The sequence below is a fragment of the Arvicanthis niloticus genome, chromosome 30 (genome assembly GCF_011762505.2).
Source record: "Arvicanthis niloticus isolate mArvNil1 chromosome 30, mArvNil1.pat.X, whole genome shotgun sequence".
NCBI classification, from domain to species: Eukaryota; Metazoa; Chordata; class Mammalia; order Rodentia; family Muridae; genus Arvicanthis; species Arvicanthis niloticus.
This window is the reverse complement of record NC_133438.1, coordinates 9,918,125-9,984,764: the sequence shown is the minus strand read 5'-3', so window position 1 is coordinate 9,984,764 and position 66,640 is coordinate 9,918,125. Positions and strand designations below refer to the sequence as shown.

At 40.1% G+C, this 66,640-nt stretch overlaps 2 protein-coding genes across 2 annotated transcripts in view; one reads left to right on the top strand and one right to left on the bottom strand.

Annotated features, from left to right (window-relative positions):
• Positions 1–12,325: 12,325 nt before the first annotated feature.
• Ppp2r1a (protein phosphatase 2 scaffold subunit Aalpha) lies at positions 12,326–31,785 on the top strand. The gene is made up of 15 exons (XM_076927898.1): positions 12,326–12,616; positions 18,198–18,288; positions 20,338–20,438; positions 21,240–21,472; positions 22,100–22,247; positions 22,353–22,508; positions 24,140–24,254; positions 24,360–24,430; positions 24,864–24,998; positions 26,413–26,586; positions 26,888–26,948; positions 27,540–27,694; positions 28,310–28,452; positions 31,102–31,193; positions 31,330–31,785. Exons 1-15 carry the CDS (start codon positions 12,539–12,541, stop codon positions 31,344–31,346), a joined length of 1,770 nt encoding a protein of 589 aa, XP_076784013.1. The 5' UTR covers positions 12,326–12,538; the 3' UTR covers positions 31,347–31,785.
• Positions 31,786–66,583: 34,798 nt separating this feature from the next.
• LOC143440606 (vomeronasal type-1 receptor 4-like) overlaps positions 66,584–66,640 on the bottom strand; it is a 5,111-nt gene continuing 5,054 nt past the window's right edge. The window contains exon 2 of the mRNA XM_076927408.1: positions 66,584–66,640. This exon is cut by the window's right edge and continues 915 nt beyond it. Coding sequence (XP_076783523.1) covers positions 66,584–66,640 — 57 coding nt within the window.

Sequence of the window (66,640 nt, the reverse complement as noted above, 5' to 3'; positions counted from 1 at the left end):
TAGCCCAAAAGCTCAGAATACCCACAATACAACTCACAAACCATATGGAGCTTAAGAAGAAAAACGACTAAACTGTGGATGCTTCAATCCTACATAGAAGGAAAAACAAAATAATCACAGGAGGTAGAGGCACAGAGGGACTTGAGAGGGAGAGAAGAAGGAAAGGGAAAAAAGGGGGTAGAATCAGGTATTGGAAGGGACAGGAGAGAAGTACAAAGGGTCAGGAAATTGAATCGAAATATGTAGCAGTAGGGGATAGGGAACTTGGGGTAGCCTCTAGAAAGTCCTAGATGCCAGGGAATTGAGAAGCTCTCAGGACCTGACGGAGATGAATTTAGCTAAAATACACAACAAATGGGAAATAGAACCTGTAGAGACCTCCAGTAGAGAGGCACAGCCCCAGTTGAGGGATAGGGCCACTCACCCATCTCAAAATTGTTAACCCAGAAATGTTCCTGTCCAAAGGAACAAAACATGGAAGAAAGGGACAAAACATGGAACAGAGACTGAAGGAAAGGCCATACAGAAACCGCCCTACATAGGGGTCCATCCCATCTCCAGACACCAAACCCTGATGCCAAGAAGTACTTGCTGACAGAAGCCTGGTATGGCTGTTCCCTCAGAAATTCTACTAGAACCTGGCCAATACAGATGCAGCTACTCACAGCCAACCATCAGACTGAGTCTAAGCACCCCTGTGGAAAGAGCTAGGGGAAGGACTGAAAGAGTGGAAAGGGATTGAAACCCCATAAGAAGAACAATATCAACTAACTGGACCACTCAGAGCTCCCAGAGACTAAACCCCAAACAAGAGAGTATACATGGAAGAATCCATGGCTCCAGATACATATGTAGCAGAGGATCACCCCTCATCTGACATCAATGGGAGAGATGGCCCTTTGTCCTGTGGAGGCTTGACACCCCCAACGTAGGGGGATGCTAGAGCAGTGAGGCGAAAGTGAGTGAGTGGGTGGAGGAACTCCCTCATAAAGGCAAAGGCAAAGGGGTAGAGAGGGTTTGTGGAGGGATAATAATGAAGGGGGATATCTTTTGCAATGTAAATGAATAAAATGATTAATGATGATGATGATGATGATGATGATGATGATGACAATAATAATAAAGACTCAATGTTCTTATGGTCCTACCAAGAAATAATCTGCATTTTCCAGGTAGATATTAGCTCCCAAAACTTCAAGAATTTTCTTAATGGTGCCATTATTTTTGAACCTTGGATTGGACTGACGCACTGACTGTGTGGGTACACTTTTATTCAAGCCATACAAGTAAAAGTAACTGAGCCAAGATGTGCTAAAGGGGAAGTAAAGACAATGTGCCCAGAAAAAAATAAAAGGATTGCAGAGAACAACAGCATGAGTATGAGTGACTTTTGTTGCTATGGTAAAATACCATGACTGAGCCAAGTTATGAAAGGTATTGTTTACTTAGGTTAATTACTCCAAAGGAAGCATACATAATGGAGGAAGTAGATAAAGGAGGGTAAGGCATGTTAACAGATAACCAGAAAAGGAGGCTGGAAGATCTCATTTGCATTCACACTGGAAGCAAAATGGGTAAAATGCAAGTAGGATGGTATCTATTAACTCTAAAACTTGTTGATAGTAATATACTCCTTTTATAAAAGATCCACACCCATATGTTTCATAAACTCCACGTAGAGTAGTACCAACTACGAACCAAGCAAACACGTGCCAAAGGCTATGGTGAGTATTTATCAGTCAAATGACTAGGCTCCTTCTCTTGTTATCCATAGGTTCATGGACATCTTCTGATATGCAATGCATTCTGTAAAACATTAAAAGTCTCAATATAATTCAAAATCTAATATCTACGTTTTCTTTTAAGATGCAAAGTGATTTCTTAGCTATGATTTCATATAATATCAAAAATCATATTAATGCTTCTAAAACACACTGATAGAGAATATGCATTTCAATTTCAATTCCAACAGTAAGGAGAGGGTCATGGTGAGAAAATATTGTTTCAAAGCAAGAAAGATACTCAGCTTTCTAAACAGCTTTCTAAAACCTGTAGCTCCATATATAGACAGTGTCAGGAGTTTAGGTGTAAGGGTTTTAGATCACTACCTACCTCCAATTTTGTTCCCTATAGAACATAGAACTTTCTCTATGGTTTAGTTCTATTCCTTGTCTGCAGCTCTTTTGCTCAGTGTTTCAACATTTTTACATCCCCAATATCATATGGTCTATATTACATTCCAGCCTTCACTTTCACAACTTTAGGCAAAGGCTTCTCATGGCCTCCCTGACACATACTGAATATCCTCATTGGCTTAAAAAAAATGTAAGAAGGCTCAGTTAACTTGTTCTTGCATTTGCCATGTTTTCAAACAGTGTCACATGAAAGACAAAACCAAAGCTTGGGGTAGATCCTTTCCATCATCAAACCCGTTTGCAGGATCTTTGGAATTTTGAAGCAATTACTTCTTATGACCAAGCAAACTGTCATTTTGATCCTTGATTCTTAGCTGGGTAGGGTTTTGTCCTAACAGCAACATTCTCATAGTTTCTGTAAGGATCAGAAGACCTTTCTTTAATGCCCTTAATCTCTTTACCAATTACAGCTTCTCATCTAGTCTGTGCACTGGCTATAATAGCAAGCCTCCTTGTACTCTTTTTATCTCCAAACTGGACAATTTTTATTTCTTTCTGCCCCAATGTGCTGTTTCTCAGTGAAGAATTGAATGAATTATCAGTAATAATGAATTTTAGAGTTAGTGTTGTACTGTCTTTAAATTTCATGGGCCAAACAAATCAATTCACCATTCTCAAGTTCTGCTTCATGTTCTTTCTCAGGATGTAGACAAAAAATAGCTATATTCTTCTCCAAATATTACAATAAAGCCCTTTAACACAGTTACTGTTAAAGTCTCTGAGTACTTGTCAAACCTCTTGAGTCAGCCTTTAAAGTCCACTTTGTTCTCTATAGTTTTCCAGGTTCCAACTGGAATGCACCATTATACTCTACTTATAACACTCAGTTGATTTTCTAATCTAAATTTCTTCTATCAACAGGACCAGAGGCATCACAGCACCATCCATCAATCTGATACCAATTTACATATTAGTGAATTTTTCTGTTGTGGTAAGACACCATGGTGGGGAGACAGAGAAGCAAGTGGCCAGCAATGGCAGCAGGGACAAGAAAATTGTAATCGCATCCTCAAAAGCAACAGAAGCAGAACAAGCCAATTAGAAGTGTACAAAATTTATAATTTTAAATTTATAATATTAAAGCTGTTAAATGAACCACTTTCTCCACAAAGGCTATACCATTCAATACTCTTAAAACAGCACAAACAACAGAGACATAGTATTGACATTTCTGAGGTAGTGGGAGGATATTTCTCACTCAAACAAACACCTTTTCCATCTAATAAACCTTGGCCCAGAGCAGAATATTTTTTTAATAGGTTTGTGCTTCTTTATTGAAGTTAATTACTGAAATTCAGTGAGTTCTGAAAACTGAAGGCTAACAGGTCAGTCAGAAGTATTGATACCCTCGGTGTATTGTGTAGCTCTGGTTTTGTTGTCCTAAAACCCTCAAAGAAGAAAGACAGCAAGTAGTAAACGTCTACTTTTTCTGTTTCTTCCTAATCACAAGAGATTAATATTCCACATTGTTATCAGCAAAAATAACTGTGGACTACTCTGCTTTTCACTTGTTGTAAAGAAGGTAGACCCTGCTTGTATAGTATTTAATGAATATATTGATTATATTTGTTAAGGAGAGTTGTGCATTCATTCTTTAAAGAAGAGGACTGTGTTCAGAGTTCATGAAATAGACACGTGATATTTGTAATTTTTCCTAGCATATTTCTATCCCATCATTCTAGTTAATTTGTAAGTGGTCTTACAAAAATTATAAAGATTTCTAAAGCATATTATGACATTGTGTTTTTCCTCCTGCAGATGCTTCGGTAGATAATCCTGAATTCCTGATTGACACTGTTTGGCTCAATATGCAAGCACTGGGATCTGATAATTCATAATCAACTGTACTTTTTGTAGAAGAATTCAGACTTGCTGTAGTCCAGTGGGACACACAAACCTCTCTTCAAGACTCTCACACACAAGACCTTGATATTTTATGGATCTTCTATCTCTTCCATCCTTCATAGCTCATGAGAATGTAAGAGCCTCTGCAAACACTGTCTGTTTTGGGACACTCAGAAGAATAGTAAGTTTTAGTAATTACCTACCAAAAAGAGTTCCTGAAGAGTACATGACTCACAATGCAGCTGTCATGGCCACTGAAGTAAAATGAAAACTACAGTTTAAAAGACAGGTAAGATTTTTTTCATAATTGAGATGTTTTCCTCACTCAGGTGCAGGATTTCAGGATGTCACAACGTGCACAATGAACAGAAGATTCTACACAGAGAAGAATTCAGGTTAACAGTTTGTATTTAGTCTGGAAAGCAAAGTCAGATAAGATAGGAAGTCTGGAAAAGTGCCTGTATCTGAAAATGGGATTCAGACATTGTAAACACAAACAGTGAAAACTTAGTTTCTAGATTTTGTGAATATCTTGTGGTTTAATTTCTTTCCAAAATCTTTATTTGTTATTGTTTGACTTAATCAAGGAATTAGTAAATGTAATTATTTAAATATGAATTAATAATAACTTAATTTCTCCACTTTGTATGTGTACATGTGTATGTGTTCTGTGGGAAGGTATATGTGTTCAGGAAAATACTTTGTGTGTGTGTGCGTGTGTGTGTGTGTATGTGTGTGCATATATGTTCTGGGTCATAGTTATTCTTTTCTAGATACTTTTTACATTCAAAGATGCGTATTATACTACTTTTTTAGACAAAGTTTACATCTGGGCTATAACTCTCTGAATATGCTAGCCTGGTTACTCAGGGAGCCCTGTGAATTTTCCTGACACTTCCACTCCAGTGCTTGAATGGCAGCACTACTACCCACAGTAAAATTTTTAAAATGAATTCTGGAGACTCAAATGACTCTCCTAGACTCAACTCAGGCCCTCACATGTACAAAGCAAGGACTTTATCAACTGAACCATATCCTTAACCTATTAATACCTTAATGTTTAGATAACATTATTGTATCATGTGTTACTTTTCCTAGGTTCCAGGAATCCAGAGGCTGAACAAGGAGGATTGCAAAAAAAATCAGTCCAGTCTACATTACAAAGTGAGACCCTTTGTGAAGTCCTTCACCAACTGCATAGAAATATGAAGTTGACCAATACAGTCAATGTCACTGGTAATAGTGTCCTGCTGGGTTTTTGGTGGGGATGGGATTATGGGAACATGGGTATAGATGTATGTTAACCTATAAGAGAATGAACAACTTTTGAACTGTATAGTGCTTTGCCTAAGAGGAATCATAATGCATGATTCATTAGCCTTTGCTTAACACTTGCTTAGCCTTTGCATTTGTTGTGTGTGTGTGTGTGTGTGTGTGTGTGTGTGTGTGTGTGTGTGTGAATACCTTGGTCTTTCATTTACTTAGCAACAGAGCAAAGTATCCTGTGAGCTGCGGGCTGGTCTAAAGTAAGAAGTTATTATTTACATACAAACTGTGAAGTTTAAAAGCAAGACTGTTAGAGCTGGATGAGTAACACATGGTTTACTGTATCTTTTGCTATACACAGCTTCACATCAGACAGTGGATAAGAATATCAGGTATTCTTCATTTATTTATTCCTTATTAAAAGTACTCATTTTTATTAAATTATTTATTTACATTCCAAAAGTTGCACCTCTTACTGTTCCCTTTCTCTGCCTCTGAGAGAGTGCTCTCACCCCCTGATCCACTTTCACCTGCTCCCCCCGACCCCCATCTCACCCCCACCAGCATTCCTCCTTTCTGGGTCATCAAGTCTCCACAGGATCAAGTGCATCCTCTCCCACTGGGGTCAATCAAGACAGTTGTCTGCTACATATGTGCCTGCTGAGGTCACAGACCATCCCACGTATACTCACTCCTTGCTCTTTGACGTAGTCAAATAATGATTACTGTGCATTCTAATTTATAATGATTACTGTAATTCTAATTCTAATAATTCTATTGTAGTGTAATTCTATGCACAGTACAATAGTTATTTAATATCTCCTCTATGTCTGGGGTCATATTTACATATCCAAAGGTGTAATTTCAAATGTAAAAAGTCAATCCTCCCTCTTTCCTTTTTTTCTTTTTTTCATGTGGATAAGAGAGGCATGAGCTGGGAAGGATGATTTAGAAACAACGGAGAGGTATGAGAGACTGTCATGAGTGGTTTCCATTCTGTGTTAGCAGGTTGCATGATTTGATTTTATATTATATTGTATGCACATGTTCATGTGTACCTACATATGTTTGAGGATGAATGTGTGTTCATGTGTGTGGAGACCAGAGTTAATTAGATGTCTTCCTCACTAACTCTCCAACTTATTTTTTGAGACAAGGTTTCTAACTAAACTTGGAGCTTGGAAATTCACCTAGCCAAGGTGGCCATCAATCCCCAAGGATCCTTTCATTTCTGCTTCCCTGATGCTGAGGTTGACACCACATGCCACCATGCCTGACCTTGTTTATACATGGGTTCTGGGAATTTGAAGACAGGTCCCAAGCATATGCAATGAAACATCTCCCCAGCTCAAGATTTTAGCTTTTTAAAAATACATGAAGGTTAGTATATATTGCAAGGAGTCAGTTACTATCCCCACAATAATTCCCTTAAAAGTTTCTGAAGTTATTTAGTACCTCAAAAACATAAATTCATACTAGAATGATAGATATGAAAATGAACAAAGCTCCATGAGGCAAAGAAGCTGAATGTTTCTCTAAACAGTGATATTACCTTCTTAGAACTCAAGATTTCAGAAACACATTGAAGGATACAATAGCCAATTTGTAGTGTTTCTTTAGAGGCTGTAGAGTGTAACTGGAGCATAGACATCATTCCAAGCATCCCTACATCTTCCAAAGAAATACTACAAATTGTTTTACGTATCTTTCAAAATGCATCTGGAATCTTGAATTCCAAGTTCAAGCCCTCCTAAAATAGCAGAGAGCTCCTGAGATGACCCATGAGACTGTCTCCATAATTCTCCTATGATAGTCCAGTGGTTCTCATACTCCTGAAGGTCACACAGAAGACATCAAGTATAGTGGGTACTGTTGTGCAACTCCCAGATCCACCCTCCTCCAGAGCCAATGTGTACACTCTCCTTTGATTCCAAATCCTTTGGGGATTCATCTTAATTCTAAGACAATGGTTATGTTTCCTCTCTCTAAATCCACTTCCTTAATTCCATGTCAGTAAGGACACAGGTTTTCCAGTTGAACCTGTACATGCAAACATCAGCCGTGGTATATGGTTTCTGGAGATGAGCTATGAGCTGTGGCATTCCCAATCAACCCTTGCTAATCTACCTTTTTTTTTTTTTTTTTAAGTGTTCTACATATCTCTTCCCATACCATACCTCTCTATTTCCCCGGGGTCTGGGGAATAGGACATTTCAATGGGCCGTGCCTATCTCAGGAGGATACTACATACTTATACATATCTTCTCAACAAGGATAGGGAAACCATAATAAATTAATGATTCTATTGAAGTCAAATGGGTAAATCAATGAGTTTTTATTGGAGTTGCCTACATGAATATGTGTGTGTGGGGGGGTGTAATTTTCAAGAGCAGGAATGAATAAAATGTATCTGTATCATCAAAAATCCCACCCCAACATAAGTGTCATCTCACTAAAGTTGCAACCATGGAGTTTCTGCATGGCTTGCAGCTCCACAGGGCAGAATGTTTGACCTGAGCTGGTCTAGTCAGAGTCAAGTCCTCCAGCAATTGTTTAATGCTTCTCTAACCCTGAGGAGGGCCAGTAGTAAATCTTGTCAAGTTTGTTCACCTCCCGAGTCTCAGCAGCTTCCCAGGGCCTTCAAAGAGCAAATGTTTCAACTCAGAGGAAACTGCTACACCTTCTCTGAAATGCAAAATGACTCACTGTTCCTAAATTTTATTACACAGTATCCTGTGACACTTACATAGTATTTGTATCTGTGTAGGGCAGGACACATGGCACAATAGTCCACGGTCTAGGGAATATCATGTGCCCATCAGCTCATCCACACAACCAACACTATTCTTCCTGCTTTTCCTGCCACCTGCTGAAACATGCTGTAGGCAGCTATCACTTTTACATGCATATGAAAATATATATGGTAGACTTATTATAAATTCTTTGGTAACAGATGGCATTACCTCTTCCCTCTCTCAACACAAACCAGACAAAACCCAGAAGAAACAGAAAAAAAATTAGAAAGACAGAATATGCCAAACCAAGCCAAAAAGCACGGAGTTTGTTTTGTTTTGGTCAACTATTTCCAGGAGGTATCAGTTGCAAACAGATTTTTAGCTTGGGCGGGGGGGGGGGGGGTGGATTTGTGTCACTTTTCCTTCTCAGTACTGGGACTTTGAGCCTGTGCTGGTCTTGTGCATGCTGTCTCAGTCTCTGTGAGTTCATGTTTATTAGCCTTGTTGCATCTGGAAGATACTACTTCCTTGGAGCTATTCATTACCTGTGGCTATTACAATCTTTCTGCCCTTTCTGCTTCCTTTTCCATATAGATCTCTGAGCTTTGAAGGCAGGAGTTTGATAAAGACATCCCATTGAGAACTGAGTGTTCCACAGTCTCTCACATTCTACATATTGTCCAGTTATAGATCTCTGTGTTAATTGCCATCTACTGCAAGAAGAATCTTCCCCGATGAAGGCTGAAAAATGTACTGAATCCCAGCTAGGTACTGGCAGAGACATATTTAGGATATCTGTGAAAAAAATGACATCCTCACACATTGTGGATATGGGTGGCACAGAAGAAACAAAACAAAACAAAAAACAAGGAAGTTATCCATGTAGAGTTCAAGCTGAACAGGCAGGACGTTCTGTCTATCTATCCCTCTCCACTCACAGGGCACTCGTGTTAGCCAGGTTGGATTTTGAACACGTAGCCAAAGATAACCTTTAACTTCTGATCCTGTGTCTGTCTATCCAGCTTTGGGGTTACTGGTGTGCACAATCAATTGTAGATGGTGCTAAGGTATCATATCTAGTTTTTGTCAACTTAACAAAAATCTAGATATATCTGGGAGGAGGGACTCAATCCTTTTCTTCTCTGTGCCTCCAAATTCCCATCTCCATCTTCTCACCACAGCAAATACACGTATCTGAAACTCTATTTCATAGAGAACTATTCTGTACTGTCTGGAGAATGAGCTACAATAGCTTTCTTTTGGTTTTGAATGTATGAGTTTACTATGAGTTTAGTATGGGAAGTAAAAGAATCAATAGTGAGGAATGGAGAAGGCTCCAAGGACTCAGTGTGAGTGACCCCAGCCAAAATGCCCAGCAGTAGAGATACAGAATCTAAAGAGACCACCTCCGATAGTCAGATAGGGCCCTCAGTTGAGGGATGAGAACACTAACCCACCTATAAAACTTATAACCCCAAATTGCTCCTGTCTAAAAGAAATGTAGGGGTAAAAATGGAGCAGAAACTGAAGGAATGCTTGACCAGTGACTGGCCCAACTATGGATCCATCCCATGGGCAGGAGCCACATCCTGACACTATTACTGATATCATACTCTGCTTGCAGACAGGAGCCTAGCATGGCTGTCCTCTGAGAGGCCCTGCCAGCAGCTGAGTGAGACAGATGCAGATACTTACAGCCAAGCATTGGACTGAGGTCAGGGACCCCCATGGAAAAGTTATGGGAAGGATTAAGGAGCTGAAGGAGCTGGCAACCACATAGGAAGAAGAACAGTATCAACTTATCTGGACACCTATGAGCTCCCAGAGGTTGAGCAATCAAACACAGAGAATATATGGGCTGGTCCACCCCCTCCCACCAACATATGTAGCAGAGGACTGCCTGGTCTGGCCTCAGTGGGAAACAATGAACCTAACCCTGTAGAGACTTGATGCGCCAGGGTTGCAGGGAATACCTGGGGTGGTCTCAGAGGCAAAGGGGAGTGGGGATGGGGGGAAGAATTCTCTGATGGGGGAGCAAAAAGGGGGCAACATTTGGGATATAAATAAATAAAATAATTTTTAAAAGGAAAACAAAACATAAACATATTAAGCAAGAACTAGTAGGAGACGAATAACTCTATTAACCATTGAAACTAATAATATGCTGTTTACCTCATTTCCTAATAATCAGAACCTACGATTATGTAACATGCATTTTTATTATATAGTGTATATAACTGTGCTTGGTTCAGACATTCTATAGTTCTTTCTCAGGCACAAACCCTGACCTAGATGTGGTCTCCTGACTGAAAGAACTGCAAGCAAGAGATAAAATCTAGGACGAATGTCTCTGGGGTAAAAGAAGCCAACAAGGGCATCGAAATATAAAAGACAGAAACTTAGATAATGGGCCCAAAGAGACTGTTTCTCAAACTCTGCTTGGCATTTCCAAGTATGAGCTAAACAATATATAAACAACAATGGGAAAAATAAGAATTCTTCATTCTTAAAGTAAACCTAGAGCCTTGTGTCTCTGTCTCCCATTACCTTTCTTGCTAGTCCCTGTTGATGCACCGCTGTGTTGCCTATGGCATAACTGCTTAACATTTAATATTTCTAAATATTCTAAAATATAATTATTAATCATAGACAGATTATGTCAATATCACTAAAAGTTTAGTGCTTTTCAGCATAAGAGATAAAGAATACAAATTTAAAATTAAAAAAGTAAATGAAAACCTTATTTTTTGAGTTGTCATAATTCACATACATTGATTAGAAATGTCCATACGAACTCACCTAACCCCTAAAAAGCCCAGTATCAATTACAACTTTGGATTAACTAATTAAACTTACCTTCATCTTGTGCTTGTTAATAAATCCAGTGCTTCCTACAACGTTTAGCCTAGGGAAGTTCAAAATGAACTAGAAAATTTTTCTGTCTGAAAGGAGAGGAAACAGGCAAAGGGATGTCCATGAAAGCACTGTTTGAAGCACCCCTCCATAGCCTTCCCTGAGCTTTCCAGTTCCTGTGTCTTCTGTTAACTGATTTCATGAGAAACATATAAAGTACAGTAATAGAAGAAACAGTTCATATAGAATAAGGGAAGAAACTAAAAAATGGCAAGAGAGATCATAAAGAAAATACACTCACAAAGAATGAACAACAATGGTACCACTGTGCCAAACTCCATAGTGAGGTAGAGTATAGACAGAAATTTCTAGAACGGACAGACCAATTTGATTAACTCTTATGGGATGGGGCAATGGCATGGCTTTCATTTTAGAGTTACACCATATAGCTCTCACTGGGCTGAAGGTCCCTATGTAGACCAAGATGACATCAATCTCACAAAAATGACCAAAGTTTCATGACTGAAAGCATGTGCACTTTCACACATGGCTATGTCTTTTGTTCTTTATCATAAGACCTTCCCACTCAGGGCCAGAGATACATGATTGATTCTCAGATATGTATCATTGATTAGGAACGCCCACTCTCTGTGAAGGTAAGGTGTTCTTAATTTTCTCTTTGATTGGAGAGGAAGAGGGGGGAAGGGAGGAATGGCTGTATGGGGAGGAAGATGGGGGAAGGGGAGAAGGGAGGGAGGCTGAAAAAGGAGAAAAGAAAAATCAAGTATAAAAATAGCCACGCTTTAACGACTTTAATACTCTTTAACAACCCTGCTATGTCCACCTTCTTCCCTTTCACATTTTTAATCTTAAAGAGAAAGGATTGTGATACTTTTATATTAGCCTTGTAGGAGGGTAACAGGGTTTGGCACCCAAGTTCATTATGAGGCAGGAGTCCATCCTTAAATACTTTCGACCTGGTTCATTTCTTACTAGCTAGCTACCTAGAAGCTCCTCAGCAGGATGAAGTAGGACTCGCTCTGGCCGCTCTATTTCTTAAGGATAAAGCGGTGGGGGGAAGCTAACAAAGCCTTGAATGTCACCAGCCCCTGAACGTCGTCCTAGAAACCAAGCAAGGCAAATCTCTCTACTTAGGAGTCCCTTCTTCACAGAGACCGATATAACAGCCACAGAAACACAACCAGACAAGCCTGTCCTTCATTACGTCACGCACAGCTCCCAAGTCTCCGGTTTAAATCTTCTCCGCATCTCCCCAAGGGGCCATCTTAGCTACCTCCCACCCTCGACTCTCATTGGCAGCTAGACCTGCTTGTTCCCGTAGTTGCTAGCAGCGACGTAGGCGGGCACAGTCTTGGTCACTAAGATACTTCACTTCCGCTTCCGCTCCTCCTGCGGAAAAAACATCTGATTCGTCCGGCCAATGGTGAATGAGAAGTAGGCGGGACTTGGTTGGTTCAGACCAAACAGACGCGAGCTTGTGCGGCAATGGCGGCGGGACAGCCCCTGTAGCGCGGCTCGGGCGCCCCCACGTCCGCTTTGCGTCCTTTCCCTGGCGCCGCCCCGCCCGAGCCCGGATTCCGCCCGGAGCTCGCCACTGCCTGATAGAAACGCCAGGGAGCCAAGATGGCAGCTGCCGATGGCGACGATTCGCTCTACCCTATTGCGGTGCTCATAGATGAACTCCGCAATGAGGACGTTCAGGTGCGGGGATCCTTCCGTTAGAGTGTGTGGGGGAGATTGGGGACAGGGATCTTCGCGGAATGTGGGAGCGATGGCTCCGTGTTCTCCGGGAGTGGCGGAAAGCAAGCCGCGGCCAATCAGAATTCAGGTCTCATTTTTTCCTGATGGCAAGGTTCGATGAGATGGCAGCCTTCATTGGGTGCCCGGCCAAGCGTAGGGCAAGCCTCGAGGGTCCCACCTGAGTGCGCGCGGCCGTCCCAGATCTGGGCCTGGGCGGCCCGAGATAGGGTGGCGGTCTCTCTGCCGCCTGCCAGTCGGTGATTGGCGGCCGACTCAGAATGGCTCCCTACAGGGAATCCGCGGAGGCGCGAGACCTGCGGTGTAGGAGAAGCCCACGGGGGTTCTGGAGACCAGGGTAGCGTTCCCATTGCTTTTAGTGTTTTTGTTTGTTTTAGCTGGAACGAGTTGGGGGGGGGCTGGTACCGGGATTTCTATCCGTTCTTCACCGACCTCCGCCTTGCATTTTGGAGTAGCTCTCCTAATAGAGGAGGAAGGAGGCCGTGACAGTATCCTCTCCAGAGATTTCACTAGCCATAACTGGGGATGGGTCACGTGCACAGACCCACCTGTCCTCCAACCTTGTCCTAAGCCGACCTGCCAAGCGAGTTAATAGTTGTGATTCATGGGAGAAGAATGAACCGGGGTCCCTGAGTCGTCGGACTCCGTGGGTTTGAAAAAGAGGTCCGACCTCAAGGCCGTATACTCTCACCTGAAAATGACCTTGTGCGCACATTATTTCATTGCCCCTGGCTCCTGTTTTCTACAAATACCAGCTAATAATAGCCCTGGTTTCACTCGGTGGCCGAGGAAAAGTAGTAAAATAAAACTGGCTGTTTGTAAAGGCTCCATAAACGTTAGCTATTATTTTGGAGGTGTGGCTATTTTGGCACTGGTCTACGGCCTTCTGCTTTTCCTTTTATATAGGAATTGTTCATGCTGCACTAGGTCAACTTTAGAGCCTCTGGGCCTATCCGTTAAGTCTTATGTATTTAATGTCTGACTCTGGTTCCATTGTCGGCCACTCCTGGGTCTTGCACTTCTTGCTAATTGACTCAGGCAGTCCGTGTTCCCCTTCTGTTAAATGGGAATAATAATCTTGTTTTGGGCATACTGTATGAATATATTTGCATGTGCTCTGTAAACATATGCAAAGTATGAGGAATGTTGTTGGGGTCATAAAGGATTCCAGAGTCTGGTATAGTGGTGTATGCTAGTGATCCCAGCACTCAGGAGGCAAAGGCAGTGTCAAGGCTTGGTCTACATAGTGGCACTGTAGCAACAAAGAAACAGTCTGGTTGCTGTACAAAGGCTAGGTGTGAAACAGTTAAATGGAACTAAATCTGCATATTACCACATGTAAAAAATGATGAGACTTGTCAATGTTGAAATAGTGAATCAGCAAATATTCATCGGGCATTTCTTCAGAGTGGTGTTCTAGATAGTCATAGACAGCTGGGAGCAAAAGGACAAAACATGCCTTAAAGGAATTAAACTTTGAGTGAGTGGTCACAGATAAATAGGTATTATGTTGACTATGGAAAATATTAAGAAGAAAATGAGAAGTATAGGATACAGTATTAAAGTAAGTATGGGAAAGTCTTGTTGAAATTTGAATCAGTACCTGCTTGTGAAGGAGCCATCAGATTCTGTCTGGGAAACATCCAAACAGTTGGGTTAGGAATTAGGCCAGTTGAGGTAGGCTCCTTCCAGAATGTAAAGTTTAAAGAGTTGGAGATGATTCCAGAAGAGAGAGAGAGAGAGAGAGAGAGAGAGAGAGAGAGAGAGAATATGAGAGAGAGAATGAATGAATATGAATAAGTATTCACAATGGCTATAGTTCTAGTTTTTTGCCTCCAAGGATATTTAGTAATATCTAGGGACAGTTTGGTTGCCACAACTGGGAGATTGTTGCTGCTTTTAGTAGGTTGAAGTTATGAATGCTGTTAAACATGATTGCAGTCTATAGGACATCCTTTGTAGGAAACAAAAATGTCCTTCTAAAAAACAAAAAGATTTTAGTGCTAAGGTTGAGGGAAGCTGTTGGATGAAATGTTCACCCAGAGACAATAAGGAACTCTTTTGGCTTTGGTCAGTGTTCCAGTTTTGTCAGGATTCTGAGTCACCATAAAGTTAATATAAAACAACATGAAATTTTATTATATGTTTCTGGAGATCAGAAGTCTGTCAGAGGTCCTGCTGGGTGAAGATGGCATGACAGCATAGCCTAGAATTAATTAGGTAACAGGGCTATGCAGCTTTCTGCCACTTTACTCCAACATTCACAGTGCCATCTTCCTGAAGAAAACAATGTACACTGTTGATAAAATCAAAACTAGAATGAAAGAGCGGCTGGCAAACGAACAGGAAGCTTGGCGAGACTCCAGCTCCTAGATGTATTTCCACAATGACCATGCTGATAGTCAGACTGCTTAGGTTCTGCTTGGGGATCATCAAGTGCCTGTTGTTTAGCATCAGCATCCTCACCTGTTTTTCTAGAAGACCTCAGATCAGAGTTTGAATAAACTACCCGAGCATACAGGGAACAATCTGTAGATGATGCATGCAATTATTACTGCCATGAAGATTATGAATGTAATGGTGGTTGCTCCCTGATACCATCCCTTGTCCTTAGGGCTGCTGCTCACTGCTCATCCGTTGTGACCCTGGCTCCTGCATTTCCCATAGTCCAGCTGGGAGAGGGGCACGAGCATGTAAAAAAAATTGAGGCAAGGATGTTGAAAAACTAGTACACAGGTCAGCAAAATAACAGCCTTAGTACCATATCCATCCACAGCCAGCTTTTGTAAGTAACGTTTTGCTGGAGTAAAAGCCAGGCCGGTAGCTTTATTAAGTAAAGCTTTGCTGGAATAAAAACCATGTTAGTTTGTTTACATAATGGTTCCTTCCCATCACAGCTGTTGTGCTGTGAGCACAGGTTGAGTGAGTGATTCAGAGACTGGCCTGTGGGGCTGGGAACATTTACCAGCAATTTAAAGAACAAGTTTTTCTGGGTATTCAACAGTGCACTGAGCACCTGCAGACTAACTGCCAGCATCTAGGGATTGTTAGTATTTGAGGGGTGTGGGTGTGTGTGTGTTTTAAACCTTATAGTCTCTGCACATTTTATACTTCGAGTGAAAATAAGTTTTTTGGGGGGTGGGGGTTAGTACTTCGTGTTGAGATCTTTTTACTACCAAAATGAGATTTGGTGCCTCTTTGGTCCTTCCACTGCTCCAAAAGACATGGTGACATGGAATGAAAACTTTGTTACATACATTTTGTTTGTTTGTTTTGAGTTAAGGTATTGTTTTGTAGTCCTGGCTGACCTGGAACAGGTAATGCTCCTGCCATAGCTTTCCAAGTGCTGGAGATACAGGCAGCTGTGCTCAGGTACAGGTATCAAGATAGCATTTTATCAGATTCTCAGCACTGTCTGTGAGCCCAGACACTCTATAATCCCCTGATTCGAGAGCCATATTTTTCCAAGATCAAGGTCTCTTGTAGACATCTTTCTAGTTGTCTGGGGCCTGAAAAGAGAGCTGATAGAGAGTCTATTCCTCTTCTACCTCTCCCTCAGTCTTCTGTGTTTTCTTTTTCCTTCCACTAAGAGAGTTCGCCTGTGGGATAATTCAGTTTATAATTTCTCAGGTATTGTCTTCACAAAATGATCTCATCACATTCTTGACACAGCTCTGGAGCTTGATAGAAAAAAAAGCATCCTGTAAAGAGAAAGAAACAGAGAGGTTGCCAGAGTCATCTGTCAGTGCTGTTCTAGCTTAGTGTCTCTTTTCTGTGTCTCAGTTTTGTGTGATGAAGAGGCATGGTCACATATATATTGATAGGGTAGAGACAATTAAGTAAGAACCTGGCATGTAAATACTTAAAAACAGACCAGTTGTGTGTGTTGGCCAGACAGTTGGCCGCTGTATTAAATCACTACAAACAGGATGAGTTAAAATAGCAAATGCATCCTCTCAATTGCCTAAACACCAAAAATATGAAATCATGATGTCAGCGGGGCTGGATCCTCTGAGGTTCCAAGGGAGGTCTGCCCGTGTATGCTCTGAATTGAGGGTGTTTTCATCTTCACCCTCACTACTTCCTCTTTCATATTTGCAAGGACAAGGTGTTAGTACTGGTGTTTGTGCTGCACATGGCACATGCAGTAGTTGAAACGGACCGCTTGTTTTTTTCTCTGCTCTCACACCACAATCGAGAGAGCTCCATGATGCTAAAAAGTGCACGATTTCTTGACTAGCAAACAAGCACTGGATTCTACTAGTCCGATATCTAAGAATGTCCCCCAACCTTCAGGTTTCAGTTGCAAGCCTTGGGCCTTGTGCTTCTTTACCAGCTGGCTGTAAATCAAGGTCTATATACCCCATTTGGTAATTGCCTGGGTGAGGAAAACATAGAAAGGTGTTAGCATTCTTCTTGGCCACTATGTGAGGGTATGTGACGGAAGCCATTCTGAAATGGTATTTATAGTTTACAATCAGAATACATCATTTATGGCTACTATAGGATAGTAAGGTATGGGGAAGATGGGGCTTTCTTTGGATGGCTTTGGGCAAGAGACATTCTGGTTGTTATGGTCTAAGTGAGGGGGAAGCTTGTAGCCAGAAACATAAGCAAAAACACATGCTCACATGGAAACTGAATATATATACTTTTATATTGTAGGTCAGCCCGCTGAACTGGGGGTGGGGGTTAGAACTGTAAATACTAGTCTTGGGTTTTTTTTTTTTTTTTTTTTGGCATATATTAATTATTCATAGTACGAGTTTCATTATGAAATGCTCCTGCTTCTACGTGATGCGTTTTGATCATGATCCTCTCTGGCCCTGGCCACTCCTACTGATCCCCTTCTTCTCCCAGTCTTCTACTTATAGTCACCCTAATTAGTGTTGCTTATAGGAGTAGGAGTAAGGTATGGTGGTTTGATGTGGTATTGCTATGTAGTTCAAGCTGGTCTCAAACTCAAGAATCTTTCTGTCCCAGTCTTCTGAGTTCTTAGATCACAGGGGTGTACCACTATGCACAACTGTTTTGTTCTGAAGGTAATATTAGATGGTTAGTTCCTGTTGCCACTGTAAGCCACCAGTCCTGGTTGTTGATTTGTTTTTTGAAGCAGGTTCTTGTAGCTGAGGCTGTCCTGTAACATTGTTTGGAATCAAGGATGACCTTGAATTAAGATCTGCCTGCTCTCTCCTGCCACCACCTCCCCAGTGTTCTCTGTAGTAGTGGGGCAATGGAGCAAAGAGGAAGAGTTGGGAGTAGAGTTCAGTGCAGATATAGTCTAATTTGGAAAGACGCAGGGGAAGTTCTGTCTTCCATTGCTAACACTGCTAATGTTAAATATTTTTTTAGGAACTCAGAAGTGTTTAGTTGGATTTTACTGTCTACTGCTGATCACTGACTGAGTGTCTTTATGCATAGTAGCAAGTTTTCCAGGGATTGTCCTAATGGTTTCAGGGCCGTGGAACTCCTCAGGGTGCAAAATCCCTAATTTTCTTCCTCCCTTTGTTTGTCCTTTCATTAGCTTCGTCTCAATAGCATCAAGAAGCTCTCCACCATTGCCTTGGCCCTTGGGGTTGAACGGACCAGAAGTGAGCTCCTGCCCTTCCTTACGGGTAAGCATTCCTGAGACCCAGGTACAGGGAGGACACTTGGGTGTTTCTTGCTAAGTGATCAAGATTCCTCACTGTACGTTAATATATTGTAAGTCTTCCGTATGCAACAGTGGCATGAAACAATACTTACTATACAGGAGCCTAAGTATAGTCCTCTAAAGACAAAGCAATAGAAGCTAGCTTGAATTACAACTTCAGTTGTTAGTGTTGATAAGTTTAGTCGATTAGTTTTTCATCTCTAGAATGAAGATAATCTTCTCTACCCTTTGTTGTCGATTTGGGCATTAAAGAGCAGTAATCATTAACTTTTATTACATAGTTGTCACATGCCATCTGTCCATTGGACTCATATTTTGTGCTACTGAGTTACCTTATATAGTAGAATGGTACCTATATTCTTAAATGCCCATCTCCAGTGTCATTCATCTCAGTGACAAAGCAACACCTTAAAGCAGGGAATGCTGCTGTTGCTGATCTGTACATGAGGAAACTGAGGCATAGAAGATGAAGTGACTATTTTCATCAGATTTTTCTGTTTGGATGTGACAAAGGGAGATTTTATACTCAGACTCCATAGTCAGCAGGATTAGTTAATTTTGAAGAATTGGGGTCTGATTTCACATCTCTGCTTTTCTGACTTCCTGTGATATGACTTTGGGCAAGATTTCACATCCACCTGCTTCAGAGGGTCCATGGGTAAGATAGGTGGCGTGATTCTGTAACTTAAATGAAGACTAAGGCTCCTATGAAGGTCCAGTGACAGGTAGGATGAACTGTGGGAACCTAGAAGTGTGGGCAACCAAAGATCAAGAGGAACTGTGATTAATACAGATTTATTTTTGAGCTTTTGGATTCTAAGTAATGTCAGGTTTCTTCTGCTCTGAGCTCAGACAATTTCCAGAACAGTAATAGTGTTTCAGCAATCACAAGCTGAAGGCCTCTTAGCTCATACGTATAGAACATTAGCTAATTTTTAAAATATATTTTTTAAAGATTTATTTATGTCTGCATGCATCTTTTCACTCTCTTCAGAAAAGGGCATCAGATCCCGAAATAGATGGTTGTGAGCTACCTACCATGTAGTTGTTGGGAATTGGACTCAGGACCCCTGGAAGAACCATCAGTTCTCTTAACCTCTGAGCCATGCCTCCAGTTCCTCAGCTAGTTTCTTGAGAGAAAATCCACAAACTTAGTTTTCTAGGGACAAAGGCCCCAGACTGGACATGTTGAACAGGTGGTTTTTTTTTTTTTTTTTTTTTTTTTTTTTTTTTTTTTTTTTTTTTTTTTTTTTTTTTTTTTTTTTTTCTGTTCTTGAAACAGTGTGAAGTTGAGGTTTCTCCTGAGGCTGCTCTGCTTGGCAAGTCCAAGGTGGAGAATGGTAAAAAGCTGATGAACAGCAAATGAGTGTACATTCCACCAGAGGTCAGGGTTTCCCTCAGCAGAGTCAGGGCTTCAAAGAGAGAGGCCTTTGAGTTTGGGTAGTATGCTTCTTTTCCCAGTCATTTCATTCATTCACATGTCATTCTAGCTCTGGCAGGATCTGGAGCACATCAAATCTAGTCTTGGGCACAGGGGATCAAAGCTCCTGGTAGCGGTGCTTGATTAATGTTGTAGTAGGGGGAGAGAGTGAGTGCAGGAAAAGGATCTGACCTAGTCTACGGGCTTCTTGGAATCTGCAAGAAGCAGTAGCTGAACCAAGCCCAAAAGGGTAGAAAACAATTTCCTGTCTTAAGACATAGTTCATGAAAGTGAGTTCCTGCATATTTCAAGTCCCACTGAACATCCTGTGCTGCACACATGTGCTCTTTTTTGTCCCTGTTGAGAGGAAGTTGGGGTTAGAGTAGTTGTGCTGCTCAGCTGCCGTCCCACACATGGGGCAGCAAAGCCGGATGTGGGCTTGAGTTTACTCTTTCACCAGGTAGATGAGGAGGAGTGGCAGGCTGGGAGACAGGGATGAAGACAGTGAAGAAGCTGAGCGGTGTTTGCTTGCTCCGTGCTTGGGTTACTAGTTTGTCTTGGGTTTTTAATGGACTTGGTCTTTGTCCACAGACACCATCTATGATGAAGACGAGGTCCTCTTGGCCTTGGCTGAGCAGCTGGGAACCTTCACCACCTTGGTGGGAGGGCCTGAGTATGTGCACTGTCTGCTGGTGAGTGAAAGCTGCAGAGTCTCTTCATCCTCTTCTCCACCTTGGAGTGAGAACTGTGGTTCTGCCTATGGTCACCAAGAAGCAGAGGATTTAGGGAGGCTAGATATGACCTCAAAATGGATCACCTTTGGATGTAACTTTAACTCAAGTCAGTAGTGGCATTTAATCTATACTTGCCATCCATTCTGCATAGTTAACCACACTGGGACTCGGGGGCACTTGGCCTGTAAGTTTTTTGTAAGTTTGGGTCAGGCAAGGTTCTATTATTTACTGGTATGACTTTGAAGAGTACAGACCTTCCTGTCTGTGTAAATTGGAGCCCACTGAAATCCCCTTTTATAGCTGACTTATATGCCCTCATATGGCACTTGGCCTATAATAAGTATTCACAATTAGATGTTGTGGTTATAATGTTTGGGTAAGGTGCATCATCTACCATTTTGGGTTGGAAGGTTCACTTGATGGATGAACTACCTAGAATACCTGCTCTTTGATTAATGAGAACAGTATCAAGACTGTTTTACAAGACTCACATAGAAGGAGTGATAAAAAAAAAAAAGTGAGAAATACAGTGGCCTTGCCTAAAACCTAGTTCATGGGTGTTGGAGCCCTGTCATCAATGTTTGTTGTACATTGAGAGCTACACACACGTGGGCCTCCTGAGAGATGCTTATAGGAAGCTTCTTATCAGAAGGATACAGGTGGGGAGATCAGAGGAGTCTCAGGTGAGGCCATGGGGTAGGATTGCATAGCTGAAACAAAAGAAAAACACTGGTTCCTAACCTTGTGTTTTTACCACAGCCACCCCTTGAGTCACTGGCCACAGTGGAGGAGACAGTGGTTCGAGACAAGGCGGTAGAATCCCTGCGGGCCATCTCCCATGAGCACTCACCTTCTGATCTAGAGGCTCACTTTGTGCCTCTGGTGAAACGGCTGGCGGGTGGAGACTGGTTCACCTCCCGCACCTCGGCCTGTGGTCTCTTCTCAGTTTGCTACCCCCGAGTATCCAGTGCTGTGAAGGCAGAACTTCGACAGTGAGTTCTCACTCCCATCACCTTACCTAACCTTCTTCTAAGCCTTAGCCCCTTTAGGTCTTCTCAGGACCTAATGTCTAATGCCCTTGATGTCTCCCTACTTCTCAATGCTCCTCAAAGAGGCTGGTCCTTCACAGTGATCACTGGGCACCATATATGAAGGCTGGATTTGCCTGGTCTGCCTGCGTGGAAATTTATTCCTGCCATTAGTTACACATGTGGACTTGGAACAGAATACAACACAACAAATAGTGTTTGGTGTTATCTGCAGCCTGCCCCGGGTTTAGACACCTCAGTTGCTGACACATACTGCATGTCTCCACTAGTCTCCCTTGTGTCTCTTAATGAGACAATTGCTCCTGATATGGAAAGTGAGTCACTCGCATTTTAAACAGTTGTTAGTACTGTGTTGTACTCAGTCAGAGACCTCAAGTTAGCTGTGTGGGGACGTGCTGTTGCCAGTGGTCCATTTATAGAGCTGAGAATACAAAGAAGTCATGAGTTGTACAAAGTCACCATTGTCAACACCAGAATTTACTGCAGACCCAGCAGTGCTCTGTGCTGTTCTGTGACACCAGCTGTTAGTACTTTCCAGGATTCTAAGTCTGGGCCTCCATCCAATCCCAGGTACTTCAGGAACCTGTGCTCAGATGACACCCCCATGGTGCGGCGGGCCGCTGCCTCCAAGCTGGGGGAATTTGCTAAGGTACTGGAGCTGGACAATGTCAAGAGTGAGATCATTCCCATGTTCTCTAACCTGGCCTCTGACGAGCAGGTAAGTCAGTCATCAGCTCTCACAATGCAAATAAGCTTAGGAAGGGGTGCACCCTTAAGGCTCAGTGGGCCTCTGCTTTCCTACCCCTCCTGCTGTTTTCCCTAGGACTCGGTGCGGCTGCTGGCAGTGGAGGCATGTGTGAATATTGCCCAGCTTCTGCCCCAGGAGGACCTGGAGGCCTTAGTGATGCCTACCTTGCGACAGGCTGCTGAGGACAAGTCTTGGCGTGTTCGATACATGGTGGCTGACAAGTTCACAGAGGTAAGTTGGCATAGTTCCACAGCTGTAGACACTGAGGCTATCTGAGGGAAGGAGGGAATAACATGGAGGAGCTGACATGCTTTTTAAGTATAGCACAGATCTACCTGAGTCTTAAAGAGGAACCCAATGATCTCCCAGAGCCAGGCCTGGGTGGAAGTTCAAACTCCATGAAACCATGTCTCCTAAACGTAAACTTCCCAAAGAAAGACACAGCCCCAGTGATACTGGTCAGCACCCACAAGCAGTCAGATCAGGGTCAAGTCCTGTTTGTACTGAGATCCAAATTTTCTTAGCCAACTGCATGTCCTCCACCACCCCACTCTCCTCGCCCTTGCACCTTCTTATACTGAGAGTTAAGTGTTGTATTGTTGGTGCTATATTCCCAGGTCCGTAGTTACTAGCACGACTTTTGGTCAAGGTTCTGGAGTCAGTTAATTGCACACATTCCTGGCCTTTCAAGGAGCAGGCTAAAAGTCAGCCTCAATTAAAAGTGCTGATGGGGGCTGGAGAAGTGCCTCATCGGTTAAGAGGACTGACTGCTCTTCCAGCCCAGCAACTACATGTTGGTTCACAACCATCTGTAATGTAATCCAATGCCCTCTTCTGATGTATCTGAAGAGAGTGACAGTGTACTCATATATGTATAATGAATAAATCTTATTTAAAAAAGTTTGTTCTAATGGAGTGTGTTGTTTGTTCTGTTTGCTTGATGGCATTGAAAGGAGGATGTGGTGCTTCAGGATGAGGAAGTGGCAGCTAGATAACAAATATGTCGGAGCACAAAGACAAGCCTGCACAGAGAATGTAGAAGAGACAGAGTAAGCAGCAGCATTCATGACTGGATGCTGAAATTTAGTGAGCAGAGGGGCAGACATGAGCAAGAGCTCCTCATGGAAGGAATACTCAGCCCTAAGTAACATATTCCTGGGTCTAGTGGAGTTGTCTGAGACCTGGCCATGTAGAAGTATGTGTGCCTGGGGGGCTTAGTACCACAGTAAAGGCAAGTAGGCTTTTGATCTGCAAGGGAAGCAGGCTGGATGACAGGGCTCAGGGGATATGAAATAATAGTCTATCCATAGCACACAGCAAACATACTCATAAATGCAATATAAAGCCCTGCAAGATGTTTACTTCTTTATTATTTTAGTAGTAGAGTCATCCTACTCCCAACTGTTCTTCCAACAAGTTAAAGCATAGTCATCTACATTCTTTTCCTGCATCCTTGTTAACTGGCATGTGCTTTCCTCTTCACTGTTTGTAATCATTCTAATTGCAAAAATGATACCAGCTTCTTGTAGCCAATTTAATAAAATACAAGTATGTTTACATATTTTCATGTTAGATGAAAGCAGGAACCACTTACTGTGTTTAGGTAATGGGACATCCAACGTCAAATAACCTAAACAATAAATGGAAAACATACCATGGAGAATGTTCTGTAATCCTCATTCTATTTCTGAAGAAGTCATCAGAGAGGTGATGACTTCACTGGTTGGTCGTGTCGTCGAGTTGGGACTATGTCCCTTGTGCTGTGTCCTAACCTCATTCTGGTGCTTTCATCTCCATTTTTGCCTCTAGCCCTGAGTGGCTGCCAGACTCTTCAGTTCTGCTCTTCTTCTCTTTGTGTTCAGCTCCAGAAAGCAGTAGGACCTGAAATCACCAAGACAGATCTGGTGCCTGCCTTCCAGAACCTGATGAAGGACTGTGAGGCCGAGGTGAGGGCCGCAGCCTCCCACAAGGTCAAAGGTTGGTGCTGGCAACCAGAACACAACTAGATGGGTGGATTTCTTAGAGGCAGAAATGAGCCCAGAGCATCAGGTCTCATCAGCACCTTCCTGTCCCTGCCCACAGAGTTCTGTGAAAATCTCTCAGCTGACTGCCGGGAGAATGTGATCATGACCCAGATCTTGCCCTGCATCAAGGTAATACAGTGTTTGATGGTAGGATTTGAGACTGCTGGAGATGGGTGAAGATTTGCTTTTAGGTACAATCAGATCCAAGCAAGGTTTACAGTCCTTTTGGGATACAGTAACTGTTTAACAGTCATGGATTGGGCTGTAGGCAAAATCTGAGGGTTGCTGCTGACCCTAAGATCTAAGGGATGTGTTTACTGCTGAGAGACCAGAATCCCCTTATGCACAGAGTTTTGGTGAATAGGGCAGTTGGCTCAGGATCGGGGCTCACATAACAAACAATGCCTTGTTGAGAATAAGTGCAATGCAGCCCTGAGATGCCCTGTCTATGTAAAAAGCAGAAGACTGTGGTCTTCTTGGGGTATCAGGGATACTGTCTATGTGGCCAGTTGCCATTAAAGGAGATTTCTGACCTTGTCTACCTCCTTTCTTCTCTCCGAAGGAGCTCGTGTCAGATGCCAACCAACATGTCAAGTCAGCACTGGCTTCGGTCATCATGGGCCTCTCTCCCATCCTGGGCAAAGACAACACCATTGAACACCTTTTGCCCCTCTTCTTGGCTCAGCTAAAGGATGAGGTAAGAGTGGTAAGGTTTCCTGAGTCAATCAAATTGTCCAAGAGTATAAAATTTTGGCACCACACTCCACACTTCCTGCTTTGCTGAGTTGATGAGAGGCATACATGTCTGCTTGTTCACTCATTCTTGTCAGACAATGCTTCATGTGCCCTTAATTTTGTACTCATCTGTTTCCTGAGTGTTGATGACATAAACAAAGACCAAGACAATGGTGATCCTTAGGGACCTACAGAGTGTGGCAGTAGAGAGGAACAGATGGATAAATTGTCCCGTAATTCTACTCAGAAACTGTAGGTACTGGGAGAGGTGTGGCATGGTTTAAAGCGTCAGGTGCTGTAGAGACTAGAATACAGTGACATTAATAAATTATGATTAGTCCTCTTGCATCATTCCAACTGGTCCTGTTGTGAGAGATAAGCCTTGCTGGCCTGGCTTTCGTGGTCTAAAGCTGCAGCTGTAATTTGTCTCCTGGCCCACTGAAGGTCCCGTTGAAATGGCTCTGGCTTGTTTCTTCTACATGCTTTGATGGCCATAACCATTCTGATCACCGTACCTGCCTGTGCAAGTGGTCTAGAGAACAAAAGAGGTCACTGTGGTAACAGTTTAGGGAATTGGCTTTGAATCTGGGCAAGCGTCACTGCAACAGATGTTCCTGTTAGGAAAGTGTAGCCAGTGTTAGGGAGAGATAAGAGAGGTTGCCAGAGGTCGTGGGAAGCCAGACTAATGTGATGCCATGTGTTGGCCTTCTTTAATGGAGTACTTTGATAGACTACACAGTGGCTAATTCTATGATGGTGAATGCAGATTTGTCCCCTTTTCCCAGACTGGGTCAAAGATGCCTCATAGGCCATTCCTACTCAAGAAGTCATTCTTTAGAAATGTTTGTAAAGTCAGTTGAAAAGTCTTAACATTCACAGCTCTGGATTTAGTTTCTAAAACCACAAGAAAAAAAAAAGGCTCTTGGATCTGCATTTTGGGTTTTCCAGAGAAGTTGCTTTTTATGGCCAATGTGGGGCTTCTCCACTCGTGTATTCCCATTGATGTCCCTGCCCTATGGAATGAGTGTGAATGGATACATACTGACTGTCAGTCGGAGTTCACAATACCTGTAGTCAGGCACCTTAGAGATTTGTCTGATGTGTCCCAAGGTCTGAGATTCCATGTCAGTGAAAAGAAATAAGAATGATAGAGAGTAAGCTCCCTGGAACACTCCTTTCCTTCGTGTTCCAGGCACTGGATATTTCTTCCAGCCTATCAAGTGGCTCCCATTTCACTTGCAGAGTCTCAGTTACTTTTGAGTCTAGGTGGATATTTTCTGTTATGGGACAATACCCAGAAAGGAGCTCTTGCCTGCTCCTCTCACTCTTCTAGGGTATGTAGTCTGTTCTCTCAACCTTCCTATTTTCTTTCCAAGTGTCCTGAGGTACGGTTGAACATCATTTCCAACCTGGATTGTGTGAACGAAGTGATTGGCATCCGACAGCTCTCTCAGTCCCTGCTTCCTGCCATCGTGGAATTAGCTGAAGATGCCAAGTGGCGAGTGCGGCTGGCCATCATTGAGTACATGCCTCTGCTGGCTGGACAGCTCGTGAGTGAGGACCCAGGTTTTATTGGCACTGAAGTGATGAGTATAGGGTCCAGTTATATCTCCAGTGACAGGGCTGTGTTGTTGTAACAAGGGATTAGGAGCTGTCCCTTGTAGGCAGTGACAGCTGCCCATGGAGGGAGGACCCTACTCTGGAACTAGGTTCTTAACCGATGAATGGGGTTTAGTCAGAACAAGAAGCAGCTCAGGTGGGATTGAGAGTTGCATGATTATCTGGGACCCCACCCTCCCTTCCATCCTAACTCTCATCCCTCAAGCTCTTACCAATCATTTATCTCTGCAGGGTGTGGAGTTTTTTGATGAGAAACTTAACTCTTTGTGTATGGCCTGGCTAGTGGATCATGGTAAGTTCTCCCAGCAACACAGCAGGGTGGGTTAGCCCCAAAGACAAACAGATAAGCTAGGACATTCTGCTGTTAGTGCTTACATGTTGCCGTTAGGAAACCATAGAGGAGTGTGTAGATTGGGGTTGAGGTTGTGGGTAGATACAGAAGACCTGAGTTTGAATCCTTTACTTGGTCTGCTGAACCAAACCTGGTGTCTTTCCGTCTTTGGCTTTATGCACATTCCAGAACATGAAGACTTCTTACCATGGCCTCTCAGCCCTTGTGAAACATGTTCCTTGTTTTTTTATTATATGGTTAAAAAAATTAAAGTTACTGTTTTTCTCTCCCAGGCAGTTTTAATTAGTATGCATTAAATAGTTTGAGATGTAGTTTTCATGAGCAGAGCCTTGATCATTCCTTCTGAATAATGAGACAAACGGTTCCTGCCTCTGGTGGCTAGAAGGTGCTGTATGAGAAAGAGAAACTGAATAAAACATAGCAAATGCTATTTTCTAATTTTGCTGAATTTGCTGATACGTGAATAGCTGCTACGCCCTCCTGGTCAGTCCTTTACCTTGAATCACCTCCCTTGCTCTGTCCCCATTGCAGTGTATGCTATCCGTGAGGCTGCCACCAGCAACCTTAAGAAGCTAGTGGAGAAGTTTGGGAAGGAGTGGGCCCATGCCACTATCATCCCCAAGGTCTTAGCTATGTCTGGAGACCCTAACTACTTGCACAGAATGACTACACTCTTCTGCATCAATGTGAGTGCCCCAACTGCCTGTAGGTCCTGGGGAATGGGAGTGCTACTGAAATAAAGGTGGAGGAAGGCCCTTTGTCTACGCAGATGTTTGTCTTGGGAATAGAAACATGACTTGGTAATAGAGAAGTGTCTCAGTACTGCAGGCTAGCACTTGAATCTATAGTATTTGATGAGGTCTCTATGGGGCAAGATAACATAGTGAGAGATCCAAGATTGGGAGGCGTTACTTACTTCTTACACTATTTAGTGACATGTAAATCCTAAAGAATGGATTAGAAACAATTTTAAGTAAACATTTTTGCTTATTTCTTCTTCTAAAATTTTGAGACTCCTGTATGAAGGAAGCATTTCAGAGGTTTGAAATCCAAAACTCTCAAATGCTGAGAATGATGGAAGTCCAGATATAAAGTTTGAAACATCCCCAGTGAAGACTATGTTAGGGATTTTAGAACTGCAATAAGGTTAACTCTCCCCAGAGTGATGCTTCTGGACTTAGATCCTTCCATGCTGCTCCTGGGTCTTGATGATGACCCAGGTAGCATATTCAGAAGAAGATATATGGGGACTTAGCTGTGAGCCTTGCATAATCATACCTCTGCCGTTCACTGGTCTTCAGGTATTGTCTGAGGTCTGTGGCCAGGATATCACCACCAAGCACATGCTGCCTACAGTTCTTCGTATGGCTGGGGACCCAGTTGCCAATGTCCGCTTCAATGTGGCCAAGTCACTACAGAAGATAGGACCCATTCTTGATAACAGGTGAGGTCTGGGGGTTGTTCTAAACATCTTAGATATTTGAAGATTTTTTTCATGCTTTGTGACCCTTGCCTACTCTTTCCTCTCCACAAAGTCTGTCTTCTCTGTTTTAGAATAAGAATTCATTTCTCCAGAGTAGAATGAAAACAGGAAGATGATGATAGTTCTGAATAAAAGCAAGAAATTACTAGAAAATGAAATTATATAAAGAACACTGTGCTTGTGTTGAAAACTCATAACTAAAAAATACATGTAGTGAAATATACTTAACATTTTTAGTGAAACTATTAAATACTGCCCCAGGAAGCTTTGGAAAACATGTTGTACAGTCTTCATGCCCTGAACTTATATTTAATATGAGACCATTATATATCCGCAGAGTTTTAGTCGGAACTAGCCTGGGAGTGCAGAGTGCTTAGCTAGCCCATGCATCCTAAAGAACAAAGCTATGCAGCTATGCAGCTCAAGTCTACCTGACACACAATTAAGAAACAGCAAGGAACAGGGACAGGATATTCACATCTTACTGGAACATTTTCTAGAGTACACAAAGCACTCTGGTGTGTGGAACTATAGGTACCAATGTAGTTTGATGGACAGGTCTGTCTTCAGAAAATTGCTGGATCAATTGGATGCCCAGGTAAACCCAAACGAAATTTCTGCCCCAGCATAAACAAATTAGTGTTTGACCTAGAACCAGGATGCTGAATAAAACATATAGAAAATGTAGAATGTCTTCATGTCTTGGGTTGGGCATAGACCGTCTAAGACATGAAAGGAAGACATTGATATGATAGCTTTCATGTAGATGAAAAGATGTGTATCAGAAGGCTAACCTGACAGTTTGGAGATGTTTCTGAGTAAAGAACTCCTTGAGTATCTTATATATAAGAAGATAAAGAATTCCAATAATACATGTGGGAAGAAGACATATGACATTCAAGTGGGAGTATGGGAAGCTGAGAGGTGCAAGTAGGGTAGAGAGAGGAGCAGGGGGAGGTAGTTAGTCAAAATAGTATACGTGAAAATACAAGAATGAGGTAGCCTGTGCTTTTGTATTAATTTAAAAGTAGTATTTTCACAGGCTCAATGAGTATGTGGTAAGGTGCATCTGACTAGGTGTTCGGAAGTGTTGGCTGTTAGGACAGCACAGGTTATAGATGAAATACTCTGCTGAACATCATTCTAGTGGGAACTGTGCTACAGTTAGGATGCCTGAACTGCTAATGGCTTAGAAGGCTGTGCATTTTATCCGGAAGAGTGCACTTAGCTAGATGTAGACCCTTAGCCAGCCCTTGCTTTTAGACACATAAGTACTCAGTATTGCTCCTCCCTCCAGCCCTTGAGAACGTGGTGGCCTTATATATAGTAGTCATAAGAGAGAATCACCCAAATGCTGGTACAGGGTAGAACACTCAGTAATGAGATAAGAGATGCCTATTTTAAGCAGCAACATTGATGATTATGGATGATGTCTTGTATTGAGGGAGAAGCTAGAACCAGGAAAATGAGCCAATTATATTGAGTTTAAAATAGTTAATATGGGGCTGGAGAGATAATGGTTCAATGTTCAAGAGCACAACTGCTTTTGAGAGGACATGGACTCAACCTCACAGCATATGTACGTAATATCACACATGCTTTTAATTCTGGTTCCAGGGTAATTATACCCAGCTCTGGCTTCTGAAGACATGGTGCCCATGTACTCATATAAGTGTGTGCATACACACAATGGGAGAAGAGAAGAGGGAAGGAGGGAGGGGGAGAGAGAGAGAGAGAGAGTGAATAAATGAATGAATGAATGAATGAATATATTCAGGGGGAAAAGGCAAAATGCCAGACACAGTGATACACAGCTGCCTATATTCCCAGAGACTTTAGTGGTTGATGCAAGAGGGTCAAGAGTTGTAGACCAGTATGAGGTACATAGCTTGCGATCACATAGAGTTATATAGTAAGATTTTTCTTCCCAAAAACAACAACGAAAGCAAGCAAATAACAAAAGCAAAACAATTCTAGGTGGTAGAAATGAGGGCAGTGCTTATATGGAGGATAGAGCAGCTGTTTGCCAACGTTTGATGCCTGTGTGTCTCATGGTTGCTCCACAGCCTTTCTCTGAGATCTGCCTTCGTTACTTACAGGATAGGCAGATTCCCCCATGTCTTCCTTACATAAAGAGTATATACCACTTCTAGGCCCCTTAAAACCAAGAAGCCTTTGATCTTGCTGCACCTATTTATTGGCCCTGTCTTCTAGTCTTAGTTTATCTGGGCAAGAATCTACAGTGATGTTTCTTTGCATTCATACTAGGCATACAGTACTTCAGTGAACATGGATTCAGTCACTAAAGGAGTCTGTTCAGCTTCAAGACGTCTGGACTCTACTTTACTAGGCTTGCTTATGTTCTGTGCGAGCCTGAGAGCTTTCCTTGTTTAACTGTTTGATTCTAAGCCTAGGGCTCAGGGATTTTTCAAGTGTATGCTTGTGTGTTTCCTTGTTCTAAATTCTGACTTATGATTTGGTGTGTTTCTGTCTTGATACTTAACCCACACAGGAGCCCACTTCCTGTCTGTGGACACCCCCCCACACACACACACACCAGAGGCAAACTAGCTTCTTAGCTCCTTATCTTCTTTTTCCCTCACTTTCCAGCACCCTGCAGAGTGAAGTCAAGCCCATCCTGGAGAAGCTGACCCAGGATCAGGATGTGGATGTCAAGTACTTTGCCCAGGAGGCTCTGACTGGTAAGAGCCTGAGTGTAGAGCCTCTGGCAGAAGGGTGGATTACACAGTGTGAGTGCTCCTGGGAATGGGGCAGCACTCAGCAGTATGGTTTGAGAATGTGATGTGGTTCTGAGATCTATTGTTCTTGTTTTCCCAGTTCTCTCTCTTGCCTGATGCTGGAAGAAGAAGCAGTGCGAGCCTCTGGTGTCCACCCTCCAACCCCACGAAGTTGCCTCCCTTAGGGAGGTGGTAGGGGTAAATGACTGTCACTCCCTGTGCATGGTCTGACCCCAGGCTCCTCCCCCAGCACGGTTCTGTTCCTTCTCTCTGTAGCCTGGGAAGACTTCTCTGTCCACCTCCCAAGGGGCTGGGGCAGTACATGTTGGGGCAGGACAGCAGCCTGAAAAGAAGGGCTGGTTGTTCCTACCCGTGTTGGAAGAGATGGGAGCATCCTAGGTCACTGGCTTTTGCTGCTGTAATGGGGACCCCTCCCCCATCTACTTACCACCACCCTTTCCTAACCCCAACCATGTTTTTTGTGTGTGTCAATTGTGCCATTTTTATTTTATTCCTTTCCCTACTCTTTACACGGAGAAATAAAGGTGTAGAAATACTTGGTCCTCTAGTCTTAGTAATCAGAATGGAAGAAAGACCACTGCCTTGTGTCCTGTTCTCTGCTTTCTCTGAGGAGACCTTCCTGCAGCTATCCCTCCTGTTACCGCAAGAGTGAGGACTTGGGTCCAGCAAGAGTGCAGCAGGAGACCCAGCAGAGTGTCCAGAGACTGCTCAGGGCAGAGTCCTGGGATGCAGTTCAGGTTTTCAGGCACCAGCAGAGCAGAGTTCTCAGGTTCGTGCAGCATAAACTAGTATAGCACCTGTGAGTGTGGAGCTCCCCACTTGCTGTGCCGTCACTTTGGCTGGTGAATCCATATGTACCTCTGTAAGCCAGGCCTGCTACCAGATTTGGTTAGGCCCCTGTGAAGAGTCTCAGGACACAGCTGCCAGTGCTTTTGTAGGAAGTCTGTATGAAGACAGAACTATTTGTCCTCAATATCTTTCCTGCCTTCATTTTTAAGATTGATTTTTACAGGTTTGCTTCTTTTTTCAATTAAATTTCTGTGTAGCCATGTGTATGTAGGTCCCCAAAGGCCAGAATATGGCATCAGTTACCATGGAGCTGGAATATATGCACTTGTGAGCCTGCAACAACCACTCTTAACCACTGAGTCCTCTCTCTAGCTCCTGCTCTCCCTTTAATATGCAAGTGCTAATTTTTAGCAGGCTATGCAACTTCCTTAGTTCAAGGCATTTTCTACTGGAGCCATCTGGCAGTGTTACTAAATTCTGGCCGAAATGAAATGGAGAGAAGTAATATAAACAATGTAGCACAAAGGAGACTTAATCCTTCTCCCTTGCTTTGAAATATAGATCAGATGGCTGGAGTAGGGGCGGCCATCTCAGGCCAGGGAAGTCTTAACGTAGCTCACCCAGGGCAGAAGTGTACGACAGAGCCTTAGCCCTTCACACTGAACAGCCAGCCTTTACTGGACACTGAAACTGTTCAGTGACTGGAGTCCAAGGACCAACCTCAACTTAGAGAGGGGTTCCTAGAAAAGGGGTGTTTGAGAGCAGTGAAACAAATGACTTGAAGTCAAATCATGGGTCCAAGCTGGTGGCCTGTGTTCTGCTGAGATGGCTTTCTAGACTTCTCTCTCTTCGTGTTCTGCTTTGCTCTAGAGAACTTCTTGCTATTCTAAAAATTCTCTGGTTGAGACAGCTAGCTTTTTGCTTGAGCCAGCTCTCTACTAATAACAATTCCAAAACTAGCTCATGGGTTTTCCTCACTGAAGTTAGAAAAGCTGCTGGGAAAAATTCTTGGATCTTCCAACCAAGTCAGAAGAATTCTAAAAGTAATTCTTAGATTTTCCAATAAACATTAGAAAACTCCCTTCTACCCCCAGTTAGAAACAATTTTTTAATTAGCCAGTATCTCAGAATAACATGGGACCGTGAACTCTCAGGGAAGAGCCCCAAGGCTGACACATCCTGACTCTTAAGTCTCCCAGCTATGTATGTGTGATAAGAGGAGCACTCCTGCCTGGCACAGCTTCCTGCCCAAAAAGTCCTCGTTCCCCCTCCCAACCTGTGGCTTTGGTCTTTATAAATGTGTAATTAGACAGTCGGGGCTCTCTCTCTCCTTCCCTCTTGCAGAGGAGTGAGACAGAGTCCCAGTGCTGGTTCCCAGTAAAAGCCTCTTGCTTTGATTGCATCAAGTACCTACTTCTGTGGTCATTTTGGGCGAGCGCCAGTTCCTGAGTGTAGGTCTCAGCCACTTCAGGGCCCTTACACCCCCAAATATGTAAAAGAGCAGTCTTCATTCTTCAGACAGCCTTCTCTAGATAGCTGCTAGAAAGAAAACATTCTAAAAGAATTGGATCAAAAATCCTGTTAGAAACAATTCTAAAAGAGGTATGAAAAATTCTAAAAGAGCTGTGTTCTCTCTCCATAGATTGTCTAACCAAAATCAGAAATCCTGTTTAAAAAATTTCTTGAAAACCTGTTTTTGCTCAGAGATCTTCAGACAACTCAGCTCTCTCACTAGAAAAAAATACAAATCTAAGGAACTGCTATTGCTTTCTGCTAGCTCATCATGCAGACCAAAAGCCCATTTTTATTTACATATCAATTCAGTTATTTATTCCAGGTTCTTTCTTGACCATTCCACGAACCAGCATTCCATGATCTTAGTCCCTTGACTCTTAGGAAAAGAACTCTGTCTGTCTCTGTGTGTGTGTGTGTGTGTGTGTGTGTGTGTGTTTTCTCTTTTTTTAACATTGCAGAATTCAGAGATCTGCCTATCTTTGTAAATTTAGCTGGGTGGGGCCTTGTCCTGAGATTATCATTTCAGCTGTGCCTGGACCTAAATTTAACTTTGTTCTGTCCCAGGCTGACCCTGAATTTAGGAATCTGCAGTTGTAAGGATAAGCAACAAGAAAAAACTTAGCTGGGTGGCATCTTGCCTTTTGATAACCACTCACTAAATCTCTATCACCTTCTTTTGTGTCCTTCTGACAAGCTGGCTCATAGTTCAGCTGCTTCTGTACCTTTATATCGGAGAAGCCCCTTATATTTTTGCATAGTTGACAAATATTTTCAAATTCGTTTTCTGAGTTTTTTCATAGCCTTAAGGACTGTCCTGAAGGTCCCCGTGTTTACTATTTTGCTGAGACATTAGCTACACCTTCGCCTCCCAGACTCAGGCTGTCTCTGATTATCATGGAGTCATTAACATTAACACAACATTCCTTGGAGGAACATGAAAATATGTACATTGTTCTACAAACAAACCTCATGCCCACAGCAGCCATTGACTCTTGTGGCAGTCTACAGCTACTGGCAGGAACCATGTCATTTTGTCCCAACCAAGGCTGTGCTGGATTCTGCAGATAGGAGGCCAAAAGCCCCTGAAAAAGGAACCAAAGGATTTAGAGATACAATGTCTACCAAGAACAGTCTCATGGGAAGTAACATGAAATAATGGTCTCAGCCAGAGTCAGGAATGGAATGGTATGGCATTGGGTAACTTATTTTTATCAGTTCTGTCATGTTCCTTGTAGAGGTCTATGGTTAGGCAGACTAATTATATCCTCAAACAGTATAGCATGCACCAGAATGGGTGAGATCTGGGCACACAGGCTGGCATTAATCCAATCCTTCCCCTTCTACAGATTATTCCAGAGAACTTGGAATCTTCTTGATAGATCCCACTGTCTACAGGCTTGTTAGAAGTGCAGGAGTGCTAGCTTTAAACCATGCCTTAAGTACTAACCCCTAACAGTGTCTCCAGGGACCTCTCCAGTAACATTTATGAAGCTCTGCCTTCAGCAACTCTCCAGTTTTCCTTTCTTGGTATTGACTTAAAGGCAGGGGACCTGAGGCTCAGAGATGAAGTGTCCACTTGGGTGGACATGTAGACATGGCTACAGGATTGGGTGGTGTTACCATGGGAATAAAACCTGAAATCAGCTGTGGCTAATCTTCAGGATGGGCTGGATGAAGAGGAGGCCACCCTGGCCAAGAGGTGAAGATTATGAAATGCTTAGTAGGGGATTGCAGGAATAGGCCCAATACTCAGAAGTGGCAGAAGCAACAGCCTCCATGTCCTTAAGAGGTACCCACCAATGAAGGTAGTGTTAGGCATAGATGAAGCTTTACTTGTTCAGAAAGCCAGGCCTTTTGTGGCACCTTCATTCTGGATCTGGTTCGGAGAACAAATACTATGTAGAGCTCACCCATCCCACCTTGTCCTATAGGCCTCAGTTTCCACATCTGCATAGGTTATCCTTTGGTCAGTTTCAAAGCACAGTTCATAATACACAACCACAAATTTTATCTCCTTTCTGGATATGGCCAGGATCTTTTCTGTTCAGCCTTTCAGCAGCTTTGATGTGGGAAACCTAGTTGCAGTTGGAGAGTTTGAAGATGCCTTTGACTAATGAGTAGGATCCAGAAGTAGCACTAGTTTCAAAGTATTTTCAGCTCCCACAAACGATCTGCCTCAGATGCATGAGCTGCAGGTGGCCCTGGGGTGAATTACCATTGCTCTCCTATTGGATGAAGACCACAAGGTGGGATATGCTCACATACAAGGACAGTGTTCTGCTTCCTTTTATCAGGCTGGAAGTAAGACATCTGTCCAAAATGGCATCAGTTCAGAAAACAGCCTCCATTTAGGCCTCCTTGCATGTCCTGTAGTAGAGCAGGGTGCATACCTCTGCAGAATGCACCAGTGTGGTGTGGATCCTCACCAGGTAAGGTCTGGGAGTTTAACTGGGGATGAAGGATTTTCTCCCTTGTTTATTTGTCCGCACTCTACTCAGGTGTCTCTTCCACTTTGTTGTAAGTCACCCTGTGGTACATCACAGACATAACAAACACATTAATTTGGGATCTTTTTGCTCTGTATTAAAGCCAGGTACCATCTACTCTTTGCCAGTAGGGTGCCTAGGCAGGTAGATCTAAATTCAGTCAAGGCTACATAGTGGGACCCTGTCTCAAAACATTTGTCTCTTGTCCTGAGTGGGTCTGCTTGGGAAGTAGTGCATCTCACCTGCATTTTTCAGACCAGTTATATTTCTATTGCCCTGTTTCCTAATCATGTTTATAACAAAATATTTATAACAAAGTAGAGGACCCAGATCAGGTATAGATAAGACTGTACCTGTGGTCTTCTTTAACCTGTGTCCTCCAGGCAGTAGTGGGTTAATGGTGATGGCATGGAAAGTGCTCAGAAACCCCTGCCCTATCTGTGAAGATAGAAAAGCTGTTAGTAACAAAAGTCACTGAAATAAACCTTCAATCCAAAGGCTGCCATTGTACTATGTAAGTGGTACTCTTTTACATAAGAGTATGAAAAGTTAGCTGTAATTAGATTCATCAAAGACAGATCTGTAGACTTCAACCTGCCCAGTATACATACAGTAAGGAGATGATAAAGGAGAAAGGAATTTTCAAGAACTCCAACCACAGTCTGGAAAAAAAAAATTATACCCACAACCACCTCATTGGCCACCATCTTGTCATTTTTCTATACTCTGAACATGAGATTGAATGGGACAGATGAAGCGTGGATTTCAGGCACCAATCACCTAAAGCATTTAACACCTAAATGTTAAAGGAGAGCTAACATTAAAGATGTTTGAAAAGACATAGAAACCTATCTTATTAGCTGTGCCTCTGTGTGTGTGTGTGTGTGTGTGTGTGTGTGTGTGTGTGTGTGTGTGTGTGTGTGTGTGTGTATTTAGGTATTAGTTTAACTGTGGTTCCACTACAGAGAACAAGTATGCTCCTATCAGTAGCCATAGGCTGGCAAATAGACCAGTGCTAAGAGTAGCATACCTTCCCTTAGAGAGTAGGTCAGGAGTGTTCTGGAGACCCCTCAAACAATACAGCCTATTGAAATTGCTCTTGGTTACCCACCAGAATTTGATGGCTTGATCCCATTGCTGTAAACAGTATATGTTAGTTTGGAAGAATCAAGTTGGTAGTGACCAAAAAATTTCCAATATGATTACTAGCTGTCATTATACAGGAAGGTGATAATCTGACTGCTGAGGAGAAAAGTTGTCAATAGTCTTAGCCATATATTACCCCTGTGAACTACATGAATGACTAATGTGACAAGATGTGTCCATGTGTGCCATAGTGGCACAAACGTTACAGGGATAACCAACTGCTTGGGTCTGATGTATGCCTGGTACCATAAGTCTGATCAAGAACCCATTTAGGGGTTGCTCATAGACCCCACAGGTGGAATTACTGTTTTTATCCTGCTAAACGGACATAGCATGAAACTGCACTCTAAAGTTATATCGATCTACCTGTAGATTAGTGCATCTGTCAGACTTCATCAAGGAAGTTTCTTTGTACAGTGGACTGCAATTAATACAGAAATACTCAACTTATTAACAGCTAGAATAATTGTAGTAGAGTGCTTAGAATTAAATGAGATATTACATTTCCCCAAGTCTTAGGGGACTGTTAAGGAAGAGGAAGCAGAAAAGTAAGATCCAGAAGTTGAGAAGAATCTAAAACAGTGTCTGCTAGACATGACAAGACCATGACTGAATACACAACACCTATGGATTCCTGTATGAGGCCTACACTAGAACAAGCCACACAACATTCTAGTATGAAGCTCCCCTGACTAAGGTGGTGTTGAGCATTGTTCGTTTCTAGGGGACTGAGAGTCATTATTAAGGTTGTGGCCAGTAGCAGATGGACCATGTTCTGGTGAATGATGGTTTATGCCCAGCACTCAGTTGGTTATTAGAAATAAAGGGATGGAGAAATGGAGAATCAAACTGGAGATTTGGAGGGGTAGAAGTAGGTTAATATTGTACTGTCCTTGACCTTCGGGTTCCTTCAATCCTTCCTTCCCCTCTTGTACAGAATTCCCCAAGTTACACTTAATGTTTGCCTGTGAGTCTCAGCATCTATGTCCATCAGTTGCTAGGTGAAGCCTCTTTAATGATGTGTATGGTAGGACTCTGTCTACAAGTGTAGCAAAATAGTATTGCTAGTGTCAGGGGTGACCTCCTTCTCATGGCATGTGTCTCAAGTTGGGTCAGTCTTCAGTTGGTTTCTCTCTCAAAATCTGCTTCATCTTTTACTGCTGCATATCTTGTAAGCAGGACAGATTGCTGGGTTGGATACCAATCTGTCCACTGGAAGTGTTGCCTGGTTACAGGAGATGACCTGTTAAGGCTCCATATCCCCTATTGCTAGGATCCTCTTGGATTCCTGGGAGTTTGTATTGTCCTAGGTTTTTAGCTAGTCTAAGAGATGGCTCCCACCCCCAATCCAGTTGTCTCTCCCAATACTCTCTCCATCTGTCTTTCCTTCACCTCATCTCTCCTGTTCCCATTCCCACTCCCTCTCCCACCCAGTCTCCTCCTTCCATCCACACCAGATGTCCAATCTGTTTCCCCTTCTCAGTGAAATGCAAGTGGCCCTCCTTGTTACTTAGCTTTGGGTTTGTGGTTTGTAGCATTGTTATTCTGTGCTTTGTGACTAATATCCACTTGTAAATGAGTACATACTGTGTTTGTCTGTCTGAGACAGAGTTACCTCACATAGGATAATCTTTTCTAGTTCATCTATTTGCCTAAAAACTTCATGGTATCATTGTTTTTAATAGTTGTGTAATATTCCATTGAGTACTTGTTCCACATTTTCTTTATCCATTGTTAAATCGGGGACATCTAGGTTGTGTTCAGTTTCTGGCTATTATGAATAAAGCATCTTTGAACATAGTTTAGTAGGTGTCTTTGTGGTATGGTGGAGTTTATTTTGCATATATGCTCACGAGTGAGCAAGATCTTGAAGTAGACCTCTTTGCATTGTTCTTCAATTTGTGTTATGCCTTACAGAGCTTTTCAATTTTATGATGTACCGTTTATTGTTGACCTTGGTGCCTGAGCTGTTGGTACTCTGTTTCCTGTGCCAGTGCTTTCAAGGCTATTCCTCACATTGTCTTCCATCAGATTTCGTGTATCCAGGTTTATGTTGGGGTCAAGGAGCCTGAGGTCTCAAGGACACCACAAAAAACCCTACAGAATCAACTAACCTGGGCCCACAGGGCCTCATAGAGACTAAACTGCTGGCCAGAGAACATGAATGGTATGGTCCTAGGTCCTACACATATGTGACAGTTGGACAGCTGGGTCTTCATGGGGGATTCCTGAAGTGGGAGCAGGGGCTGTCCTGTACTACATTGCCTACCTTCAGATTCCCTTCTAACCTTCTTGCTTTGTCTAGTCTCAATAAAACAAAATTGTGCCTAATCTTACTCCAATGTGATATACCAAGGCTTTTCAATATCCATGGGAGAACTCTTCTTTTTTGAGAAGGGAGGAGAGGTGGATGGGAGGAGGGAAGGTGAGAGGGAGGGATTGGGAGGAGCAGAAATAAACCAATAAAAAGTAGGTTAATATGACTAAAATTTATTGTGTGAAATTCTCAAGCATCTAAAAAAAAAGTATTATATTAAAGATTTCCCCCTCCCTTGTCTTTTCTTAGGATTTTATTATTTTTATTTTTTTACCATTTCATGTGATCATTCTGCTCATAGGATTCAATTTGAGGAATAAACTTGAAAGTCTTCCTTATCTTGTCTGCTGCTGTGTTTTCCCTTCAGCATGCACCATAACATTCTAAATTCCAGTATATATACTTACACTTTTTAACATACTAGACCTTAAAAGACTATTTTCCAAAAACAGGAAGAACAAAAAACAAGGTGGAAGTGATGCAAAAGTAAGAAACATTGGCCTTTAAAACAAATGTGAGACTAGTAAGGAAGGAGAGACAGAATGGTGACGATGGGGAGAAAAACAATAGTGCAGAGCCTCTGCTCCAGAATCTGCATATTTTGTTGAGTGATGTAGGACCTAGATGACATTGGTTAAGGGGAAATTTCACATGGACAATATGAATGTCCATATGATATTATAATAAGGACAGTTCACACACTGTTCTTATGTAAAAATTTAGGACTAAAATAATGAATAACTGTTTTTAGCACTCCCCTCTCATTCCTAAATCTACAGTATATACTCTCTACTAAATCCACACGAACATATTCTTTGCAGATGGAAATTAATTAATTTTTATTTATTTAAGTATACTTATGTTTTACCTGCATGTATGTGAGTACCCTGCATTCAGTACCTGAGGAGGACAGAAAAGGGCATCAGATATGAAGGAACCAGACTTATAGATGACTATAAGCTGTGATATGGATGCTGGAGACCAAATCTGGACCATCTGCATCAACAGCCTCGGTTTTTGCCACTGAATTCTCTCTCCAGGCTTGGCATCCTATAACTTAATTGTTATAAGCAACAATATTTATAGTCCTTGAGCAATATTAAAGGAGTAGAATTTCTTAGCAACTTTTAGTTGCCACTTAAACTGTACATATGCACTTAAACTGTACATGTGCACGCAGGTACACACACACACCCCATAGGAAAACTGAAAAACTAATTGCCCCTTCTCTCTTGATTATTTCAATCTCTTTGTATCTGTTGAGGCCTGTTTTGTGACCAATTATATGGTCTATTTTGGAGAAGGTACCATGAGGTGCTGAGAAAAAGGTATATTCTTTTGCTTTGGGATGAAATGTTCTATAGATGTCAGTTAAGTCCAATTGGTTCATAACTTTTGTTAGTTTCATTGTTTCTCAGTTTAGTTTTTGTTTCCATGATCTGTCCATTGCTGAGAGTGGGGTGTTGAAATCTCCCACTATTATTGTGTGAGGTGCAATGCATGCTTTAAGCTTCAGTAAAGTTTCTTTTATGTATGTGGGTACCCTTGCATTTGGGGCATAGATGTTCAGAATTGCGAGTTCCTCTTGGTACATTTTTCCTTTGATGAATATGAAGTGTCCTTTATCTTTTTTGATTACTTTTGGTTGAAAAACGATTTTATTTGATATTAGAATCGCTACTCCAGCTTGTTTCTTGGGGCCATTTGCTTGGAAGATTGTTTTCCATCCTTTTACTCTGAGGTAGTGTCTGTCTTTTTCACAGAGATGCGTTTCCTGTATGCAGCAAAATGCTGGGTCATGTTTATGTATCCAGTCTGATAGTCTATGTCTTTTCATTGGAGAATTGAGTCCATTGATATTAAGAGATATTAAGGAAAAATGAATTTTGTTTCCTGTAATTTTTGTTATTGGTGGTGGAGATATGTTTGTGTAGTTATCTTCTTTTAGGGTTGTTGGAAGATTACTTTCTTGCTTTTTCTAGGTTATAGTTTCCCTCCTTGTGTTGGAGTTTTCCACCAATTATCCTTTGAAGTGCTGGATTTGTGGGAAGATATTGTGTAAATTTGGTTTTGTCATGAAATATCTTGGTTTCTCCATCAATAGTGATTGAGAGTTTTGCTGGGTATAGTAGTCTGGGCTGGCATTTGTGTTCTCTTAGGGCCTGTATGATATCAGTCCAGGATCTTCCGGCTTTTATAGTCTCTGGTGAGAAGTCTGGTGTAATTCTTATAAGTCTGCCTTTATATGTTACTTTACCTTTTTTCCTTACTGCTTTTAGTATTTTTTCTTTGTTTTGTACATTTGATGTTTTGATTATTATGTGGCGGGAAGTATTTCTTTTCTGGTCTAAACTATTTGGAGTTCTGTAGGCTTCTTGTATATTTGTGGACATCTCTTTCTGTAGGTTAGGAAAGTTTTCCTCTATAATTTTGTTGAAAATACTGGTCCTTTAAGTTGCAAGTCTTCCCCCTATCTATACCTATTATCCTTAGGTTTGGCCTTCTCATTGTGTCTTGGATTTCCTGTGTGTTTTGGGTTAGTATCTTTTTGTATTTTTCATTTTTTTGCCATTTGTGTCAATGTTTTCCATGGTATCTTCTGCACATGAGATTCTCTCTTCTATCTCTTGTATTCTGTTGGTGATACTTGTGTCTATGACTCCTGATCTTTTTCCTAGGTTTTCTATCTCCAGGGTAGTCTCCCTTTGTGATTTTTTTTTTATTGTTTCTACTTCCACTTTTAGATCTTGGATGGTTTTGTTTAATTCTTTCACCTGTTTGGTTGTGGTTTTTTTTTTTTTTTTTTTTTCAATTCATTAAAGGATTTTTGTGTTTCCTCTTTAAGGGCTTCTATCTGTCTACCTGTCTTCTCCTTAAATTGTTTGAGAGTGTTATTTATGTCCTTCTTAAAGTCCTCTATCATCATCATGAGAAGTGATTTTAATTCTGAATCCTGCTTTTCCAGTGTGATGGGGTGTTCAGGGCTTGCTATGATGGGGGAACTGGGTTCTGATGATGCCATGTAACTTTGGATTCTGTTGCTTATGTTCTTGCGCTTGCCTTTCGCCATCTGGTTAACTCTAGTGCTACTCACTGTCTCTGACTGAAGCCTGCCTTTCCAGTTATCTTGCTTCTGTCTGATTTCCTTGGGATCCAGATGTCTCTGTGAACTTCTCCAGCTGCTCTGAGTACAGTGGTACCTCTAGAATGCCTCAGGATATGTTGTCTCCAAAGTAGCAGACCAGCTAGGTGTCTGCTGTTCTGGGTGCAGTGTCTCCTCTAGGATGTCTCAGGATAAGGTGTCCTCTGTTCTGAGTGCAGTGCCTCCTCTAGGATGTCTAGGGATATGTTGTTTGTCATTCTGAGTTCAGTTGTTCCTCTGCGGCTCTGGGTTCAGTGGTACCTCTGCCGCTCTGGGTTGAGTGGACCTTCCAGGATGTCTCAGGAGAAATCCAGTGACCACACAGGAGCAGACTGGGCAGGGGTCTTCGCCAGGCCTCAGATGGGGGGGGGGGGGGCGGAAGCGGAGTGCTATTCCGCAGGATCAGGGGTTTGGGTATCTGCTGGAATATGAGCGTTCTCGGCACCCAGCTATGGGCATAGGGCAGTGTGTCGGTCTTCCCACTTACCGCTCTGGGTTGAGTGGATCCTCTAGGATGTCTCGGGAGGAATCCGGTGACCACACAGGAGCAGACTGGGCAGGGGTCTGCGCCAGGCCCCAGATCTGGGAGATGCCCCCTCTCTCTTGATAAGTGCACATCCATCCTATTTAGTCTGAGTTTATTCTCACACCAAGTTAGTTTCTGTCTTCTTTTAACAAATTAAACTTTGCCTCATACAGGCCTACCCTGAACTTGATTAAATGGGTAAAATTCCATTTGAACCTTTATGTAAGTAGCAACTCAGACACCTATCCATATGGTGTAGTGCTGTTTACTCAGATCAACATCATTGCATGGCCTGGTTCAATGACCTCCTAAGTCTGGGTCAACACATATAAGAATACATGGGACAGTCAGAAATCAGAATAAATTCAGATATCTGACACACAGAGCTCGTATATATTCCATGCTTTATACATGGGCCTTCTCTAGAATACTTTATATAAGTGCATGCTTTGCAGGGTGAAATTGGAAGTCAATAGATGCCACTGTGCAACAAACACTAACATTTACTTTCTAAACTTTTTCTAGATTTCGGATGCTTTAATATACTTCAGGGATCCAGACCCATTTCATCAGATATAATCTAAAGCATGTTGTTGTCTATGGGGAGATAGACTAATGTTTCCTGTGTTCTACACAGCTACCATATTCCTCTCTTACTGGTTTTTAAAATAACCCCCCCTGTGAATTCTCAGCTATGAGGGATTATGACATTGACGACTTTTCAAAGGACAAGAAGGACTATCAGGAGTGTGTCACATAACATGAGTGCCAGGTAAAAGAACAAATGAAGTCAGCCAGAGTGAAGAGAAAAGGGGAGAAGTCAATACAATATACCCAGCTCTAAATTAGAAGCCTATGTTACACAACTCCACAAGCTCAAGGATCATTTCAGAAGAGGGCAAAGAAACAATATAAAAGCCACAAATGATGGATGACTACAAGGGCAGCTGTATATGTGAACTCACAGCAGTATGACATCACACACAAGATCTGTACAACTTCAAAACTAGACTGAATTTCAGTGTAAAGAGCAGAGGCTGGTATGATATCTCACCCAGATGAGGAGACATTGGCAATTGATAGCTGAATAGGCAGATTCACTTCTTTTTATGGGTGTGTCTGTCCTCTAGTAACTTACATATGTTACATTGGAAAGCCACACATTCAAAAGTATATGGGTAGCAAAAACTGGACTTGATAATTAAAACAAAAAAGAGGATATAAATATTTTCAGATAAGGGGGGCAGAATTTGAAGCTGCTAAAGATGATCAAAATACAAGCATATAAAGTTCTCAAAGAACTAATAAAAACAAGAAAAATCTTTAGATTAAAATGAATATATTGACTGATTAAAATCAGGACTTAAATCATAATCAACATATATTATGAGCTCATTCTGAATGCAGCATTAATATGTACTTTAAAAGTATATATTTATGTTAGGAGGCAAAATGGGGATGTCTTACAACAAGAAAATATCTTCAATACAGGAAAGGTTAACTATTCAAGGTAACATATCCCATGATATTTTGTTAAAATGAAAGCATTTCTAGGGTGGCAATCCATGATGTTCTCTGTGAGGGCTGTTTGGTTCTACATCTGAAATCCAATTGGGTGTAAAGGTGTGATCCTTTAAGTGCAGCTGCACTTATGTATCAAGCAGAAATCCACACTAGTGCCATCATACTCTCTGGAAAGCACATAAGACACTTAAGAGTTTCCAATTTGAAAACATTCACATACTGTATGGATGTATTGCCAAAACTAAATGAGTGATTCTGAGTACTTTAGAGCATCTTGCTGGAGGGCATCTTCAAAACCATATTTCAATAATGGAAAAAAATTTCAGAAGATCTCATACAGCAAACTGGAATCAAATGGGAAAAGAAACATCAAAATTTGTGTTACAGCAATCCATTGTTGTGAAAACTTATAGAAACCAAGGGACCAACATTAATTTCATTTGAAGGATATTATTCCAGGACATAAATACCTTCTCCTACTCTTCACTTCCTAAAGGCTGCCCCAAACCAATATCTTTATTCTGGTGACAAAACTTTTAAGAAATGAAACTTTGGAGAAACTCAAATCATGTCTCAGTCACAGCACACGAGCCTCAATAGAGAACCTTTAAAATAATTTTATGTGGTTGAATTCTGGAACCAATATACAGGAAAATGTAGAAAATTATAAAACACATGGAATTTTAATGCCAAATGTAAAAGACTTCACATTGGATGATATAATTTACATAAAATCAAAAGTGAGGAGCACATCTATGCTGTGAGATATCATAGGAGTAACCAAATAACGATGCCTTTTGACATGGCATTTTCATTTTCTATGTACGAGCTGCATGCAGATGTGAGTTCAGTTAAAAGATTTGATTCATCAAGGCATTTCTGACTTGGGCATGGATGTTTTAAATTGGCAAGTGCTTACTTAATATAGGCACTGCTTCAGTTGTTCAGTTGAAATATTGTCTGCCTCAATTTGCATGATTCACATAGAACCTGGTTCAATTTTCAGCACCCACATGGCAGCTGATATCTAGTACCAGGGAATTCAGTGGCTTCTTCTGGACTCCACAGACACCAAGCACAAATGTGGAATGCAGGTACATGCACATACAAAATATTCATGCACATAAAATACAGAAGTATTTAAATGTACTCTGTCATGTTATAAATAGCATTCTTTTAAAGTCTAAAATTTACAACTTTTTTTTCATTCAAATGCATATATCTTTCTCCTGATCTACTGTAAGATATTTCTATGTGGAAAAGAAACATGGTCTGGGTGAGTACATGCCCATATGTTCATGCACAGAGCATATACCCATGTATTCATATACATTCACATATAAGATAAAGGTTTTGATGTAGTAATCACCACACATGGGAATTATGATTACTTATATTGGGTTTGAACTTCTGTAGGTATGACTAAAACCAAATGAGAATACTTCAAACTTTATTTACATGTTTGTTATGAAAGGGGGTGTTGCTATCCTTTATCCAGATACAGAAAAGCCTACATAAACTGGAAGCATGTCTCATGAGCAGAAAGGGGCTGAGGCAGGAAAAACACATGGGGAATATGCCAGTGACATCCACTATAAACTGACCAGAATCAAGAAAAGCAGTTAAATAGGTGGTAAAGAGGGAGGAGAGTGTGTAGTAGCAAACAAAAGTGTTCACTAGAAGAATGATGATCTAGGTGGCTATGGCCTGAGGTGAGGATCTGGAGGAGACCTTTGTTCTGGACATATGCTGCATCCTTTCTTTGTGCCTGTGAAAGATGAGAATTGTAGAGCTGCTGGCACATTGCGTGAGCAACATGCACACAACATCAGGAAGGGTCATGTAGATCACATGCCTTATTTAGTTTTCTCTCAAGAAATAGAACAGCATGCTGAATCCTTTAGATGAGTGATTTGTATTGTACAAACTACCAGTCATGTGCTCAAGTATATCAGTGTTTACCAGGAAAGACAGGATTCAGGTCAAGTATATGGAAGGAATAATAAATTGAGGGGCTTTAATTTTAATTCTTACCCAGCTGGAATGCCTTGGTCTGATGGTGATGACCTGGAAAATACTTGATAATCAGTCACTGTCCAATTATACACCTCTGCCCACCCTGTGTAGGTAGAAAATCAGCTTGTATCCAGAATCACTAGGGAAACATTTGATACCAAAAGCTGCCATTGTCTGGGGCACTCTTTTTCAGAAGACAGTTAGAAAGTTGGCTAAAATCAAATGCATCAAAAATTAAGTTCATGGCCTTTAGTTGATGTTTTTTGAAGTAAAGCAAGAGATAATTATATACAATGTAGGAATTGCCTAGAATTCCAGCCAAAGTTTGTATTAAAAACATAATACCCAGCTGGGCAGTGGTGGCACATGCCTTTAATCCCAACACTTGGGAGGCAGAGGCAGGCAGATTTCTGAGTTCGAGGCCAGCCTGGTCTACAGAGTGAGTTCCAGGACAGGGTACACAGAGAAACCCTGTCTCGAAAAACAAAAAACAAACAAACAAACAAAAACAAACAAACAAAAAGATAATACCCACAGCCCTCATCCTGAAAGTTACTGATTCCTGAGCCCGGGAATCCAGCTTGGGAAGATAAGGAATTGGTTTCAGGTATCACATCACCTGTTATTAACATTTATTGTTAACTGATACACTGTAGTTTATTACTTCATTTTGTCTTATTTTAAATCATTTTAAATTAGTATTACATCACTTTTCCCTTTCCACTTACTTCCTTCAGCCCCTCCTATGTTCCCCCTCCAACACCTCTCTCAAACTGATAGCTTTTTTCTCTTTATTATTGTCACATGCATGTATCAATGCATAGTGTCTACACAACTATGTTAAAATAACATTTTAAGTCAATTTTTATTTATTTGTGTGCATAAGATTTTAGTTTTGACCACGCTGTATTGGGAAATGAGAAGCTTAATTCTGGGAGAGGACTCTCCAGTATCTATGGTTTAAGGAACATCAGGGAAGAAGGACTGAAAAAAAAATCATAAGAGCCAGAAAACCAGGAAGAATCATTCTGTTCTCAAATTAGCTACATAAACAGGTCAGTAACAATGGCAATGTCAATCCATATGGTAATGTGGAAGGTAAAAATTTTCACAGGTTTCCTTTTCTATAAACTATAAATGGCTAATGACTTACATGCTGAAACTTTATGAAGTATTTGCAATGAAAAAGTTTCCAGCTATATCAGAAACCCAGAAGGTAATTTCTTTCCCCTTTTTATTCTAGGAGGTCAACACTATTAGGATGTCATGTACGAATATTTGGAAAAGAGTTAAACACAGAGTGATTAAGCTCGGTATGAAGTAGCAGTGAGGAAGTAGTTGTGCATTAATAAAGAGAGTACCCGTGTTCAAAAGGCCTTTACTAAACTAGTTGCTCGAGCTCTTCATTATGTTTTATATTTAAAAGTAGGGTGGTGCACATCTTTAATTCCACACTTGAGAAGGCAGATGTAGGTATAGATCTATGAGTCTGAGGATAACACGATCTACATAATGAATTTTAGGTCAACCAGACCTATGAGAGATACACAGTGAGACCCTCTTTTGTGTTTGTTTGTTTGTTTGTTTGTTTTGTTTTTTGCTTTTGCATTGTCTTTTTTGTCATTTATTTATTTATTTACATTTTGTTTTTTAAAGGTACATATTTTACTTGCTTTTTATAATTTCTTATTATGCTTTCAATGGAAATTTCTATAAGATGCATCCATGTGCTTGTGGATATTAATTGTATAAGAAAATAGTAATTAAGATTGATCATTGGGATATTTGATCATATATATGAACTGTGATAAATACAGTATCTCAGGGACCTGCATTATGATGAGTTTGTGCAATGAGCTATGTGCAGGACGACCCCCAGATATTTATCCAGAACTCATGTGTTTCATGTTTAAAATACCTAAATGATGACTCTATCACAAAAATTATTCAAGCAATCACAATACAGGTCATAATATCAGGGTAAGTAGGATCAATACAAGAATTGAGTATAATACAGTCAAAATTCACAGAAAAGGGCATAGATTGTAAGAGCCAGGGACAGTAGATGACTACAAGGAAACAGTATTTTCTGTCAACAAAGAGAAGCTGCATGTATGAACTCACTGTATTGTGATAACACACACAAGTCCTGAAGGTCAACTCAGACATAATCTTAGCATATAGGAGTTGGGCATGAAGTCCCACCTTTAGCTGAGGAGCTATTGGCAATTGATAGCTGCTGGGAGAGTGAGAGTCAATATTTTTTCTAAGACTATAGGTTCTGAGTCAGGCCATATACCCAATGGGTTATATTTATGAATATATGTGTATACAAATTCTTATATGCATCTAACAACAACTGACAAGAAAGAAGCCATAAGTTTGAAGAAAAATGGGAATGTAAATTTGGCACAGCTTGAGGAAGAAAGGGAATGGAGAAGCTTAAGTAAAATGCAATTTCAAAAATAAATAATAGATAATAATTGAGATCAATTTGAATGTCTCATTGTCTTTTGAATATTGAAACTTTTTAGCTTTGAAACAAGCTCTGTATGTGTAGTTCTGGCTGCCCTGGAAGCACACCTAGGAACAGGTTTGAAGAATGGTTTTGTTTATTTGAGCAGGGGGCAGAAAGAGGTATTTATGCTCCTTGAGAGGTGGCCAGGGTCTCTGTTCAAGGTTTGTGTGGCTATGTACCATTGACCAAGGCAGGGGTATTATATGATGCTACATCTACATTTTCAGAGGCTATAGAGTTTTAGGGGAGTAAGGTGAAACAAGGAGGGAAGCCTTATAGCTGTCAGGGTAATTAATACTTCGTACTAAGGTTGATGGTAGGAGAGCTGGTTTTATGATGCCAATGTTGGGGAGGGAGTTATCCAACTTCTGCTGTTCTTGTATTTGTCATATCCAGGGATGAAACACCCTGGACCTTTCCTCCATAACTGTGGGCCATTACATTCCCATAAAGGACTGGCAGTGAGCTATGGATGCCTCATAGGATGTTCCCAAAAAAGCTAACTTACTTATTTCCTATTTGTTAGTCTAGAGAAGTGGTTCTCAATCTCTGTGGGTCAAACATCCCTTTCACATGGGTCACTTAAGACCATTGGAAAACACACACATTTACATTTCTATTCATAACAACAACAAAAGTATACTTAAAAAGTAGGAACAGAAGTATTTTGTGGTTGAGGGTCATCACAACGTGACGGGCTGTATTAAAGAGTTGCAGCATTCAGAAAGTTGAGAACCACACTGATCTAGAGTGACAATCTCATTTAAGATGTTGCAAGACAACAAAATGAGACAAATGTATAATGGTGATTTTAATGGATTGATATAGAATATGCTAATGACTCATACGATCGATCGTCAAGTTCCTTTGCTCAGTCATTTTCTCTGAATTTTTAATCACAATCTGTTACCAACTCATACTTCGCTTTTCTAGAAAAATACACTCTATTATTTGTGCTGCCATTAGCAATAAGAAAATCTAAAATACATTCAAAAACAAAAACTGAAATTTCTGAAAATGTGAGTGTTAAGTGACAGCAGCAGGAGCAGATGTGACAGATCATGTGCACCTCAAGTGCGGACTAAATTAGATAATCTTACTATTCACATCATCAACTAACTCCTACATCTGACCCCATCCCTATGTAAACCTTACCACCTCTAGTTTCTCATTGCTCTATTTTCCTAGCACATATGTGTCATCATCTTCACTTTCATTAAGGTTTTCCCATCTACCATGACCCCATAGTTGCTTCCAGATTTCCACAGAGATTCCAAATTATGTACACAAATCTCAAAATTCTTAGCTATTACCTCCATATAAGAGAAGAATTTACTCTGATTCTATCTGGACCTTGCTTTGTTAGAAGCAACTTGTTGCTGCTTCACTCCCATTCACTATTTCGGATCTTCAAAATACTTCATATTTTCTTTTTATGATTTTGAAAAAGTAAATACATACATATAATAGGTTTTGATCAAATCTATCCCTTTTTCTCACCTTCAGTCCCCCCCCCACCCTCCACACAACATTTGCCTGTCAACTTTATGGACTTTTTTTAAAATCCACTGAATCCATTTAGTGCAGCCTGTATGTTCATGGGCATAGAATCATCTACTGGAGTGCAGGTAGCCTCCAAGAAGTAACACCCTAGAAGAAAATTGATTCTCACTCTCCCAACAGTCTTCAACTGATAATAGCTCCTGCATTAGGTGTGAGACTTCATGAACTACTTTTCTGTCTATGCTGGAATTTTGTCAGACTCTTGTAAGGTCTCAGGCAAACAGTCACAATCACTGTGAGTAAATTTGTGCACAATTCTTGTTACACCTAGAAATTCTATTTTGATACAGACATCTATTTCCTCTGGATTTTCCAGTCTTTAAAATCCCTGTTCTGTAGTGAGAGAACATGTAAAATTGTCTCTCTGATATACACACTGAGAAAGAAATAAGAAAAATAATACCATTCACCATAGTCTCAAAAAGTTAAAGGTATGCTGAAATAAATCTAACCATAGAAGTGGAAGACTTGTGCAGTGAAAACTTTAAAACCCTGAAAAAAACCTGATGAACATACCAAAAGATGGAAAACCTTTCAAGCTCATGGATTGGCAGAATCAGTTTTATTAAAGTGGACATCTTTCCCTGAGCAATTTACAAATTTAATACAACTATCAAAATTCTTTGAAGCAATTCTTCACAGAAACTGAAAAAAAACTACTTAATTTTTATATGGAGAAACAAAAGACCCAATATTGTTAAAGCAATCATAAACAACACAAAAAAACTGTTTGAGATATCACCATCCCAGATATCAGGCTATACTACACATCTGTAGTAATAAAACCAACATGGTACTCGCCTGAAAACAAATACACTGACCAAGAAAGTAAAAATCAGTATTCATATATAGTTCACACTTCAACAGCCACCTGATTTTTTTAAAAAATGTGTAATTAAAACTTACATTATGAGTATAGATATTTAACTTAACTTTGATATGTGGTATGTATTCATTTCATCTAGATTCTCCTGTTTTGTTGACTATTGGCATTTGTTGTAGGATCTGATGATTTTTTGAATTTCCTCAATTTCTGTTTTTATGTCTCCCTTTTCATTTCTGATTTTATTAATTTGGATACTGCCTTTGGGCCCTTTAGTTTGTTTGGCTAGGTGTTTATTTGTCTTGTTAATTTTCTCATAGAACCAGTTTTTGGATTTGTTGATTCTTTGTATAGTTCTCTTTGTTTATACTTTGTTGAGTTTGGCCCTGAGTTTGACTATTTCATGTGGTCAACTCCTCTTCGGTGTGTTTGCTTCATTTTGTTCTAGAGCTCTCAGGTATGCTATTAAGTTGCTAGTGTAGGATCTCTGCAATTTCTTTACCAGGGTACTTAGTGGTATGAATTTTCCTCTTAACACTGCTTTTATTGTTTCATCAGTTTGGGTATGCTGTGTCATCATTTTCAATGAATTCTAAGAGATCTTTAATTTCTTCATTTTTTTCTGAGCAAGTTACCATTGAGTAGATAGCTGTTTAGTTTCCATTGGTTTATGGGTTTTCTGTTGTATTGTTTTTTATTGAAGGTCAGCCTTAGACCATGGTGATCTAATAGTGTGTATGGGATTATTTCAATCTTCTTGTATCTTTTAAGGCTTGTTTTGTGACAGATTATATATGGTTAGTTCTGGAGAAGGTACATGAGGTGCTGAGAAGAAAGTATATGCTTTTGTTTTAGGGTGAAATGTTCTGCAGGTATCTGTTAAATGCTTAATATCTTGTCTTTTCTTTCATGTAAGTATCTTCCTTGTGTTGGAGTTCCCCTTCTAGAATACTATGTAGGTCTGGATTAGTAGATATTGTTTGAATTTGCTTTTGTCCTAGTGTATTTTTGTTTCTTCGTCTATGTTAATTGATTGATAGTTTTGCTGGGTCTAGTAGTGTGGGTTGGCATTTTTGTTCTGTTAGAGTCTGCATGACCTCTGATGTGTTTATAAAAAGATAAAAAGGAGAAGGGGGTGCCTGTGTGGACCCATGATGAGGCATCCTTTCCCTATGAGGGGCCAGCCACCCAACACTATAATATACAATAGAGTTTATTCAAGGCATGGGGAGGGGAGTTGTGAGGGTAGTATAGGCAGAGAAAGGCAGAGGGAGAGAAAGAGAGAGGGGGGAAGAATAGCGGAGTGTTGGCCAGCCATGAATACATGGAGAGAGAGGAGGGAAGGGAATGGGAAGAGAGGGGGAAAGGGCAAGGGGACAGAGCAGAATCAAGAAGGCCAGAGCAAGAGACAACAGAGGGGGAAAGCAGCAATTTTTATAGTCCACTTAATAGCAGTCCCTTATATATATCACTTAAAACATTAAGTAATACTTTTGATGTTAAAATATTATTTTACTTTAAGAATTAGTAATTTTGGAAATCATAAAAGATATGTGTTCATTCATTAGAAAATATGCTTTTAAATTTATATAGGTTGTACAAAGTATTCGGAAATATTGTTTGATTGATAATGAAAATTATCTGAGTAAATACACATTCATAGGTACATGCATATAAACACAAATACATACATATACATGTATATATTAACAATTAACAGTATACTTTGAATAAACCATTCATATGTATTTATTAAATAGATATGATACTATACTTCTAATTGTGGGGGAATGATTATTCAAAATAAATTGTGCAAAACCTCTCAATTTACATATGTATTTTAAAATAACTTTTCAAAAAATATAATTTCTTATGCAAAGAAAACAGGAACTAATGGATGTACCGGAGACATGGCTAATGACCATGAAGGGCCTTGTGGTTGGGAAACACCAGGCAACTAATATAGGCCTACTCATGAGAAACTAACTGGGATTAATTTTAAAAAGTTAAACACATGATATATATTCAGGAACATTTATAAAAAATGACAAAGGGCTCATTAAGAGAAGAGTGGTTTTGGGATTTGGATTCAAGTGAGTATGTCAAGTAGACCTGGCCCTGCTTACACTTGTGCAAATGTAAACTATAGAGGCACTGGCCTAGGCTATGAACTCCACAAAATGAAGAACAGCAACTAAAAGCAATGTTGTGTACAATATGTCCCTGGTTTTATCAAGACAAATTGCATGACAACATGGCTTATCTTTGCTTGCTCTGTTGTACTTGCTGTATTTTGTTCTCACATACATAAGATCTAAACTACTGGTAAACATGTACTGGATCCAGCTGAGGTACATATGAAGTCAAATGTATTTGTCTATTCTTTCTTTAAGTTCTACCCATCTGGAATCCAAGAAGCTGATGGCATGGCGATGGCCTGAAGACACTTGAGAAACTAGTGGTGCCTAGGTACCCACCTCTGCTCACTCTGTGAATATAGCAAAGTCATTTGTGTCCAGAATCATTGGTGAAATCTTTGCAACAAAAAATGCCATTATTTGGGGTACTCCTTTACAAAAAAAGACTTAAGAGTTTCTCTAGAGTGAAGCACATCAGCATTTAGTTTATGTACCTTAACCAGTACTCCTGAACTTAACAGATACTACTGGAGGAGACAGGAAATGCCCAAACTCCAATGACACTCTGTGACACAAAGAGCACTCCTTCTACAAGATCACTGGCTGCTATTAGGTAGCAGGTCCTGCTGCCAGCCCAAGGCTCCTGCATGGAAAGATAAAGCCAAGACTGCATTTATTGTGTCATTCAGAATATGTCTCACTATAAGCAATTACCTAATTTTACTTCTCTGTGAGATTAGGCTACTTCAGGTAATTTGTATTCACATATCATGTACAAAGCTCTGCCATGCACAAAGTGTCTTACACTTTTTACAGCATGTGGGGCACCCGTTACTGTGGCTTCAGGTATAAAGTAAAATATATATAAAAAAGAATTGAATGAAGATTAGAGAGTTTAAGCCTTTATAAATTTATATTCTAATTATGACTAAAATGGAGTCTTAAAACTGACTGAGTGGAAAGAAAATCAGCAAGAGGGAGAATTAAGTGACCCAACACTCTTTATGCCTTCTAGTTGATGTAGTTTTCACAGCAATGTACTTCAATATATTATCAGATTTTATGCAATCCTATTAATGTGTTGATGGACTCATCTTTTTGCTACAATGTAATACTACATAGTATTTTATTTATTAATATAATATAATTATTTTAAATATTTATTTTATTTATTAATATAAGTAAATATTGAGCTATGTTAGTTAATGTTAGAGAATTTTGGTCATTATAAAGCAAACAGATCCTATATCATGATAAACTATTTATAAAAAATGCAACATCCTCATAATAACAGGAGATACCCAGTGTGCCTCACATGATTGATGTCAGAAAAAGTTTCAATGATCCTTTTCAAACAATTTTCTTAGTCATATAACATTTATTCAATCTCATGGAGAAAAAGATCAGTACATGTAAAACTATATTCTATATCAGCAAGATCTTGATGTCAGGACACAGTTTATTCTTTAAGTACACCCTTGTTTCTGCTCTGACCACTCACAGTGAGTCTCACAGGTTTTGTTCTTTACACTGTGCCTTTCGGGTGACAATCATTTTCACTCCTTGTACCATTTTTCTTATCTAGATACTGACCTCATCCATTTGGCCACAAAGATCAGTAGGTAAGCTGGATTCAGTAAACCAGTGGCTGAGATATGGGTCTGTAATTTTGTTACCTCTGCTGCTCTTACCTGCAATTATTATTTCACTTTCAGTAGCAATTGAAAATGACAATCTATGGACTCTTCAGAGAAACACCTCCTAGCTGACAGACAATCAAAAGTATTTTCTGAGTATGACTTAAGTGAATGGTGGAGAGACTGGAGAGGCTCTTCCTTGCTCATCCTTGATTGATGGAGTAAAGGAGTATCTCATGGGAAAGAAACTGGAAACATTGAAGTCTGACATGAGAAGAACTGAATAATTTTTGTGTCTCATTGAGTTTCTGGTTTTTCTCAGTAGTAATTTTCCATGACTCTAGAATTGTGTTTCTATACTATATTTCTTTTCGTTGCTTTATAATTTTAGTTACTAGAAGATTAAGAAATGTGACAAAAGTGACTGATGTGTGCGGACTTGCCACTGTTGCATGTCATTCACCTTTTATGATATTAATTCTCTGATTGTGAAGCTCTTTAAAGACTCATAAGCATATTCATCATCTAGTTGATAATTTTTTCCTCAAGAACCCAAACTAATAAGGTTACATACCTGTAAAGGGAGGTGTTGTTTTCTTAGTTGATTCTTCATTGTGTCAATACAAAAGGTGGAAGCCAATTGCTGGGTGAAAGGAAAAATGTGTGCCTTCTGGGTCTCAGGAGGAAAGGAAGGGACACAAGGAGAGAAGAATTTGGACAAGGCTTTGGGACAAAGAGGACATTGCAGTCATGTAATTCTTGGGTAGGGCAGGAAATTCTTCACCCAGCCATTGGGTTATTTGGCTAGTTTTAAAATAATAAAATTGTTGCTTGTTTTCTATTTAAGGTGCTAAGGTGTGCAGGAGGTGAAAGCAAGCAGCTGGGAAGTTGTTGGTTTGGCAAAGCTGGCTGGAAGGCTGAGGGAGCCATTGCAGCTCCCAGGAAAAACAGCCAGCTGGCCATTGGTAGAACTGAGTGCACTTGGCAGTGGCAACTCACTGAATATAGCTTGGAGCTCTGTCGGAGCTCCCAGGTAGGTGGAAGCAAGATTTTTTGTTTACTTGCTTAATTACACACTACATTATACTAGCATACTACTTATTGGTCAGAGGAGACTAAAAGGCCCAGAAAGAAATTCAGGATTTAACATTGCTCTTGGTTCACTCCTTAATGTTCTACTCCATAATTATATCACAATTCCTTTTTGCTCCAGATGGCTTATACTTTTTGTGCAGGTGGTAGTGAAATTAATTATAAACAGGCCAGAAAACTCTCCATAACTGTTTAGCTTACATAGTGTGAGAATGTGCTTACCGGGTTTCTAGGGAAGAAAAGACATCAATGGTCTATTTGTAATTGAACTCTGCATTCTACTATAATTATCTGCCAGACAAGATGTGCGACTTTGGCAACACTGACAAGATTGTTTATGGGATTACCAACTGCTCTTTTCATTCAGTTTGAAATTTGTTCCAAAGGAACAAATTCACTCCCGAGACTGTGAACATGATCAAACCCTAATATCAGGAAACTTCTAGAACCCAATGAGAACACACTGAAAATTGTTTTTAAATTTTTTCATGTTATCAAAATGCCTTCTAAATACTTGCATTTTATATCTAGATATGGGCTGCTTTCAACCTTGTTCAACAGAAGCTTCTTATTACAGTGGGTAGGGGCAAATACAAGGAATATTTCTGTTGAAAGCAATTGGTAAAATAAACACATAGTACATTGTACTGTTATAATAAGCAATTGTGACTGTTCATCTGTTGATGGAACATCTGCATCAACTGTTTACTCATAAGACTGAGGCAACTTTACAGAAGAATAGGAGAAATTCTAAAGATCTCTCAGAGGATAGGCAGGTTTGATATAAATATTGTCTTTGTATTCCAACACCCAGAAATTCACAGCAGCTGCAGTTACATACACACACCCTACAAATATTAAGTCAACTTAATTATCTACATAGATGGTATGAGGGGCAACTGAAGTCAAACTGCTGGCTGAAGAGCTGTTAGCAGGTGTTGGCTACTAGAGGAGGAAGACCGCACCTACTCCAACAAGCACATACTTTTAAATAGTGCCACCCCCTCACCAAGCAATTTCAAACCACCACATTTTGATTTATCTAGAGACTTTATCGTTTCTTTGTCTTCATCTCCTGCATTGTGATCATTATTCAAAGGTAGATCTTAGTCACTAAGGTATGTAATAGCATATCTAACCTCATAAATATTGTGACTCTTGATGGAATTCTTCAAAGCCTGTAGCTTCAGACTAAGGTCTTAATGGAGTGATTTTCTTCTCCATTATTGTGTGAAAAAAAAAATCCTCTCCTAGATGATAAAAATGTTTCCAAATATTGTAAGTCTGTAGAACATTCTTTATCCCTTTTTTCCTTCATTATCTTTCAGTACAAGAAATTGTTATGATACTAGTCCTGGGGAGATATGAACAATAATCTACATATTCCTAACTGGGAACTGATGAAGGAATTCATTTGGATAACATGATGAGCAAATAAGTGTTATTGTAATGTTTTATAAAATATGGGTGAGGAGTTAAATGGGGAGGAGAAATGGCTCAAACTTATCAGTATGTCCAAACTTCAACTAAGTGAGCATTGGAGTTCATTAAAGGTGGAAAAATGGAATGCATTGTTAACCTAAATGTAGATCAAGACAGTCTGTAGACTATCCTCTGCAGGGTTTTCTTGATCAAAGTCTCTTCCAGGCAGTGTGGTTGGTCTCTGCTTCTAGAAAGATCTGTTCTCTAATTCTTCCAAATTACTTGACTAGTCTCTGTCCATTTCAGGCATCTAAAATATTGGAGCCTCTAAGCTATTATGAAATTTGAGACTAGCAGGGAAAGATGACCAGACAAAGTATTTTCAATCTATATGATTCAGAAAACACTAGGTGGTGGTTGTGAAGATACTTGATCCCAGCACTCAGGAGGCACAGGACAGAGGATCTCTGATTTCAAGATCAGCCTATGTATAGAGAGTTCCAGTATATACAGTGCTATACAGAGAATAGCTGTCTCTGAAAACCCTGTATCCAACACAAAAAAGCAAGCAAGAAAACAAACAAACAAACAAATATTTTAAAAGTTTATTTATAGTAGCATGGAAACAAGAGTTTCATTTGACAATCTGAGCTGCTACAAAAGAGCAAGACAGAAACTATAGCTTTTAAAAGTATTAAATACAATCATCTCAACTCAGGATTTTCTGTTACTTGGGACAGTATCATTTTGTTTTCCTTGGCAAGCAGATAAGTGAGATTACAGAAGCAGAGTGAGTGTCTGGTAAATATTTTAGAATAATAGTTTCACAGTAAGTGGAAAGTGGTACAATTTTTGGGAAGGTGCCAGGTAGCTCTGAGATCAATTTACTCTTTAGATTGCTGTTAAGATTCAACTGCTGATGGACCTGATCTTAGGGTCATGGTTTCGACATACTGTACTTAAAAATCCTTAGGTAAGACATGTTCCTTCCAGTCTGCAACTCTGCCTGAGGCAGATTGGACACTCTTGCCCCTTTCCTACACCCCAGCGCCATCCTGTGTTCCAGAAGATCTGCTGTAGCCAGGGTCACAGATGAAACCCCCTTATCCAATACCTGCCCCAGCTAGGACCCCCATGGAGCCCAGTAGTCACAGAACCTATCCACCCTGCCAAAGACATATCTTCCTTCCTGTCTGCAACTCCACTTGAGGCAAATCAGGTGCTCTTGACCCTCTCCCACACCTCAGAGCCTATATACCCCTCAGGAAGTCTGCTGTAAGCAGGACACAGACTTCCTGTCTCACAGGAGGTCTTCTATAACAAGGAATACAGGAGGCCTGCCATAAATAGGGACTCAGGAGGCCACTCTAACCAAAGACAACACTGTCTGCCTACTAGCAGGCCTACTCTAACCCAGCTCACAGAGCTCTCCCTGCCTACAAGGAGCAACAGGCTCCAGTCAGAGACAACCAGGTCAATAATGACCAGAGATAACCAGATGGCAAGAGGCAAAAACAAGACCTTAGGCAACAGAAACCAAAGTAACTTGGCACCAATAGAACCGAGTCCTCCCACCACAGAAATCCCTGGAAACCCTAACACAACTGAAAAAGCAAGATTCAGACATAAATTCCAATCTCATGAAGATGATAAAGGCCTTTAAGAAGAACATAAATAACTCCCTTAAAGAAATACAGGAGAACATAGGAATAGGTATAAGTACTCAATGAGGAAAGAAATTAATTCCTAAAGGAAATTTAGGAAAACACAATCAAGCAGGAGAAGAAATTGAAAAAAAAATCATCCAAGAACTAAAAATGCAAATAAAAACAATAAAAATACAACAAAAGAAGGCAACCTAGGATGTGGACAACTTAGGAAAGAGATCAGAAGCTATAGATGCAAGCATCACCAACAGAATACACGCCATAGAAGAATCTAAAGTGTAGAAAATACCATAGAAGATATTGACACATCTGTTAAATAAAATACAAAATGCAAAGAGCTCCTAACCCAAAACATCCAGGAGACTCAGCACACAATAAAAAGATCAAACCTAAGAATAATAGAAATAGGAGAGAGTGAAGATTCCAAATTCAAAGGGTCAGAAAACATCAACAAAATCTTAGAAGAAAACTTCCCTAATCTAAAGGAAGAGATGACCATAAACTTAAAAGAAGCTCACAGAACACCAAATAGATTGGACCAGAAAAGAAAATTCTCAGATCACATAATAATCAAAACACTATTTGCACAAAACAAAAAAAGAATTGTAAACTTTCAATCACCATAAATGGAGAAACCAAAATATTCCATGACAAAACCAAATTTAAACAATATCTTTGGACTAATCCAGATGTACAGAGACTAATAGAAGTGAAACTCCAAAATAAAAAGTGTAACTACACCCCAGACAACAAAAGAAATTAAATATCTCACAACAAGTCAAAAAGAAAAGACTCACACACACATAATACCACATCTAACAACAAAAATAACAGGAACTAACAATGATCAGTCTTTAATACCTCTCAGCATCAATGGACTCAATTTCCCTGTAAAAGGACATAGAATAATAGACTGGTTGCATAATTAGGACCCAGAATTTTGCTGCATACAAGAAATAAACCTCAGTGACAAAGACAGACACTACCCCAAACTAAAGGGCTGGAAAAAAGCTTTTCAAGCAAATTGTCCCAAGAAACAAAGGAGAGTAGCCATTCTAATATCCAACAAAATACACTTTCAACCAAAATTTATCAAAAGAGGTGAGAAAGGACAGTTCATACTCATTTATAAAAACACCAGGATAAAGTCCCAATTCTGAACAACTATGGCCCAAATGCAAGAAACATTACTAAAGCTCAAAATACAGATTGAAGCTCAGATACAAATTGAAAATACAGATTGAATTGGAGACTTCAACACCCTGCTTTCACCAAAGGACAGGTCATTGAACCAGAAACTAAACAGAGATACAGTGAAACTGACAGAAGTTATGAACCAAATGGACTTAATGGATATCTAAAGAACATTTCACCCTAAAACTAAAGGATATGCCTTCTTCTTAGTACCTCATGGTACCTTCTCCAAAACTGACCATATAATCAGATACAAAACAAGCCTTAACAGGTACAAGAAGATTGAAATGATTCCATGCATCCTATCATATCACCGCAGGTTAAAGCTGGTCTTCAATTAACAACAAAAACAACAGAAAGCACAAATACTCAAGGAAACTGAACAACTCTCTACTTAATGATAATTTGGTCACTGAAGAAATAAAGAAAAAAGGAAAGGTGTTCTAGGGTTTAATGAAAATGAAGGCACAGCATACCCAAAATTATGGGACACAATGGGGGCAGTGCTAAGAGGGAAATTCATAGCACTCAATGCCTTCATAAAGAAATTGGAGAGATCCTACACTAGCAACTTAACAACACATTGGAAATTTCTAGAACAAAAAAGAAGTAAACACAACCCAAAAGGACTAGATGACAGGAAATAGTCAAACTCAGGGCTGAAATCAACCAATTAGAAACAAAGAGAACAATACAAAGAATAAACAAGTCTAAGATCTTTTTTCTTTGAAAAAAGATCAACAAGATAGATAAACCCTTAGTCAAACTTACTAAAGGGCAAAGAGAAAGTATCCAAATTAATAAAATCAGAAATAAAAGTGGAGACATAAAAAACGGAAAGTGAAGAAATTCTAAAAATTATCAGATCTTACTACAAAAGCCCATACTCTATACCCTACTTTGTTGATTGAGTTGTTCATATTTTGGTGGCTAGCTTCTTGAGTTTTTTATATGTTTTGAATATTAGCCCTCTATCATATGTGGTGTTAGTGAAGATTTTTCCCCCCAATCTGTAGGTTCCTGGTTTGTCCTGTTGACTCTGTCCTTTGCCTTAGATAAGCTTTCCAGTTTCATGAGGTCCTATTTACTAATTCTTGGTCTTAGAGTATGAGTTCTATTTAGGAAATTCCCCCCTCTGCCAATGAGTTTGAGGCTTTTTTTACTTTCTTTTCTATTAGATTTAGTGTATCTGGTTTTATATTAACATCCTCGATTTAAAAAAAAATCCTCAATTCACTTGGACTTGAGCTTTGTGAAAGGTGAAAAATATGTATTTGTTTTCCTTTTTTTGAATATAGACTGACAGTTAGACCAGCACCATTTATTGAAGATGCTTTCTTTTTTCCATTGTATAATTTTGGCTACTTTGTCAAAGATCAAGTGTCCATAAGTATGTGGTTTTATTTCTGGGTCACTAAACAGAGAATTCACAACAGAGGATCTAGGACTCAGAAGCACTTAAAGAAATGTTCAAAGTCTGTAGTGATCAGGGAAATTCAAATTAAAATGACCCTGATATTCCACATTACACCAATCAGAATAACTAAGATCAAAAACTTGAATGACAGCACACGCCTATGAGGATGTGGAGAAAGAAGAACACTCTTCCATTGCTAGTGGGACTGCAAATTCATACAACCACTATGAAAATCAATCTGGAGATACTTCAGAAAATTGCAAATAGATATACCTGAAGATCACACTATAACACTCTTGGTCATATATCCAAAAAAATGCCTCACCATGCCACAGGGGCACGTATTCCACTATGCTCATAGTGGCCTTATTTGTGATAGCCAGAAGTGGGAAACATCCCAAATGTCTCACAATGGAAGAATGGATACAGAAAATGTGGTATATTTAAACAATGAAATACTACTCAGCTATTAAAAACAAGGACATTATGAGTTTTTCAGGCAAATAGATGGAACTAGAAAATATCATCTTGAGTGAGATAAGTCAGACCCAAAAGTACATGTATGGTATGGACTCACTACTAAGGGGATATTAGCCAAAAAAAGTACAGAATATCCAGGACATCACCCACAGGACTCCAGAAGTTTAACAATATGAAAGACCCAAGTGAGGATGCCTCAATCCCATTTGGGAGGGAGAAAAAAAGCAATGATTGGGGGGTGACAGAGAGATGGAGGGATCTGGGTGGGAGAGGGGACAGGGAGGAGAAGGGGGAACGTGATCAATCAGGTATTGGGTGAGGAACAAGACTGAAGCCCTGAGGACGTGCAGAAAGAATGGAAACAGGCAAATTCAGGAGTTAGGAGGTGGGGAGACCCTCTAGAATGTGCCAGAGACCTAATACCAATACTTCTGAAACAGAAGAAACACTACCTAATTTATTCAATGAAGCCACAGTTACTATGATACCTAAACCACACAAAGACCCAACAAGGAAAGATAACTTCCAACCAATTTTGCTTATGAATATTTATGCAATACTATTCAACCAAATTCTCACAAAATAAATCCAAGAACATGTCAAAATGATCATTCACTATGATCAGGTGGGTTTTATCAGATGGATGCATGGATGGTTTAATATAAGGAAATCCATCAACATAATCCACTAAGCAAACTAAAAGAAAAAAGCATATTATCATTTTATTAGATACTGAAAAGGCCTTTGACAAAATACAATGCCCCTTCATGTTAAAAGTCTTGGAGAGATCAGAAATTCATCACACATGCCTAAGCAAAATAAAAGCAAGCTTCATCAAGTCAATAGCCAACATCAAATTAAATAGAGAGAAACTTGAAACAATCCCACTAAAATCAAGGACAGGACAAGGTAGCCACTCTCTCCCTATTTATCCAGTACAGTACTTAAAGTTCTAGCTTGAGCAATCAGACAGCAAAAAGAGGTCAAAGTGGTACAAATTATAAAGGAAGAAAACAAAGTATCACTATTTCAGATTATAAGATAGTATACATAAGCAACCCCCAAAAATTCTACCAGAAATCTCCTAAAACTGATAAACAATTTCAACAAATTTTTGGAATATAAAATGAATCTAAACTAATCAGTAGCCTTCCTTTTTACAAATGATAAATAGGTTGAGAAAGAAAATAGGGAAAGAACACCCTTTACAATATTGGTAAATATTATAAAATATCTTGGTATAACTATAACCAAGCAAGTAAAAGATCTGTATGAAAGAACTTCAAGTCTCTGAAGAAGGAAATCGAAGAAGACATCAGAAGATGAAAATATCTCTCATGCTCATTGATCATTAGAATAAGATAGTAAAAATGGCTATCTTACCAAACACAATCTACTTGGGAAGTCACTTTGATACCATAACACAAACCCCCTAGAGTAAAAGCTTTTCATTACTGGGACAAAGATGCTGGTCAGCTGGGGCTAAAGAATGTTCTGTCTTTAAGAAGAGATGAGCATTTTTGAGGAGAAATCATCTAAGATTGTTCCCTTCAGAGTTAGCACACAGAAACTGAGATTCAGAATAAGACAAGATTGCATCTCATGGTCTCAGCCAAACTTAGTATTGTTTAAGAGTCACCTACATACTATTGGTTTTGAAAGGATGCAGGGGTCCATGAAGAGCATCTGAGGCTTGGCACTTTGGTAGTATTGAGATACATAAAAGAAAGGAGTGGGGTGGCTATTGGTAAAAGTTCAGCCCAGTTGCACCAGAATAACAAAAGTATAAGAAGCAATGTGGAGTATTTTAGGATTGGTACTTAGTCACAGTGTCAGAGTTCCTGAAGAAAGCCCAAGAGAGGGTAATGGTGAACATTCGTTGAACATTCAGCAGAGCATTACAGCATTTTAGACTCATCATTATGATGAGTCTACCACTGAGAGCATCGCCAACTGTAGAGCAGAGCTGCCTGAGCCCAGGAGACTAGCTGTGTTTACTGTAGAGACCAGACCTAAAGAAATTATAGAATCCATTTGAAGGAACATTGAAATGAGTTACTTACACAGTTTGCACTTTCATTTTCCTACGTTAAAATATGATTGTGCCACAGGTATTTCCCTCTTGGAGTAAGAGAGTATTCATGATGTCACATGAATAACCAAGAGAGTATGTTTGATGTCACAGAACCCACAGATTTAAAACTTTGAACATTTAAATTCACTTTTGAGTTTTAGAGAGACATTGGAGTTTTAGAGAGACTATGATTATTAAAGAAAGATTTTAGATATAGATATTTTAGGTATATTAGAGAAATATGAACTTTGAATGTTTTGGATGTTTTAAAGAAATCATACTTTGAAAAATATTGTCCTGCTTGTTATTGTTATATCAATGTTAATATGATTATGAGTTCTTGGGGTTGGACAGCAAGATAAATGTTTATTTAACAGTGGTATGTTTATGTGTCACATTGATAAGGAATCTGTTGGTCTGTCTGGTTTTATGTCAAATTGACACATGCTAGAGTCATTTTGGATGAGGCAACATTACCTGGGAAACTGACCACAATATATTATCCTATAAGAAAATCTGTTGTACATTGTTTGATTGATTATTTAAGGGGCAAAATCCATGCTGTTGTGGATAATGTCACTCCTAGGCAGGGGAATCTTGTGTGTATAAGAAATCAGGCTGCAAAATTACTGAGGAGAAAACCAGTGAACTATATTCTCTAATATCTAAATACCCTCTTTTAAACTACAACATGTTTCCACCATCCCTGAATCTTCAAATTGGAGAACCTACTATCAACACAGAAAATGTCTAGTTAGTGCACAAAATACTCTCCAATTCATTGGACACTTGAACTGAGAGAGAAAAACTTAAACTGAATACCTAATGTAGGTGGAGATTAATTACAACACAAACATGAGAAAATACACAGAACATTAAAGGATATGGAAATGTATTTAATATAAAATCTTCCAAGCTGAATTGCTCCAGAAATAAAATAAAAATGCGAAGGTAATATGTGTTGTGCTTCTTATAATATAATATAAGCCACAATTGGTGTACTTACAGAAGAATATAAGAAGGGCTCTTGTAGACTAACAGCAGTGTGTCTTTATGTATGAGCAGCATGCAGGCATGAAACCAGTTTTGGAAAACCGTTGAGCAGTTTGTGGATGATCACATGCAAAGGATATCAAAAGTAAAACTATCTGATTTAATGTCATAGAGTATCTTGTTGGAAAATGAACCCATTAAAAAGCAAAATGTAGGATTGCAGATTTGAAAACAGGGATGCAGTTAGGAAAAGTAATTTTAGAAGGAGAAATGAACAGATAAAGGAAACAGAATAGGTAACAGGTGGAGATTTAAGTTAATAAACATCCATGATATTATGATTATGATATAAAGCACACTAGAGCTGTTCAACACGTATATTGCTTCACTGAGTAAATTGGTTGTTTGAAGAAATATACCTTAAATTACTTTTAAAATTAATAAAATAAGTTCATTTTACAGCTTCTCACAAAATATAGCACTAAAACATAAAATAAATTGCTTTTATAGTAAAGCATTTTAGCACTCTTATAAGTTTGTAAAACCTAAAAACTATAGCTTTATTGTTTTTTGAGACATTTTACATTTCTAGAAGGTGCACAGTGTTTTTAAATATTGAGTGAACAATAATTAATGCCATATAAATAAGTGTGTACTCACACATATATGTATATGACATTTACACTTACACATCCATGCACATATTTACATGCAAAGGCTTGTTTTAATGAGCCATTTGTCTCTATAACAAATGATGGCTCTACCCCACATACAATACTATGGTGTAATTATGAAAACAATAAAAATTTTAAAGGCATTCAAATTATATGTTCACCTTAAGATAAGATCCCCCCTCATTTTTTTCTGAAGATAAAACAGAAACCCCCATGCATAGTGGACTCAGGTTGTAA

Coding starts and splice junctions, on each gene's coding strand:
- Ppp2r1a (XM_076927898.1), top strand. CDS start 12,539: ATGGCAGCTGCCGATGGCGACGATTCGCTCTACCCTATTGCGGTGCTC. Junction 20,439..21,239: donor AGTATGTGCACTGTCTGCTG/GTGAGTGAAAGC, acceptor TTTTTACCACAG/CCACCCCTTGAGTCACTGGC. Junction 22,509..24,139: donor TGGCTGACAAGTTCACAGAG/GTAAGTTGGCAT, acceptor CTTTGTGTTCAG/CTCCAGAAAGCAGTAGGACC.